Source organism: Lithobates pipiens, unplaced genomic scaffold (genome assembly GCF_037356315.1).
Source record: "Lithobates pipiens isolate NorthernLeopardFrog02 unplaced genomic scaffold, aLitPip1_a1.2 Scaffold_41, whole genome shotgun sequence".
Taxonomy (NCBI): Eukaryota; Metazoa; Chordata; class Amphibia; order Anura; family Ranidae; genus Lithobates; species Lithobates pipiens.
Genome location: NW_027507861.1, coordinates 7,153,550 through 7,225,638, shown reverse-complemented (window position 1 = coordinate 7,225,638; position 72,089 = coordinate 7,153,550). Strand labels below are relative to the sequence as shown.

Sequence of the window (72,089 nt, the reverse complement as noted above, 5' to 3'; positions counted from 1 at the left end):
TATGGCATCGTTTTTCTCCACTGGTGTTAACTTCCTGCTGAGGAAGACTATCGGGTGTTCCTCGCCATGAATAACCTGTGACAACACCGCTCCCAATCCTACATCGGAAGCATCAGTCTGGACAACAAACTCTTCTGAAAAATTAGGTGCTACCAGGACAGGGTGTTGGCACAGCGCCGACTTGAGCTCCAAAAAAGCCTTCTCAGCGTCTGCATTCCACTCCACCATGACCGATTTCCGACCCTTAGTCAGATCGGTCAACGGAGCCGCCAACGTGGCAAAGTTGGGTACAAACCTCCTGTAGTATCCCACCATGCCCAGGAATGCACGTACCTGCTTTTTTGTGAGGGGGCGGGGCCAATTCTGTATAGCCTTTATCTTGTTGACCTGAGGTTTCACTACCCCTCTACCCACGATATAACCCAGGTATTTCACCTCCTCCATTCCCAAAGCACATTTTTCAGGGTTTATTGTAAACCCCTCCTTCCAAAGAGAGTCCAGCACTGCCTGCACTTTGGGCAAATGTGATTCCCAGTCTTTGCTAAAAATGACTATATCGTCCAAGTATACTGAGGCATACTTCCGGTGAGGTCGTAAAATCCTATCCATTGCTCTCTGGAACGTGGCTGGAGCAGTTTTCAGTACAAAAGGCATCCTTTTGTACTGAAAACTCCCCTCTGGGGTAGAAAAAGCTGTTTTCTCTCTAGCGGCCTTAGTCAACGGTATTTGCCAATACCCCTTGGTAAGGTCTAACGTAGTGATATACCTGGCTGGACCTAGTCTCTCGATAAGCTCATGTACCCGGGGCATAGGGTAGGCATCAAACCGGGAAACTTCATTAAGTTTCCGGAAATCATTGCAGAATCGGAGAGTCCCGTTGGGCTTCGGTACCAACACAATCGGGCTCGACCACTCACTCTGCAATTCCTCAATAATCCCTAGGTCTAACATCTTTTTAACTTCCTCTGAAACGGCCTTCCTTTGAGCCTCTGGGATGCGGTAGGGCCGGACAAAAACTTTGACTCCTGGTTCTGTGACAATATCATGCTCTATGACACTAGTGAGCCCGGGCAAGTCTGAAAATTTCTCTTTATTTCTCTGCAAGAACTCCTTTGCCTGCTGACTTTGGGTTTTAGACAGGGTATTTGCTACTTGGACACTCTCCACCCCAACCCGAGGCTCAAGTTTTGTACTAGCCAGGGAGGTCACCGGTTCCCTGTCTGTCCAGGGCTTTAACAAGTTTACATGATATATCTGGAAGGGTTTCCTCTTGCCTGGCTGGTGGACTCTATCATTTACCTCTCCCACTTTTTCTACAACCTCGAAAGGGCCTTGCCATCTGGCCAAGAATTTACTTTCCACAGTGGGAATCAACACTGCTACTCGATCCCCCACTTGGAAGTTCCTAATTTTGGCTGCCCTATTATAGACCCGTCGTTGAGCCTCCTGGGCTTTTTGTAAATGTTCCTTAACTAGAGGCATCACAGTTCGGATCCTCTCCTGCATTTGGGAGACATATTCAAGAACACTTTTATGCTGAATTGGTTCACTTTCCCATTCTTCTTTAACAAAGTCCAGTAATCCACGAGGTCTCCGCCCATATACCAATTCAAAGGGCGAAAACCCAGTGAAGGCCTGGGGCACTTCTCGGATAGCAAACAGGAGAGCTGGTAACAGGCAGTCCCAGTCTTTCCCATCCCTTTGTACCACTCTCTTGAGCATAGACTTAAGGGTCTTATTAAAACGTTCTACCAATCCATCTGTTTGGGGGTGGTAGACCGATGTGCGCAGCTGTTTAATCGGGAACAGTTTGCATACATCAGCCATAACCTTCGACATAAACGGGGTGCCCTGGTCTGTGAGTATTTCCTTGGGAAAACCTGTCCGTGTAAACAACTGGAATAACTCTCGTGCAATAGCCTTAGAGGAGGTATTCCGCAGGGGTAGCGCCTCAGGATATCGAGTGGCATAGTCGAGGATCACTAGTATGTAGGAATGACCTCGAGCCGACTTTACCAAGGGACCCACTATATCCATGGCTATCCTCTCGAATGGGACCTCAATTATGGGCAGAGGGACCAACGGGCTCCGGAAATGGGTCGCCGGAGCGGTCAACTGACAGGTGGGACAAGAGGTACAGTATCTCCTTACCTCTGCTTTCAAGCCTGGCCAGTAAAACCGGTCGGCGATCCGTGCCTCCGTCTTTTCAACTCCCAGGTGTCCCCCTAAACATCATCATGGGCCAGGTCCAGGACCTTGCGTCTATATTGTTGGGGTACCAATAATTGTTCTACCACATTTTCTCTCACTTTAGTAACCCGATAAAGCAATTCATTACATATTGAAAAATGTGGCCACCGCTCATTAGCACCTGGCTCTTGGGGCTCCCCATTTATTACTACAACCTGTTCCCGTGCCCTGGCCAAAGTGGGGTCCTGCATCTGGGCAGTACCAAATGCCCCCTGGGGAACACCCAAATCTGGCAAGTCAGGGGTAGAGGCCATTTCCTCATCTTCTTCCCCCAGCATTACCTGAAGCGGGGAAGGTTCCCCCCCCTCAGTGTTCAGGTAGGTCTGAGAACCCCACATATTGACATCTTTAACAGTATCAGCACTATTTTCATCATTATTAACCAAAGTCTTGGCGTTTTTATCAACTGGGTCCATATTATGAACATGTGGCATCTCAGGGTTATTACCCTCTACAACAGGAACAGAGGGACTAGTTTCTTCCCAGTCTCTGGACCTTTCAGATAGTTCTCCTTGTCTCCAAAGTTTTGCAAATAATGGACAGTCTCGTCCTATGATAACGTCATGTACCAAGTTCTTTACCACACCCACCTCTTGAGTACTAGTGCCACATGCTGTGGAGATGGACACCGAGATGAGAGGGTACTCTCTAGTGTCCCCATGAATGCACACAACCCGCAAAATTTTGCTTACCGGACCGATCTTCCCAATTACTCTAGGGTGAACCAGGGTTACCATGCTTCCAGAGTCCAGCAAGGCCCATGCAGGGTGGTTGTTCACTTGGACTTCACACTCAAAATTCCTCTCTCCAAGGTCAAGATGTGTTGTACACGATTTATGGGCATAAAAAGACCCCCTCCGAAGAACCCCGCATTCCATGGGTTCTTCCTGCAATGGGCAGTGGGCCCGGGTATGGCCCCAGGCATGACATCGCCAACATTGTACATCTCCTCCTCTCCAATCAGGAACAGGTCGCTGAGGGGGTAACGGGTGTGACTCTTGGCCTTCCGGGGGGTTGGTTCCAGGGCTCCTGGGGACATCCTTTCGAAGGGCGGCAGTTGGTCGGAAGGGCCGTGGCAGACTGGGCCCTTGACGCTTGGTGGGGCCAAGCAGATCCTCCACCACCGTATATCGTTCCACCATCTCAACAAGGCAGTTCGCGGTTTTGGGGTCTCCATGGCTGACCCACCGTTGAAGGTCATCTGGCAGTGACCTTAAGTATCGGTCCAGCACGACCCGCTCCACAATTTGGGGGCCAGACAACACTTCGGGCTGCAGCCATTTTTTTACTAGTTGCACCAGGTCATGCATTTGAGATCGCGGTGGCCGGTTTGAACGATACTTCCATTGGTGCACTCGTTGGGCCCGAACGGCCGTAGTCACCCCCAACCGAGCCAGTATTTCTGCCTTTAGTTTTTGATAATTTTTAGCATCTTCTGGTGGTAGGTCAAAATAGGCTTTTTGAGAATCTCCGGTGAGGAAAGGAGCAATTAAGCCGGCCCACTGGTCCTGGGGCCACCCTTCTCGCTCTGCCGTCCTCTCAAATGTTGCCAGAAACGCCTCTACGTCATCACTCAGGGACAACTTCTGCAAGAAATGGCTTGCCCTTATGGTCACCTGGTTGCCAGGGGCAACGGCCACTTGTTCACGGCCCTGAGAAAGCTGCTGCACTGCTTCTTTTAAGGCCGCCATCTGAGCCTGCATAACCCCTTGTTGGGTCGCTTGCTGGGCTGCTAACTGGGCCACCAACAGGCGAGTATTTTCTTGCTGCAAAGCCAGTGCCTCGTTGTGCTGCGTTGCTAAGCGCTGATTAGCTTCCTCATGGCAAGTCTGCGCTTGTATATTCGCCAAGGACAGCTGTTTAATTAGCTCCTCCATGGTTTCAGCTTTCAACATTTGTGCAGCTTTAACCCAGGACATAAATTCACTGTACTGTCCCTTTAAATGTCAGTTCAAATCCAATGCAGAGAAAAAAAAAAAAAAAAAAAAAAAAAAATAGCAAGAAAAACGCCTGTTACTTTGTCCTGCCCGCATTCGAGCACCACTTGTAATGTTCGGGGGACCAGGTAGATCGCAGGACACAGGCTTTTCACACAGCAAAGGGTTTATTAAACTTAAATCGCTTTTACAGCAGCCAAAAACACAAAGGAAAAAGTTTTTAGTCTCACCGACTTGCACAGTTCAGAACAGCTGTCTCTATCCAAACAGAGCTTGGTCTTGATGGCAGGGAGCTTCCCCTGCCAGGAGCCTTCCAAACAGGACACTGCTGTCCACTTCAGTTGCTGTAACCCAAACAAACACCAAACACCATCCACCATGTGTTCTCCACTCCTCCACACCACTCTACAACTTCCTGTCTTGCTTTTAAAGACACTTCCTTAACAGGTGGGTTACTCAATTTTATTCCCTTAAAGAGACCACAACCCAAACAGAGGGGAAATATAGCGTCCTTCCAGGACCCAGCCACGGCGTCCATTACACCAGGTAGACGGGGCCAGCGAAGGAGGCGCCGCTGGCCTCGTCACCTGGTATGGACTTAAAGGGGAACCCCAACACCAAAAAAAAAACGGCATGAGGGTACCCCCCAGGTCCACATCAGACCCTTGTCCGAGCACGCTACCCGGCCAGCTCCTGAGCCGTACCAGGCCGCGTGCCCTCAACATGGGGGGGGCCTTGGGGAAGGGGGGGGGGGCGCACGGCCTCCCCACCCCAAAGCACCTTGTCCCCATGTTGATGAGGACAAGGGCCTCTTCCCGACAACCCTGGCCGTTGGTTGTCGGGGTCTGCGGGCGGGGGCTTATCGGAATCCGGGAGCCTCCTTTAATAAGGGGGCCCCTGGATACCGGCCCCCCCACCCTATGTGAATGAGTATGGGGTACAATGTACCCCTACCCATTCACCTGTAAATAAAAGTTAAAAAAAACACAACACACAAGGGTTAAAATAATTTATTGCACGGCTCCGGGGGTCTTCTGTCCGTCTTCGGGGGTCTTCTCGCCGGACTCCTCCGCTATCTTCTTCTAGCTCTTTTGCTAGCGGAGGAGCCCGGCTTTCTTCCTCCCCGCCGCCGCCCTCTTCTTCTGACTTCGGGGGTCTTGTCCCCCTCTTCGGTTCTTCTTGCTGGGCCACCGCGCCTTCTTCTAGCTCTTTTACAACCGGTGGCCCGGTCTTCTGTCGCCGCCGTCTTCTGTTCTTCTCTTCTTCTCTTCAGATGTTGCCAGAGGATGTTGGGACTGTGACATCATACTGGGCGGGGACATCATCCGGTGATGTCCCTATATAAGTCGCTGCACGCCACGTCCCCGTCATTGTGAGCAGAGAGAGCGACGAGGCAACATCTGAAGAGAAGAACAGAAGACAGCGACAGCAACAGCGGCGACAGAAGACCGGGCCACCGCCTGTAAAAGAGCTAGAAGAAGGCGCGGTGGCCCGGCAAGAAGAACCGAAGAGGGGGACAAGACCCCCGAAGTCAGAAGAAGAGGGCGGCGGCGAAGAAGAAAGCCGGGCTCCTCCGCTAGCAAAAGAGCTAGCAGAAGATAGCGGAGGAGTCCGGCAAGAAGACCCCCGAAGACGGACAGAAGACCCCCGGAGCTGTGCAATAAACTATTTTAACCCTTGTGTGTTGTGTTTTTTTTTACTTTTATTTTACAGGTGAATGGGTAGGGGTACATTGTACCCCACACTTATTCACATAGGGTGGGGGGCTGGTATTCGGGGGCCCCCCTTATTAAAGGGGGCTCCCAGATTCCAATAAGCACCCCGCCCGCAGACCCCGACAACCAACGGCCAGGGTTGTCGGGAAGAGGCCCTTGTCCTCATCAACATGGGGACAAGGTGCTTTGGGGTGGGGGGCCGCGCGCCCCCCCCCCTCCCCCAAGGCACCCCCCATGTTGAGGGCACGTGGCCTGGTACGGCTCAGGAGGGGGGGGTGCTCGCTCGTCCCCCCCTTTTCCTGGCTGGCCGGGTAGCGTGCTCGGACAAGGGTCTGATGTGGACCAGGGGGGTACCCCATGCCGATTTTTTTCGGCGTTGGGATTCCCCTTTAAGTCCATACCAGGTGACGGGGCCAGCGACGCCTCCTTCGCTGGCCTGTCTACCTGGATACCCGCTCAAAATGAGCGGACTTTTCTCCGGGCGGGAAAAGTCCGTTCGTTTCAAAAGTACGGCGGACTGGCACACACACGGCCGGATTGTCCGCCGAAATGCGAGTCCGGCGGGAAGATTGGAGTGCAAAAACTACTTTCTAAGTCCGCCGTACTTTTGGGTAAAAAAAGTCCCGCCGGAGGCTACACACGGGGGGATTGTCCGGCGGACTTGAGTTTGCCGGACTTTTCCACCGGATTGTTTGATCGTGTGTACGCGGCATAAAGGTCTATAATGTAAAGGTCCTTCATACCAGACTTTTAGAGGTCTTCTATGTATTTTGGGGGAACCTCTGGGGTTCAATGTCCCAATTTGTCTTTAAAAAAAAAATCTCCACACATCTCTGGACCACACGGAATTTTTGATTAACTGTTTTTTTTTTTTTTTTTAACACCTTCCTCCCACCCGGTCCTATAAGAGATTGATGGCCGGACGGGCCTTTCGTCCTCCTCAGTGGACGTCATATGACTTCCTCTCAGAAGGCGCCACTTGATTGACCGCAGGGGGCCGCGTAGCACTTCAGTCTGTCACCGGCCAATGACGGATCACTTTGCTGGCCCGCTGCCAGTATCATGTGATCACTGTGACCAATCACAGCAGGTCACATGACAGTTGTGCAAAATAGACGGCTTCCTTTCATGTCATTCATTGTATACAGTCGTGTTGCTAGCTGTGATTGGTTACAGTGATCACACGGTATAGACCATATTTACCTTGTGATTAGCTTTGGCCAATCACAGCTAATCACAACAATATTCACAGAATGTAAATTCATTCAGAAAAAAAATTATTACTTATACCAATGAAATTCACTGCTATAAGCAATCATAATGTGTAAAAAAAAAACGCCCCCCCCCCCCTCCCCCAACTGTCCATCGGCGCCTCTCGGGGCTCTCCCGTGCGATCAGGAAGCTGGAGATTCGATCCGCCGGCGGCGCTGGTTTTCCGCAGTGGTGGCCGAGGACAAGGGATGTTTATATTCCTTGTGACAGCAAATAAAAGTGATGAAAAAAAATGTAAAGTAACAACGTAAAACTAAAAAAACAAAAATTAAGTAAATTAATAATTTAAAAAAATAAAAATAAAGTGCCCCCCCCCCCCATGCTAGCACACAAAAGCGAACACACGCACGCGTCGGTCATACACGCAGACAGCCATCGTCCCACATATGTGAGGTATAGAGGTGGGCCGAACACCCCCCCCCCCCCCCCACCATGTTCAGTTCACAGCAGAACTCCCAAACAGAGAAAAAGTTCTGGGCCAAACCCCATTAAAGTCTATGGGACCCGAATGTGAAAAATTTAAAAAAGTTCCTATTTTGAAGGCTTATATGCAAGTTATTGGCCATAAAAGGGGTATGGGGGTCCAGGTACTGCCCCGGGGGGGATATCTATCAATGTAAAACATATTTTTTTTTAAATATTGTTTTTACAGGAGCAGTGATTGGAATTATGCTTAAAGTGCAACAATAAAAATGAAAAACCCTTAACTATAGTGCTGGGGGTCCCTTAGTTTGAGTGTAAAGCAGCGCATCTGTAGCATGTATAGAACCTGCATGTATAGAACCTGCTGCAGCAAAACTGACATTTCTAATGAGAAAAAATGTATGAAATTACATTTAAACTGCTGGCAATAGAAAAATGTTAACAAAATGGCATAGGAGGCCCCCCCTGCCCATAGGATCCCCCCAGCCCATAGGGTCCCCCCACACATACGGCCCCCCATGCCCATAGGGTCTCCCCCACCCCCAGTCCATACCAGGCCCTTTGAGTCTGGTATTGATTTTAAGGGGAATCCCACGCCAAAAAAAACAGTGTGGGCTTCCCCCCAAAATCCATACCAGGCCCTTATCTGAGCATCTAGCCTGGCAGGCCAGAAATGGGACGGGGGGGGGGGGGGTTTGAGCAAGCGCCTCCCCCCATCCTGAACCATACCAGTCCACATGCCCTCAACATGGGGACAAGGGCCTCATCCCCACAAACCTGGGCTGTGGTTGTGGGGGGGCTTATCGCAATCTGGAAGCCCTCATCAAGAAAGGGGCCCCAAGATCCTGCCCTATCCCCCCATGTGAATGGGTATCGGGTACATTTTACCCCTATTTATTCACCAAAAAAGTGTCAAAAAATAATGAAAAAAACACAGAGAAAGTTTTTGACAATTCCTTTATTAAAAAATAAAAAAACAACGTCCCCCCGATGTAGATCTATCTTCGATCGCGATGCCGTCAGACCCAAAATAGAGGGGCAAAAAATCTCTCCATAGTCAACAAAGGCAAACCGCTGAATGCCTGGCTTGCCGTTTGACAGTTCTTATATAGGTAAGGGCGGGGTCATCTGGTGAAACCGCCCCACTTGTGACGTCATCGACCCAGCATGCACCGGTCTGTGATGTCACATGGGGGGCAGTGCTACCAGAATAAAGGAATTGCCAAAAACTGTCTCTGTGTTTTTATTACTTTTTGACATTTTTTGGGGGGAATTAGTAGGGGTACAATGTACCCCATACTCATTAACATGGGGGGTGGGCGGGATCTGGGGGCCCTCCTTGTTAAAGGGGGCTTCCAGATTTCCAATAAGTCCCCCCGCCCACAGACCCCCACAACCACAGCCCAGGGTTGTGGGGATGAGGGACAAAGCACCCCACCCCCCCCATGTTGAGGACATGTCGCCTGCTATGGTTCAAGAGGGGGGGTTGCTACAGAATGTGCATGCTCAGATAAGGGTTTTGTATGGATTTTGGGGACCCCACATCATGTTTTTTTGTTCACGTTTTAATTGCTGCAAATGTTTTTTTTTTTCTCTATTCAGCTGTCAGTAGGGAAGCCCGCTGACAGCTGATGACTCATCGGTTGTTAAAGAAGCCACATGGGGATCATGGGGCTCCTCTGAGCACATAGGGATCACGGGGCTCCTCTGAGTACATGGGGAGCTTCTGAGTACATGGGGACCTTCTGAGCACATGGGGCTCCTCTGAGTACATGGGGACCTTCTGAGCACATGGGGCTCCTCTGAGCACATGGGGATCACAGGGCTCCTCTGAGCACATGGGGCTCCTCTGAGTACATGGGGACCTTCTGAGCACATGGGGACCTTCTGAGCACATGGGGCTCCTCTGAGTACATGGGGATCCTCTGAGAACATGGGGACCTTATGAGCACATGGGGACCTTCTGAGTACACGGAGACCTTCTGAGCACATGGGGCTCCTCTGAGTACATGGGGATCCTCTGAGTACATGGGGCTCCTCTGAGCACATGGGGATCTTCTGAGTACATGGGGCTCCTCTGAGTACACGGGGATCCTCTGAGTACACAGGGATCCTCTGAGTACATGGGATCCTCTGAGTACACGGGGATCCTCTGAGTACACGGGGATCCTCTGAGTACATGGGATCCTCTGAGTACACGGGGATCCTCTGAGTACATGGGGATCCTCTGAGTACACGGGGCTCCTCTGAGTACATGGGGATCCTCTGAGTACACGGGGATCCTCTGAGTACATGGGGCTCCTCTGAGTACACGGGGATCCTCTGAGTACACGGGGATCCTCTGAGTACACGGGGCTCCTCTGAGTACACGGGGATCCTCTGAGTACACGGGGATCCTCTGAGTACACGGGGATCCTCTGAGTACACAGGGATCCTCTGAGTACATGGGGATCCTCTGAGTACATGGGGCTGCTCTGAGTACACGGGGCCCCTCTGAGTACACGGGGATCCTCTGAGTACATGGGGCTCCTCTGAGTACATGGGGATCCTCTGAGTACATGGGGCTCCTCTGAGTACATGGGGCTCCTCTGAGAACATGGGGCTCCTCTGAGTACATGGGGCCCCTCTGAGTACATGGGGCCCCTCAGAGTACACGGGGATCCTCTGAGTACATGGGGCTCCTCTGAGTACACGAGGCTCCTCTGAGCACATGGGGATCCTCTGAGCACATGGGGCTCCTCTGAGTACACGGGGCCCCTCTGAGTACATGGGGCTCCTCTGAGTACATGGGGCTCCTCTGAGTACATGGGGATCCTCTGAGTACATGGGGATCCTCTGAGTACATGGGGATCCTCTGAGTACATGGGGCTCCTCTGAGTACATGGGGATCCTCTGAGTACATGGGGATCCTCTGAGTACATGGGGATCCTCTGAGTACATGGGGCCCCTCTGAGTACATGGGGCTCCTCTGAGTACACGGGGATCCTCTGAGTACACAGGGATCCTCTGAGTACATGGGATCCTCTGAGTACACGGGGATCCTCTGAGTACACGGGGATCCTCTGAGTACACGGGGATCCTCTGAGTACATGGGGATCCTCTGAGTACACGGGGCTCCTCTGAGTACATGGGGATCCTCTGAGTACACGGGGATCCTCTGAGTACATGGGGCTCCTCTGAGTACACGGGGATCCTCTGAGTACACGGGGATCCTCTGAGTACACGGGGCTCCTCTGAGTACACGGGGATCCTCTGAGTACACGGGGATCCTCTGAGTACACGGGGATCCTCTGAGTACACAGGGATCCTCTGAGTACATGGGGATCCTCTGAGTACATGGGGCTGCTCTGAGTACACGGGGCCCCTCTGAGTACACGGGGATCCTCTGAGTACATGGGGATCCTCTGAGTACATGGGGCTGCTCTGAGTACACGGGGCTCCTCTGAGTACATGGGGCTCCTCTGAGTACATGGGGATCCTCTGAGTACATGGGGCTCCTCTGAGTACATGGGGCTCCTCTGAGAACATGGGGCTCCTCTGAGTACATGGGGCCCCTCTGAGTACATGGGGCCCCTCAGAGTACACGGGGATCCTCTGAGTACATGGGGCTCCTCTGAGTACACGAGGCTCCTCTGAGCACATGGGGATCCTCTGAGCACATGGGGCTCCTCTGAGTACACGGGGCCCCTCTGAGTACATGGGGCTCCTCTGAGTACATGGGGCTCCTCTGAGTACATGGGGATCCTCTGAGTACATGGGGATCCTCTGAGTACATGGGGATCCTCTGAGTACATGGGGCTCCTCTGAGTACATGGGGATCCTCTGAGTACATGGGGATCCTCTGAGTACATGGGGATCCTCTGAGTACATGGGGCCCCTCTGAGTACATGGGGCTCCTCTGAGTACATGGGGATCCTCTGAGTACATGGGGATCCTCTGAGTACATGGGGCTCCTCTGAGTACATGGGGATCCTCTGAGTACATGGGGCCCCTCTGAGTACATGGGGATCCTCTGAGCACATGGGGCTCCTCTGAGTACATGGGGATCCTCTGAGTACATGGGGCCCCTCTGAGTACATGGGGATCCTCTGAGTACATGGGGATCCTCTGAGTACATGGGGATCCTCTGAGTACATGGGGCCCCTCTGAGTACATGGGGCTCCTCTGAGTACATGGGGATCCTCTGAGTACATGGGGATCCTCTGAGTACATGGGGCTCCTCTGAGTACATGGGGATCCTCTGAGTACATGGGGCCCCTCTGAGTACATGGGGATCCTCTGAGCACATGGGGCTCCTCTGAGTACATGGGGATCCTCTGAGTACATGGGGCCCCTCTGAGTACAGGGGGCTCCTCTGAGTACATGGGGCTCCTCTGAGTACATGGGGCTCCTCTGAGTACATGGGGATCCTCTGAGTACATGGGGCCCCTCTGAGTACATGGGGATCCTCTGAGTACATGGGGCTCCTCTGAGTACATGGGGCTCCTCTGAGTACATGGGGATCCTCTGAGTACATGGGGCCCCTCTGAGTACATGGGGATCCTCTGAGTACACGGGGCTCCTCTGAGCACATGGGGCTCCTCTGAGTACACGAGGCTCCTCTGAGCACACGGGGCCCCTGCAGTATTGGTGAATTCTCCTCTCGGAGTTTGCACTGGGCTCGTTGAGCTGATTATAAAGCTGGTTGGTCTCCTGTAGAGGAGTCAGTCAGATCTACACATCCAGGATGGAGGATTAGGAGAGACGGGTAAGACGATACACCGGGGGGGGGGGGGGAGGGGGGGTGAGATGTGGGATAATTACCCCGAGAACAACACGGCAGCTTTTATAACACATTTACTGAGCAAAAACCTCACAGATAATCCGGGAATGTCTGTAATCAGTGTGAAATGTCGGCTTCTACGTTGTCTCACATAAGTAAGTACACCCCTCACAGTCTTGTAAATATTTTATTCTATCTTTTCATGTGGCAACACTGAAGAAGTCCTTCCCCATAAGGGCCGGTTCACACAGGGGGCGATGCGAGGCGACACAACTTGCCTCGCCGCGACCTGACAAGTCACCCCCGTTCTGTACAATGGAACCGTTCTGAGAGGAGCGACTCGAGTCGCTCCGACTCAGAAAAAAGGTTCCTGTACTACTTCTGGGCGACCAGTCATTTGCAAGTCGCCGCTGAGGTCGCGGCAGGTCGCGGCGCGGCAAGTCGGTGTCGCCTCGCATCGCCCCCAGTGTGAACCGGGCCTTACTCCTCTCTGGGATCTAAAGGCCCGTACACACGGTCGGACTTTTTGACAACAAACATGCAAATTATCTGTTTTGGAGCAACATCCGACCGTGTGTACGCTCCATCGGACAAACTTTTTTGGTTTTCATCGGACTTTTGTTGGCTGTGCGAACGGACAAACTTTCTGGCAACAAAAGTCCGATGGAGCAAAGTCCGATTGTGTGTACAGAAAACTATCGGACTTTTGTACAAAGTACAAACGGGCCATGCTCAGAACCAATGCAAAAGATCAGACAACAATACAGAAGTTGACCAAAGGTGGCGGTAAAGAGCAGAAAAACCACATGATTTGGTGAAAGTTGGCTGAAAAAGCCCTGCTGTGTGTATGCAATACAAGTTCACGGCCGACGCCCTTTGTACAAAAATCCAACGGGAAAGTTTGTACAAAGTCCTATCGTGTGTATGAGGCTTAAGAAACCGGAAACATGGAGGATATTGTCACTTCCAGTTTTGGTTTATTTGTTGCTTAAATCAGAATCTGATCACACCGATCCCAGACTGACCACACCGATCTCACACTGACCACACCAATCTCACACTGATCACACTGATCTCACACTGACCACACCCATCTCACACTGATCACACCGATCTCACACTGACCACACCGATCTCACACTGACCACACCGATCTCACACTGATCACACCAATCTCACACTGACCACACCGATCTCACACTGACCACACCGATCTCACACTGACCACACCGATCTCACACTGACCACATCGATCTCACACTGATCACACCGATCTCAGACTGACCACACTGATCTCACACTGATCACACCGATCTCACACTGACCACACCTATCTCAGACTGATCACACCGATCTCACACTGATCACACCGATCTCACACTGATCACACTCATCTCAGACTGACCACGCCGATCTCACACTGATCACACCGATCTCAGACTGACCACGCCGATCTCACAATGATCACACCGATCTCAGACTGACCACGCCAATCTCACACTGACCACGCCAATTTCAGACTGACCACACCAGTCTCAGACTAACCACACCGATCTCACACTGATCACACCAATCTCACACTGACCACACCAGTCTCAGACTGACCACATCGATCTCACACTGATCATACCGATCTCACACTGACCACACCAAACTCAACTGATCACACCGATCTCACACTGAACACACCGATCTCAGACTGACCACGCCGATCTCACACTGAACACACCAATCTCACACTGATCACACCGATCTCACACTGACCACACAGATCTCACACTGACCACACCGATCTCATACTAATCACACCGATCTCACACTGACCACACCAGTCTCAGACTGACCACATCGATCTCACACTGATCACACCGATCTCACACTGACCACACCGATCTCACACTGATCACACCGATCTCACACTGACCACACCGATCTCACACTGACCACACCAATCTCACACTGATCACACCGATCTCACACTGACCACACCAATCTCACACTGATCACACCGATCTCACACTGACCACACCAGTCTCAGACTGACCACATCGATCTCACACTGATCACACCGATCTCACACTGACCACACCAATCTCACACTGATCACACCGATCTCACACTGACCACACCGATCTCACACTGACCACACCAATCTCACACTGATCACACCGATCTCACACTGACCACACCAATCTCACACTGACCACACCAGTCTCAGACTGACCACATCGATCTCACACTGATCACACCGATCTCACACTGACCACACCAATCTCACACTGATCACACCAATCTCACACTGATCACACCAATCTCACACTGATCACACTGACCACACCGATCTCACACTGACCACACCGATCTCACACTGATCACACCGATCTCACACTGACCACACCGATCTCACACTGATCACACCGATCTCACACTGACCACACCGATCTTACACTGATCTCATCGATCTCTCCGTAAGAGAGGGAAATGACACATTATGGCCACTAGATGGAGCTGACGATCCCTTTCATACAGAAATCCCCTCATTCAGTGTAGAATGGATATTTTACCAAATCTTTATTTCCACCTTTTTGTCCCGACAAAGAAATGTTAGAATTCTTATGTTCTGAGTGTTTCTGATTTGACTGACTTTATACTCCTGAGGGGGTGTCATGTGACTAGTCCGCTGTCCTTCCTCTCTCCGGTCATGTGACTAGTCCGCTGTCCTTCCTCTCTCCGGTCATGTGACTAGTCCGCTGTCCTTCCTCTCTCCGGTCATGTGACTAGTCCGCTGTCCTTCCTCTCTCCGGTCATGTGACTAATCCGCTGTCCTTCCTCTCTCCGGTCATGTGACTAGTCCGCTGTCCTTCCTCTCTCCAGTCATGTGACTAGTCCGCTGTCCTTCCTCTCTCTCCGGTCATGTGACTAGTCCGCTGTCCTTCCTCTCTCCGGTCATGTGACTAGTCCGCTGTCCTTCCTCTCTCCGGTCATGTGACTAGTCCGCTGTCCTTCCTCTCTCCGGTCATGTGACTAGTCCGCTGTCCTTCCTCTCTCCGGTCATGTGACTAGTCCGCTGTCCTTCCTCTCTCCGGTCATGTGACAAGTCAGTTGGCCTTCCTCTCTCCAGTCATGTGACTAGTCCGCTGTCCTTCCTCTCTCCAGTCATGTGACTAGTCCGCTGTCCTTCCTCTCTCCAGTCATGTGACTAGTCCGCTGTCCTTCCTCTCTCCAGTCATGTGACTAGTCCGCTGTCCTTCCTCTCTCCGGTCATGTGACTAGTCCGCTGTCCTTCCTCTCTCCGGTCATGTGCCTAGACCGCTGTCCTTCCTCTCTCCGGTCATGTGACTAGACCGCTGTCCTTCCTCTCTCCGGTCATGTGACTAGTGCACTGTCCTTCCTCTCTCCGGTCATGTGACTAGTCCGCTGTCCTTCCTCTCTCCGGTCATGTGACTAGTGCACTGTCCTTCCTCTCTCCGGTCATGTGACTAGTCCGCTGTCCTTCCTCTCTCCGGTCATGTGACTAGTGCACTGTCCTTCCTCTCTCTGGTCATGTGACTAGTCCGCTGTCCTTCCTCTCTCCGGTCATGTGACTAGTCCGCTGTCCTTCCTCTCTCCGGTCATGTGACTAGTGCACTGTCCTTCCTCTCTCTGGTCATGTGACTAGTCCGCTGTCCTTCCTCTCTCCAGTCATGTGACTAGTCCGCTGTCCTTCCTCTCTCCGGTCATGTGACAAGTCAGTTGGCCTTCCTCAGAAGTGTGGAGATGAGACTGAGGACAGTTCTCAGTCTCATCGCTGGCTCTTTTTTGCCCCATGCAGGCTGGAGAGAGGGGAAATCTGAATCCTCCCTCCAGCAGCAGCTATTGGCCGCTGCGCCTTCTGACAGGAGTGACACTGCAGTCATTCCTGTCAGTGATGAGTGAAATGAGTGGTGAACTCGCCAGCGCTGCCCAGCCCCCTCTTCTCAACACACCACCCCTCCCCCATCAGTCCCAGCACTGAGTGCAGCTTCCAGAAGATCTGCATTCTAGACTGTCATCCGGGAACATAAAGGGCCCTAAACAATGGTGCCCCTCTGTACGGCCCCCTCCAGCCACGCCCACAACTTCAATTGGATGCCTGCAGTGGGGCTGGATCCTGAACCTGCCCCCCCCCCCCCCAACTCAGATTCACTAATACCCCAGATGAGATGCACTGCTGCTGGATGGCCCCAGGTGCAAGGAGGCTTTAAAGTCTAACTCAGTCTAGTTTTGGCCAGAGTGGAAGGAGACACAACATTTCCAAAAGGTTTTCATTGTCTGTGATTGGACAGACGTCACTTATTTCCCACAACCTCTGTAAAAGAAATGGGGGGAGAGGTCATTGTTATGGAACACTTATTGAGTATCCATGGGGTGAGTGGTCATGGGGTGAGTGGTCATGGGGTGAGTGGTCATTGTTCTGGAACACTTATTGAGTATCCATGGGGTGAGTGGTCATGGGGTGAGTGGTCATGGGGGGAGTGGTCATGGGGGGAGTGGTCATGGGGGGAGTGGTCATGGGGGGAGTGGTCATTGTTCTGTAACACTTATTATGTATCCATGGGGTGAGTGGTCATGGGGTGAGTGGTCATGGGGTGAGTGGTCATTGTTCTGGAACACTTATTGAGTATCCATGGGGTGAGTGGTCATAGGGTGAGTGGTCATTGTTCTGGAACACTTCTTATGTATCCATGGGGTGAGTGGTCATGGGGTGAGTGGTCATGGGGTGAGTGGTCATTGTTCAGGAACACTTATTATGTGTCCATGGGGTGAGTGGTCATGGGGTGAGTGGTCATGGGGTGAGTGGTCATGGGGTGAGTATCCATAGGGGGAGTGGTCATTGTTCTGTAACACTTATTATGTATCCATAGGGTGAGTGGTCATGGGGTGAGTGGTCATGGGGTGAGTGGTCATGGGGTGAGTGGTCATGGGGTGAGTGGCCATGGGGTGAGTGGTCATGGGGTGAGTGGTCATTGTTCTGGAACACTTCTTATGTATCCATGGGGTGAGTGGTCATGGGGTGAGTGGTGATGGGGTGAGTGGTCATTGTTCAGGAACACTTATTATGTGTCCATGGGGTGAGTGGTCATGGGGTGAGTGGTCATGGGGTGAGTGGTCATTGTTCTGGAACACTTATTATGTATCCATGGGGTGAGTGGTCATGGGGTGAGTGGTCATGGGGTGAGTATCCATAGGGGGAGTAGTCATTGTTCTGTAACACTTATTATGTATCCATAGGGTGAGTATCCATGGGGTGAGTGGTCATGGGGTGAGTGGTCATTGTTCTGTAACACTTATTATGTATCCATAGGGTGAGTGGTCATGGGGTGAGTGGTCATGGGGTGAGTGGTCATGGGGTTAGTGGTCATTGTTCTTAACACTTATTATGTATCCATGGGGTGAGTGGTCATAGGGTGAGTGGTCATGGGGTGAGTGGTCATAGGGTAAGTGGTCATTGTTCTGGAACACTTCTTGAGTATCCATGGGGTGAGTGGTCATGGGGTGAGTGGTCATTGTTCTTAACACTTATTATGTATCCATGGGGTGAGTGGTCATGGGGTGAGTGGTCATTGTTCTGGAACACTTATTGAGTATCCATGGGGTGAGTGGTCATGGGGTGAGTGGTCATTGTTCTGGAACACTTATTGAGTATCCATGGGGTGAGTGGTCATGGGGTGAGTGGTCATTGTTCTGGAACACTTAATATGTATCCATGGGGTGAGTGGTCATGGGGTGAGTGGTCATTGTTCTGGAACACTTATTGAGTATCCATGGGATGAGTGGTCATGGGGTGAGTGGTCATGGGGTGAGTGGTCATGGGGTGAGTGGTGATGGGGTGAGTATCCATAGGGGGAGTGGTCATTGTTCTGTAACACTTATTATGTATCCATAGGGTGAGTATCCATGGGGTGAGTGGTCATGGGGTGAGTGGTCATTGTTCTGTAACACTTATTATGTATCCATAGGGTGAGTGGTCATGGGGTGAGTGGTCATGGGGTGAGTGGTCATGGGGTTAGTGGTCATTGTTCTTAACACTTATTATGTATCCATGGGGTGAGTGGTCATGGGGTGAGTGGTCATGGGGTGAGTGGTCATGGGGTGAGTGGTCATTGTTCTGGAACACTTAATATGTATCCATGGGGTGAGTGGTCATTGTTCTGGAACACTTAATATGTATCCATGGGGTGAGTGGTCATGGGGTGAGTGGTCATGGGGTGAGTGGTCATGGGGTGAGTGGTCATGGGGTGAGTGGTCATTGTTCAGGAACACTTATTATGTGTCCATGGGGTGAGTGGTCATGGGGTGAGTGGTCATGGGGTGAGTGGTCATTGTTCTGGAACACTTATTATGTATCCATGGGGTGAGTGGTCATGGGGTGAGTGGTGATGGGGTGAGTGGTCATGGGGTGAGCATCCATAGGGGGAGTGGTCATTGTTCTGTAGCACTTATTATGTATCCATGGGGTGAGTGGTCATGGGGTGAGTGGTCATGGGGTGAGTGGTCATGGGGTGAGTGGTTACGGGGTGAGTGGTCATGGGGTGAGTGGTCATGGGGTGAGTGGTCATTGTTCTGGAACACTTATTATGTATCCATGGGGTGAGTGGTCATGGGGTGAGTGGTGATGGGGTGAGTATCCATAGGGGGAGTGGTCATTGTTCTGTAACACTTATTATGTATCCATGGGGTGAGTGGTCATAGGGTGAGTGGTCATGGGGTGAGTGGTCATGGGGTGAGTGGTCATAGGGTTAGTGGTCATTGTTCTGGAACACTTCTTGAGTATCCATGGGGTGAGTGGTCATGGGGTGAGTGGTCATGGGGTGAGTGGTCATGGGGTGAGTGGTCATTGTTCTTAACACTTATTATGTATCCATGGGGTGAGTGGTCATGGGGTGAGTGGTCATAGGGTGAGTGGTCATTGTTCTGGAACACTTAATATGTATCCATGGGGTGAGTGGTCATGGGGTGAGTGGTCATTGTTCTGGAACACTTAATATGTATCCATGGGGTGAGTGGTCATGGGGTGAGTGGTCATTGTTCAGGAACACTTATTATGTGTCCATGGGGTGAGTGGTCATGCGGTGAGTATCCATAGGGGGAGTGGTCATTGTTCTGTAACACTTATTATGTATCCATAGGGTGAGTATCCATGGGGTGAGTGGTCATGGGGTGAGTGGTCATGGGGTTAGTGGTCATTGTTCTGGAACACTTCTTGAGTATCCATGGGGTGAGTGGTCATGGGGTGAGTGGTCATTGTTCTTAACACTTATTATGTGTCCATGGGGTGAGTGGTCATGGGGTGAGTATCCATAGGGGGAGTGGTCATTGTTCTGTAACACTTATTATGTATCCATAGGGTGAGTGGTCATGGGGTGAGTGGTCATGGGGTGAGTGGTCATGGGGTGAGTGGTCATTGTTCTGGAACACTTATTATGTATCCATGGGGTGAGTGGTCATGGGGTGAGTATCCATAGGGGGAGTGGTCATTGTTCTGGAACACTTATTATGTATCCATGGGGTGAGTGGTCATGGGGTGAGTGGTCATGGGGTGAGTGGTCATGGGGTGAGTGGTTATGGGGTGAGTGGTCATGGGGTGAGTGGTTATGGGGTGAGTGGTCATGGGGTGAGTGGTCATGGGGTGCGTGGTCATTGTTCTGGAACACTTATTATGTATCCATGGGGTGAGTGGTCATGGGGTGAGTGGTCATGGGGTGAGTATCCATAGGGGGAGTGGTCATTGTTCTGTAGCACTTATTATGTATCCATGGGGTGAGTGGTCATGGGGTGAGTGGTCATTGTTCTGGAACACTTATTGAGTATCCATGGGGTGAGTGGTCATGGGGTGAGTGGTGATGGGGTGAGTATCCATAGGGGGAGTGGTCATTGTTCTGTAACACTTACTATGTATCCATAGGGTGAGTATCCATGGGGTGAGTGGTCATGGGGTGAGTGGTCATGGGGTGAGTGGTCATGGGGTGAGTGGTCATGGAGTGAGTGGTCATGGGGTGAGTGGTCATGGGGTGACTGGTCATGGGGTTAGTGGTCATTGTTCTGGAACACTTCTTGAGTATCCATGGGGTGAGTGGTCATGGGGTGAGTGGTCATTGTTCTTAACACTTATAATGTATCCATGGGGTGAGTGGTCATGGGGTGAGTGTTCATGGGGTGAGTGGTCATAGGGTGAGTGGTCATTGTTCTTAACACTTATAATGTATCCATGGGGTGAGTGGTCATGGGGTGAGTGGTCATGGGGTGAGTGGTCATTGTTCTGGAACACTTAATATGTATCCATGGGGTGAGTGGTCATGGGGTGAGTGGTCATGGGGTGAGTGGTCATGGGGTGAGTATCCATAGGGGGAGTGGTCATTGTTCTGTAGCACTTATTATGTATCCATGGGGTGAGTGGTCATGGGGTGAGTGGTTATGGGGTGAGTGGTTATGGGGTGAGTGGTTATGGGGTGAGTGGTCATGGGGTGAGTGGTCATGGGGTGAGTGGTCATTGTTCTGGAACACTTATTATGTATCCATGGGGTGAGTGGTCATGGGGTGAGTGGTCATGGGGTGAGTATCCATAGGGGGAGTGGTCATTGTTCTGTAGCACTTATTATGTATCCATGGGGTGAGTGGTCATGGGGTGAGTGGTTATGGGGTGAGTGGTTATGGGGTGAGTGGTCATGGGGTGAGTGGTCATGGGGTGAGTGGTCATTGTTCTGGAACACTTATTATGTATCCATGGGGTGAGTGGTCATGGGGTGAGTGGTCATGGGGTGAGTATCCATAGGGGGAGTGGTCATTGTTCTGTAGCACTTATTATGTATCCATGGGGTGAGTGGTCATGGGGTGAGTGGTCATGGGGTGAGTGGTCATGGGGTGAGTGGTCATGGGGTGAGTGGTCATGGGGTGAGTGGTCATTGTTCTGGAACACTTATTATGTATCCATGGGGTGAGTGGTCATGGGTAGTGATGGCCGAACGGTTCGCCCGGCGGTCGTTTCGCGGCGAATTTCCGACTTTCGCCGTCCGCGGGTTCGAACGCCTTTTTCCGTCGTTCGCCCCGGCGGACTTACGTGTTTAATGTATACAAGAACTTTAACCTTTCGTGACACGTTTATCATGTGTTACAGGACAACCAATTGAGACATGACAGCTCATGGACACTTGGACATTCCCCCTAACCTATAAATACACCCGATCCGGTGGCCATTTTACATTCTTTCTTCTGTCACTGTAGGGAAAGGATCCTGTGTGGAGTAGGGACAGAGAAAACGCTAGCTATTTGGTACACAAAAGTTCTTTTCAGGACTGGTATAGGTGTTAGGTCAGCAGCCTGAGTTTCTTTTGTCAGTTTAGATAAAGGGACAGAGCGCTGTATGCTGCTATTTTAGGGACAGCTCAGCCAGATTAGTCTTTCTTCATCATCATCATCATCATCATCATTAGCTGTTACTATCAGGTCCACAAAAGAGCTGTTCCAGCTAATCGTTCCAGCCTACTCTTTTTTGCCAATTTGTATAGGGACAGGCAGGAAGCAGTGTGTCAGGCAGTGAGGATAATTTTAAAGACTTGCTGTTACTATTAGTTCCACAAAGGTTCTTTTCAGGACTGGTATCAGTGGTACGGTAATAGGCTTGTACACGTATAATATTCTTTCTTCCAAATATAGAAAGAATATTATACTTGACTGCTGCCCTTCTGCTGCAGTCTGCTAATCATTCACAACTCACTTGTTCCACAAAGCTCTTTATCAGGACTGGTAACTTGGTCTGTCTAGGGTGCTACGGTACATAGGCTTGAGTGCGGTACAGTCTGCTGTTCTGTAAGGACCGCTATCGGTCCACAATACATAGGGTTGCCGTGCACTACTGCTGACCGCTGCCCTATACTGCAGCAGTCCTTCAGCGGTATAGGGACTGACGCACAGTCTGCTAAACACTAATACACAACCTGCTTGGTCCACAAAAGTTCTTATAAGGACTGGTAACTTGGTATAGGGTGCTACGGTACATAGGCCTGAGTGCAGTACAGTCTGCTGTTCTGTAAGGACCGCTATCGGTCCACAATACATAGGGTTGCCGTGCACTACTGCTGACCGCTGCCCTATACTGCAGCAGTCCTTCATTGGTATAGGGACTGACGTACAGTCTGCTAATCACTAACACACAACCTGCTTGGTCCACAAAAGTTCTTATAAGGACTGGTAACTTGGTATAGGGTGCTACGGTACATAGGCCTGAGTGCGTTACAGTCTGCTGTTCTGTAAGGACCGCTATCGGTCCACAATACATAGGGTTGCCGTGCACTACTGCTGACCGCTGCCCTATACTGCAGCAGTCCTTCATTGGTATAGGGACTGACGTACAGTCTGCTAATCACTAACACACAACCTGCTTGGTCCACAAAAGTTCTTATAAGGACTGGTAACTTGGTATAGGGTGCTACGGTACATAGGCCTGAGTGCGTTACAGTCTGCTGTTCTGTAAGGACCGCTATCGGTCCACAATACATAGGGTTGCCGTGCACTACTGCTGACCGCTGCCCTATACTGCAGCAGTCCTTCAGCGGTATAGGGACTGACGTACAGTCTGCTAAACACTAATACACAACCTGCTTGGTCCACAAAAGTTCTTATAAGGACTGGTAACTTGGTATAGGGTGCTACGGTACATAGGCTTGAGTGCGGTACAGTCTGCTGTTCTGTAAGGACCACTATCGGTCCACAATAGATAGGGTTGACGTGCACCACTGCTGACCGCTCACCTATACTGCAGCAGTCCTTCAGCGGTATAGGGACTGACGTACAGTCTGCTAATCACTAACACACAACCTGCTTGTTCCACAAAAGTTCTTATAAGGACTGGTAACTTGGTATAGGGTGCTACGGTACATAGGCCTGAGTGCGTTACAGTCTGCTGTTCTGTAAGGACCGCTATCGGTCCACAATACATAGGGTTGCCGTGCACTACTGCTGACCGCTGCCCTATACTGCAGCAGTCCTTCATTGGTATAGGGACTGACGTACAGTCTGCTAATCACTAACACACAACCTGCTTGGTCCACAAAAGTTCTTATAAGGACTGGTAACTTGGTATAGGGTGCTACGGTACATAGGCCTGAGTGCAGTACAGTCTGCTGTTCTGTAAGGACCGCTATCGGTCCACAATACATAGGGTTGCCGTGCACTACTGCTGACCGCTGCCCTATACTGCAGCAGTCCTTCATTGGTATAGGGACTGACGTACAGTCTGCTAATCACTAACACACAACCTGCTTGGTCCACAAAAGTTCTTATAAGGACTGGTAACTTGGTATAGGGTGCTACGGTACATAGGCCTGAGTGCGTTACAGTCTGCTGTTCTGTAAGGACCGCTATCGGTCCACAATACATAGGGTTGCCGTGCACTACTGCTGACCGCTGCCCTATACTGCAGCAGTCCTTCATTGGTATAGGGACTGACGTACAGTCTGCTAATCACTAACACACAACCTGCTTGGTCCACAAAAGTTCTTATAAGGACTGGTAACTTGGTATAGGGTGCTACGGTACATAGGCCTGAGTGCGTTACAGTCTGCTGTTCTGTAAGGACCGCTATCGGTCCACAATACATAGGGTTGCCGTGCACTACTGCTGACCGCTGCCCTATACTGCAGCAGTCCTTCATTGGTATAGGGACTGACGTACAGTCTGCTAATCACTAACACACAACCTGCTTGGTCCACAAAAGTTCTTATAAGGACTGGTAACTTGGTATAGGGTGCTACGGTACATAGGCTTGAGTGCGGTACAGTCTGCTGTTCTGTAAGGACCGCTATCGGTCCACAATACATAGGGTTGCCGTGCACTACTGCTGACCGCTGCCCTATACTGCAGCAGTCCTTCATTGGTATAGGGACTGACGTACAGTCTGCTAATCACTAACACACAACCTGCTTGGTCCACAAAAGTTCTTATAAGGACTGGTAACTTGGTATAGGGTGCTACGGTACATAGGCCTGAGTGCGTTACAGTCTGCTGTTCTGTAAGGACCGCTATCGGTCCACAATACATAGGGTTGCCGTGCACTACTGCTGACCGCTGCCCTATACTGCAGCAGTCCTTCAGCGGTATAGGGACTGACGCACAGTCTGCTAAACACTAACACACAACCTGCTTGGTCCACAAAAGTTTTTATAAGGACTGGTAACTTGGTATAGGGTGCTACGGTACATAGGCCTGAGTGCAGTACAGTCTGCTGTTCTGTAAGGACCGCTATCGGTCCACAATACATAGGGTTGCCGTGCACTACTGCTGACCGCTGCCCTATACTGCAGCAGTCCTTCATTGGTATAGGGACTGACGTACAGTCTGCTAATCACTAACACACAACCTGCTTGGTCCACAAAAGTTCTTATAAGGACTGGTAACTTGGTATAGGGTGCTACGGTACATAGGCCTGAGTGCGTTACAGTCTGCTGTTCTGTAAGGACCGCTATCGGTCCACAATACATAGGGTTGCCGTGCACTACTGCTGACCGCTGCCCTATACTGCAGCAGTCCTTCATTGGTATAGGGACTGACGTACAGTCTGCTAATCACTAACACACAACCTGCTTGGTCCACAAAAGTTCTTATAAGGACTGGTAACTTGGTATAGGGTGCTACGGTACATAGGCCTGAGTGCGTTACAGTCTGCTGTTCTGTAAGGACCGCTATCGGTCCACAATACATAGGGTTGCCGTGCACTACTGCTGACCGCTGCCCTATACTGCAGCAGTCCTTCATTGGTATAGGGACTGACGTACAGTCTGCTAATCACTAACACACAACCTGCTTGGTCCACAAAAGTTCTTATAAGGACTGGTAACTTGGTATAGGGTGCTACGGTACATAGGCCTGAGTGCGTTACAGTCTGCTGTTCTGTAAGGACCGCTATCGGTCCACAATACATAGGGTTGCCGTGCACTACTGCTGACCGCTGCCCTATACTGCAGCAGTCCTTCATTGGTATAGGGACTGACGTACAGTCTGCTAATCACTAACACACAACCTGCTTGGTCCACAAAAGTTCTTATAAGGACTGGTAACTTGGTATAGGGTGCTACGGTACATAGGCCTGAGTGCGTTACAGTCTGCTGTTCTGTAAGGACCGCTATCGGTCCACAATACATAGGGTTGCCGTGCACTACTGCTGACCGCTGCCCTATACTGCAGCAGTCCTTCATTGGTATAGGGACTGACGTACAGTCTGCTAATCACTAACACACAACCTGCTTGGTCCACAAAAGTTCTTATAAGGACTGGTAACTTGGTATAGGGTGCTACGGTACATAGGCCTGAGTGCGTTACAGTCTGCTGTTCTGTAAGGACCGCTATCGGTCCACAATACATAGGGTTGCCGTGCACTACTGCTGACCGCTGCCCTATACTGCAGCAGTCCTTCAGCGGTATAGGGACTGACGCACAGTCTGCTAAACACTAACACACAACCTGCTTGGTCCACAAAAGTTTTTATAAGGACTGGTAACTTGGTATAGGGTGCTACGGTACATAGGCCTGAGTGCAGTACAGTCTGCTGTTCTGTAAGGACCGCTATCGGTCCACAATACATAGGGTTGCCGTGCACTACTGCTGACCGCTGCCCTATACTGCAGCAGTCCTTCATTGGTATAGGGACTGACGTACAGTCTGCTAATCACTAACACACAACCTGCTTGGTCCACAAAAGTTCTTATAAGGACTGGTAACTTGGTATAGGGTGCTACGGTACATAGGCCTGAGTGCGTTACAGTCTGCTGTTCTGTAAGGACCGCTATCGGTCCACAATACATAGGGTTGCCGTGCACTACTGCTGACCGCTGCCCTATACTGCAGCAGTCCTTCATTGGTATAGGGACTGACGTACAGTCTGCTAATCACTAACACACAACCTGCTTGGTCCACAAAAGTTCTTATAAGGACTGGTAACTTGGTATAGGGTGCTACGGTACATAGGCCTGAGTGCGTTACAGTCTGCTGTTCTGTAAGGACCGCTATCGGTCCACAATAGATAGGGTTGACGTGCACCACTGCTGACCGCTGCCCTATACTGCAGCAGTCCTTCATTGGTATAGGGACTGACGTACAGTCTGCTAATCACTAACACACAACCTGCTTGGTCCACAAAAGTTCTTATAAGGACTGGTAACTTGGTATAGGGTGCTACGGTACATAGGCCTGAGTGCGTTACAGTCTGCTGTTCTGTAAGGACCGCTATCGGTCCACAATACATAGGGTTGCCGTGCACTACTGCTGACCGCTGCCCTATACTGCAGCAGTCCTTCAGCGGTATAGGGACTGACGCACAGTCTGCTAAACACTAACACACAACCTGCTTGGTCCACAAAAGTTTTTATAAGGACTGGTAACTTGGTATAGGGTGCTACGGTACATAGGCCTGAGTGCAGTACAGTCTGCTGTTCTGTAAGGACCGCTATCGGTCCACAATACATAGGGTTGCCGTGCACTACTGCTGACCGCTGCCCTATACTGCAGCAGTCCTTCATTGGTATAGGGACTGACGTACAGTCTGCTAATCACTAACACACAACCTGCTTGGTCCACAAAAGTTCTTATAAGGACTGGTAACTTGGTATAGGGTGCTACGGTACATAGGCCTGAGTGCGTTACAGTCTGCTGTTCTGTAAGGACCGCTATCGGTCCACAATACATAGGGTTGCCGTGCACTACTGCTGACCGCTGCCCTATACTGCAGCAGTCCTTCATTGGTATAGGGACTGACGTACAGTCTGCTAATCACTAACACACAACCTGCTTGGTCCACAAAAGTTCTTATAAGGACTGGTAACTTGGTATAGGGTGCTACGGTACATAGGCCTGAGTGCGTTACAGTCTGCTGTTCTGTAAGGACCGCTATCGGTCCACAATACATAGGGTTGCCGTGCACTACTGCTGACCGCTGCCCTATACTGCAGCAGTCCTTCATTGGTATAGGGACTGACGTACAGTCTGCTAATCACTAACACACAACCTGCTTGTTCCACAAAAGTTCTTATAAGGACTGGTAACTTGGTATAGGGTGCTACGGTACATAGGCCTGAGTGCGTTACAGTCTGCTGTTCTGTAAGGACCGCTATCGGTCCACAATACATAGGGTTGCCGTGCACTACTGCTGACCGCTGCCCTATACTGCAGCAGTCCTTCATTGGTATAGGGACTGACGTACAGTCTGCTAATCACTAACACACAACCTGCTTGTTCCACAAAAGTTCTTATAAGGACTGGTAACTTGGTATAGGGTGCTACGGTACATAGGCTTGAGTGCGGTACAGTCTGCTGTTCTGTAAGGACCGCTATAGGTCCACAATAGATAGGGTTGACGTGCACCACTGCTGACCGCTCACCTATACTGCAGCAGTCCTTCAGCGGTATAGGGACTAAGAGTTTTGTCACAGGGTCATTTAAAAAATGACATGCAGAGGAAGAGGCAGGCCCTTCCGCAGGGGTGGTAGGGGTAGGGCAGGAGCAACAGGCTTGAGCCAAAGTGGGAAGTTGCAGAAGGTGCGTTCAATTACTTTAAAGGATGCACCAGACTTGGTTGAGTGGCTCGCTCAGCCTTACTCTTCTGCACCCTCCTCATCCTCTCGATCTGCACCCTCTTCTTCACTCTCTGCTATGTGCACCCCCAAAGACACTACCACCAACAACACGACCACCACCACCACCACCACATACCTTCCGCTTGAGTCACTGGAATTATTTTCCGATCCATATCAAGAGGACATTTCTGATGCGCAGCCACTCTTGGTATTGGATCAGGAAGAGGAGGTAGCAACAAGCGCTACTCAGCAGTCTGACGCCAGTACCCAGATCAGCCCAAGGAGGAGGTTGGTCCCCGGTGTTGCTGCCTACTCTACTTATAGCGGTGGGGAAGGTGACGTTGATGATGACGTGTCTAGTGATGTCACGTGGGTGCCCACAAGAGAGGAAGAGGAGGGGAGTTCAGAGGGAGATATGGACCAGCAGATAGGGAGGAGAAGCAGCAATGACTTACATTGCACAGCAGGGACAAAGCAGACTGCAAATGTATCAGGAGCGAGTCATCGACCATGTACGGTCACATCTGGCGCTCCCAGGACACCGGCACATGGCTCCGCAGTGTGGGCTTTTTTTAACGTGTCCGCTGCTGACAATAGCGTTGCCATCTGCAATCTTTGCAGTCAACGCGTTAGTCGCGGTAAGCCCAATACTCACCTAGGGACGACCGCCTTAAGAAGGCACATGAGCAGCCATCACCGAGCCCAGTGGGAGCAACGGAACACACAAAGCCACACTGCAGGCTCTCACCGTCCAGCCTCGTCTTCTACTTCTCCTTCTCCTCTCTCCTCACAATTGTCCTCCACTCCACCTTCCATCACGCCAAGCTCACATTTTTCTGCAAAAAGGCAGGCTTCCGTGGGCCTAATGTTTGAGCGTAAAAAAATGATGACGCCGGATAACCCTCTTGCCCAACGGTTGGCGGCTGGCTTGTCAGAACTCATAGCCCGCCAACTACTGCCATATAAACTGGTGGACTCGGAGGCCTTTCGCAAATTTGTGGCCATTGGAACACCACAATGGAAGGTCCCAGGAAGGAAGTATTTCTCAGAGAAGGGCATCCCAGAGCTATATGGCCATGTTCAGCGGCAAGTGAATGTATCTCTGGCACACAGTGTCGGTGCCAAGATACATCTGACCACAGACACGTGGTCTAGCAAACACGGGCAGGGAAGGTATATCAGTTTTACTGCCCACTGGGTGAACCTTCTGACGGCCGTCAAGCATGTAACCCGTGGCACCCGTGTAGATTTGGTTTTACCGCCACGGATTGCATGCAGGCCTGACTCTTCTTCTCCTCCTCCTACTCCATCCTCCTCCCTCTCCTCCTCAGCTGCCTCCTCCTTTTCCGCTGCTAGCGTCTCTTCCACTGCACCGCCCAAGCTCCCCAGAACCTATTCCACATGCCAGGTGAGACGTTGCCATGCCGTGCTGCGTCTGTTGTGCCTGGAAGCAAAGAGCCACACTGGCCCGGCACTCCTTTCAGCTTTGCGTTCACAGGCAGATGAGTGGCTAACACCGCTCAATTTGACAGTTGGTAAAGTGGTGTGTGACAACGGTGCCAATCTGCTTAGCGCATTGAAACAGGGCAAAATCACGCACGTGCCGTGCATGGCACACGTCTTAAACTTGGTCGTGCAGCGATTCCTTGTCAAATACCCTGGGGTCCAGGACATCTTGCGGCAGGCAAGGAAAATCTCGGCCCATTTCAGAAGATCTTACACGGCCATGGCTCGCCTTGCTGACATTCAGCGGCGACACCATCTGCCGGTCAGACGTCTTATTTGCGATTGCCCGACGCGATGGAACTCAACCTTCTATATGCTTGATAGGCTGCTCCAGCAGAAACGTGCAGTTAACGTCTACCTGTATGAACTCTGCGAAAGAAACGGTTCTGGGGAGCTGGGTTTTTTTTCACCGCGCCAGTGGCTGCTCATGCGCGACACATGCAGACTTCTGCGGCCATTTGAGGAGATCACCAAACTGGTCAGTCGCAGCCATGGCGCCATCAGTGACATGGTACCTTATGCCTTCTTTCTGGAGCGTGCATTGCGTCGTGTCATTGATCAGGCTGTGGAGGAGCAGGAGCGGGAAGATGAGGAAGTCGCAATGCTGGATGAATTCCCAGGGGGGGCTACTCTATCTGAGACAAGTCAACAACAGGAGTCTGATGAGGAGTCAGAGGAGGATGGTGCCGGGGCGGATGAGCAGGAGCAAGAAGAGCATGCTTTAAACCTTTCTGGGATCCCTGTTGTGCGAGGATGGGGAGAGGAGAATGAAGAGGACGACATTATCCTGGATGATGAGCAGGAGCCAGGCCACCACACCGCTTCCACTTTAGTGCAAATGGGGGCCTTCATGCTCCAGTGTTTTAATAGGGACCCCCGTATAAAAAGCATGAGGGTCAAGGACCAGTACTGGGTGGCAACGTACTTAGACCCCCGGTACAAACACAAAATGGCGGAAATGTTACCGCCGTCGCAGAGGGCTGTCAGAATGCAGCACTTCCAGGCCTTGCTTCGAGAAATGCTGCATTCTGCTTTTGCGTGCGCTGGCAGAGGAGCAATTCCCACTCCCAGAGAAGGATTTGCGGGTACCAATCCAACAGCGCCTGCAAGAAGAGGCCGGTTTGAAGATGTGTTGGTGACTTCGGATATGAGGTCATTCTTTCAGCCGACCCATCGACAGGTGTCATCCGGATCCAGCATCAGGGAACGCCTAGACCGTCAGGTGTCCGACTACATTGGGTTAACGGCCGATGTGGACGCTCTGAGGAGTGATGAACCCCTAGACTACTGGGTGGGCAGGCTTGACCTCTGGCCAGAGCTTGCCCAATTTGCAATCGAACTGTTGGCTTGCCCCTCATCCAGTGTCCTGTCCGAAAGGACGTTCAGCGCAGCAGGGGGGATTGTGACCGATAAGCGTACTCGCCTAGCTCACCACAGTGTTAACTACCTCACATTTCTAAAAATGAATGAGGCATGGATCTCGGAGGAATTCAACACATGTGATCAGTAGACCATGTATATGTCTATAAACAATTTTTGGAATCAAGCACACAGACCTTCTTAATTCATTTGGCTCACTTCCCTGACCCAAAAAAGCACACCGTACTATATGCCCCTACCCTCCTCTTTGAAGAGGTTGAGCGGTGTCATATTTCTACTGGGGCTGCTTATTATGAGGGGTTCCCACCATCCCTGTGCTGTGCTGACTTCCTCCTGGGTGTTCTTATTATGAGGGGCTCCCACCATCCCTGTGCTGTGCTGACTTCCTCCTGGGGGTTCTTATTATGAGGGGATCACACCATCCCTGTGCTGTGCTGACTTCCTCCTGGGGCTGCTTACGGTGCTGCTGTCAGCGCTGTATGTCACGGAGCTGCTGTCAGCGCTGTATGTCACGGAGCTGCTGTCAGCGCTGTATGTCACGGAGCTGCTGTCAGCGCTGTATGTCACGGAGCTGCTGTCAGCGCTGTATGTCACGGAGCTGCTGTCAGCGCTGTATGTCACGGAGCTGCTGTCAGCGCTGTATGTCACGGAGCTGCTGTCAGCGCTGTATGTCACGGAGCTGCTGTCAGCGCTGTATGTCACGGAGCTGCTGTCAGCGCTGTATGTCACGGAGCTGCTGTCAGCGCTGTATGTCACGGAGCTGCTGTCAGCGCTGTATGTCACGGAGCTGCTGTCAGCGCTGTATGTCACGGTGCTGCTGTCAGCGCTGTATGTCACGGAGCTGCTGTCAGCGCTGTATGTCACGGAGCTGCTGTCAGCGCTGTATGTCACGGAGCTGCTGTCAGCGCTGTATGTCACGGAGCTGCTGTCAGCGCTGTATGTCACGGAGCTGCTGTCAGCGCTGTATGTCACGGTGCTGCTGTCAGCGCTGTATGTCACGGAGCTGCTGTCAGCGCTGTATGTCACGGAGCTGCTGTCAGCGCTGTATGTCACGGAGCTGCTGTCAGCGCTGTATGTCACGGAGCTGCTGTCAGCGCTGTATGTCACGGAGCTGCTGTCAGCGCTGTATGTCACGGTGCTGATGTCAGTGCTCTGTATTACGGTGCTGCTGTCAGTGCTCTGTATCTCCTGCACCCTCTTGTTTGCCTACCCTGGTCCCTGACCTTCCCTCTCCTCCATTGCCTTCATTAGCTCCATAGTCCTGAATTGTCAGAACAATTTCCCAAATAAAAAAAAAATGCTTGTAGTTATCGATCCCAAATTCACCTCATACATGTATTATGCTATTGTCCAGGTGGTGGGACTACGTGCTACCCCCTAATAATTACCCCGTGGCCGCAAATTCGACCTAAAGGTTTGCGAAATTCGCCTCCCATTGAAGTCAATGGAGCCCGCGGCGAACGGTCGTTTTCGCGAACGTTTGTGCCCGTTCGCGTTTCGCGTTCGCGAAACGTCCCGTCGGAAGTTCGTCCATCACTAGTCATGGGGTGAGTGGTCATGGGGTGAGTATCCATAGGGGGAGTGGTCATTGTTCTGTAACACTTATTATGTATCCATGGGGTGAGTGGTCATGGGGTGACTGGTCATGGGGTGAGTGGTCATTGTTCTGGAACACTTATTGAGTATCCATGGGGTGAGTGGTCATGGGGTGAGTGGTGATGGGGTGAGTATCCATAGGGGGAGTGGTCATTGTTCTGTAACACTTATTATGTATCCATAGGGTGAGTATCCATGGGGTGAGTGGTCATGGGGTGAGTGGTCATGGGGTTAGTGGTCATTGTTCTGGAACACTTCTTGAGTATCCATGGGGTGAGTGGTCATGGGGTGAGTGGTCATGGGGTGAGTGGTCATTGTTCTTAACACTTATTATGTATCCATGGGGTGAGTGGTCATGGGGTGAGTGGTCATGGGGTGAGTGGTCATAGGGTGAGTGGTCATTGTTCTGGAACACTTATTGAGTATCCATGGGGTGAGTGGTCATGGGGTGAGTGGTCATGGGGTGAGTGGTCATTGTTCTGGAACACTTAATATGTATCCATGGGGTGAGTGGTCATGGGGTGAGTGGTCATGGGGTGAGTGGTCATTGTTCAGGAACACTTATTATGTGTCCATGGGGTGAGTGGTCATGGGGTGAGTGGTCATGGGGTGAGTATCCATAGGGGGAGTGGTCATTGTTCTGTAGCACTTATTATGTATCCATGGGGTGAGTGGTCATGGGGTGAGTGGTCATGGGGTGAGTGGTCATGGGGTGAGTGGTTACGGGGTGAGTGGTCATGGGGTGAGTGGTCATGGGGTGAGTGGTCATTGTTCTGGAACACTTATTATGTATCCATGGGGTGAGTGGTCATGGGGTGAGTGGTCATGGGGTGAGTATCCATAGGGGGAGTGGTCATTGTTCTGTAGCACTTATTATGTATCCATGGGGTGAGTGGTCATGGGGTGAGTGGTCATGGGGTGAGTGGTCATGGGGTGAGTGGTCATGGGGTGAGTGGTCATGGGGTGAGTGGTTATGGGGTGAGTGGTCATGGGGTGAGTGGTCATGGGGTGAGTGGTCATTGTTCTGGAACACTTATTATGTATCCATGGGGTAAGTGGTCATGGGGTGAGTATCCATAGGGGGAGTGGTCATTGTTCTGTAACACTTATTATGTATCTATGGGGTGAGTGGTCATGGGGTGACTGGTCATGGGGTGAGTGGTCATTGTTCTGGAACACTTATTGAGTATCCATGGGGTGAGTGGTCATGGGGTGAGTGGTCATGGGGTGAGTGGTCATTGTTCTGGAACACTTCTTGAGTATCCATGGGGTGAGTGGTCATGGGGTGAGTGGTCATGGGGTGAGTGGTGATGGGGTGAGTATCCATAGGGGGAGTGGTCATTGTTCTGTAACACTTATTATGTATCCATAGGGTGAGTATCCATGGGGTGAGTGGTCATGGGGTGAGTGGTCATGGGGTTAGTGGTCATTGTTCTGGAACACTTCTTGAGTATCCATGGGGTGAGTGGTCATGGGGTGAGTGGTCATGGGGTGAGTGGTCATTGTTCTTAACACTTATTATGTATCCATGGGGTGAGTGGTCATGGGGTGAGTGGTCATGGGGTGAGTGGTCATGGGGTGAGTGGTCATGGGGTGAGTGGTCATAGGGTGAGTGGTCATTGTTCTGGAACACTTATTGAGTATCCATGGGGTGAGTGGTCATGGGGTGAGTGGTCATGGGGTGAGTGGTCATTGTTCTGGAACACTTAATATGTATCCATGGGGTGAGTGGTCATGGGGTGAGTGGTCATGGGGTGAGTGGTCATTGTTCAGGAACACTTATTATGTGTCCATGGGGTGAGTGGTCATGGGGTGAGTGGTCATGGGGTGAGTATCCATAGGGGGAGTGGTCATTGTTCTGTAGCACTTATTATGTATCCATGGGGTGAGTGGTCATGGGGTGAGTGGTCATGGGGTGAGTGGTCATGGGGTGAGTGGTCATGGGGTGAGTGGTTACGGGGTGAGTGGTCATGGGGTGAGTGGTCATGGGGTGAGTGGTCATTGTTCTGGAACACTTATTATGTATCCATGGGGTGAGTGATCATGGGGTGAGTATCCATAGGGGGAGTGGTCATTGTTCTGTAACACTTATTATGTATCCATGGGGTGAGTGGTCATGGGGTGAGTATCCATAGGGGGAGTGGTCATTGTTCTGTAACACTTATTATGTATCCATAGGGTGAGTGGTCATGGGGTGAGTGGTCATGGGGTTAGTGGTCATTGTTCTTAACACTTATTATGTATCCATGGGTTGAGTGGTCATAGGGTGAGTGGTCATGGGGTGAGTGGTCATGGGGTGAGTAGTCATGGGGTGAGTGGTCATGGGGTGAGTGGTCATGGGGTGAGTGGTCATGGGGTGAGTGGTCATGGGGTGAGTGGTCATGGGGTGAGTGGTCATTGTTCTTAACACTTATTATGTATCCATGGGGTGAGTGGTCATGGGGTGAGTGGTCATAGGGTGAGTGGTCATTGTTCTGGAACACTTAATATGTATCCATGGGGTGAGTGGTCATGGGGTGAGTGGTCATGGGGTGAGTGGTCATTGTTCTGGAACACTTAATATGTGTCCATGGGGTGAGTGGTCATGGGGTGAGTATCCATAGGGGGAGTGGTCATTGTTCTGTAACACTTATTATGTATCCATGGGGTGAGTGGTCATAGGGTGAGTGGTCATGGGGTGAGTGGTCATGGGGTGAGTGGTCATGGGGTGAGTGGTCATGGGGTGAGTGGTTATGGGGTGAGTGGTCATGGGGTGAGTGGTCATTGTTCTGGAACACTTATTGAGTATCCATGGGATGAGTGGTGATGGGGTGAGTGGTGATGGGGTGAGTGGTGATGGGGTGAGTATCCATAGGGGGAGTGGTCATTGTTCTGTAACACTTATTATGTATCCATAGGGTGAGTATCCATGGGGTGAGTGGTCATGGGGTGAGTGGTCATGGGGTGAGTGGTCATGGGGTTAGTGGTCATTGTTCTGGAACACTTCTTGAGTATCCATGGGGTGAGTGGTCATGGGTGAGTGGTCATTGTTCTTAACACTTATTATGTATCCATGGGGTGAGTGGTCATGGGGTGAGTGGTCATGGGGTGAGTATCCATAGGGGGAGTGGTCATTGTTCTGGAACACTTAATATGTATCCATGGGGTGAGTGGTCATGGGGTGAGTGGTCATGGGGTGAGTGGTTATGGGGTGAGTGGTCATGGGGTGAGTGGTCATTGTTCTGGAACACTTATTGAGTATCCATGGGATGAGTGGTGATGGGGTGAGTGGTGATGGGGTGAGTGGTGATGGGGTGAGTATCCATAGGGGGAGTGGTCATTGTTCTGTAACACTTATTATGTATCCATAGGGTGAGTATCCATGGGGTGAGTGGTCATGGGGTGAGTGGTCATGGGGTGAGTGGTCATGGGGTTAGTGGTCATTGTTCTGGAACACTTCTTGAGTATCCATGGGGTGAGTGGTCATGGGGTGAGTGGTCATTGTTCTTAACACTTATTATGTATCCATGGGGTGAGTGGTCATGGGGTGAGTGGTCATGGGGTGAGTATCCATAGGGGGAGTGGTCATTGTTCTGTAGCACTTATTATGTATCCATAGGGTGAGTGGTCATGGGGTGAGTGGTCATGGGGTGAGTATCCATAGGGGGAGTGGTCATTGTTCTGTAGCACTTATTATGTATCCATGGGGTGAGTGGTCATGGGGTGAGTGGTCATGGGGTGAGTGGTCATGGGGTGAGTGGTCATTGGGTGAGTGGTTATGGGGTGAGTGGTTATGGGGTGAGTGGTTATGGGGTGAGTAGTCATGGGGTGAGTGGTCATGGGGTGAGTGGTAATTGTTCTGGAACACTTATTATGTATCCATGGGGTGAGTGGTTATGGGGTGAGTGGTTATGGGGTGAGTGGTTATGGGGTGAGTGGTCATGGGGTGAGTGGTTATGGGGTGAGTAGTCATGGGGTGAGTGGTCATGGGGTGAGTGGTCATTGTTCTGTAGCACTTATTATGTATCCATGGGGTGAGTGGTCATGGGGTGAGTGGTCATGGGGTGAGTGGTTATGGGGTGAGTGGTCATGGGGTGAGTGGTCATGGGGTGAGTGGTTATGGGGTGAGTGGTCATGGGGTGAGTGGTCATGGGGTGCGTGGTCATTGTTCTGGAACACTTATTATGTATCCATGGGGTGAGTGGTCATTGTTCTGGAACACTTATTGAGTATCCATGGGGTGAGTGGTCATGGGGTGAGTGGTGATGGGGTGAGTATCCATAGGGGGAGTGGTCATTGTTCTGTAACACTTACTATGTATCCATAGGGTGAGTATCCATGGGGTGAGTGGTCATGGGGTGAGTGGTCATGGGGTGAGTGGTCATTGTTCTGGAACACTTATTGAGTATCCATGGGGTGAGTGGTCATGGGGTGAGTGGTCATGGGGTGAGTGGTCATTGTTCTGGAACACTTATTATGTATCCATGGGGTGAGTGGTCATGGGGTGAGTGGTCATGGGGTGAGTATCCATAGGGGGAGTGGTCATTGTTCTGTAGCACTTATTATGTATCCATGGGGTGAGTGGTCATGGGGTGAGTGGTCATGGGGTGAGTGGTCATGGGGTGAGTGGTTATGGGGTGAGTGGTCATGGGGTGAGTGGTCATTGTTCTGGAACACTTATTGAGTATCCATGGGGTGAGTGGTCATGGGGTGAGTGGTCATTGTTCTGGAACACTTATTATGTATCCATGGGGTGAGTGGTCATGGGGTGAGTGGTCATTGTTCTGGAACACTTATTATGTATCCATAGGGTGAGTGGTCATGGGGTGAGTGGTCATAGGGTGAGTGGTCATTGTTCTGGAACACTTATTGAGTATCCATGGGGTGAGTGGTCATGGGGTGAGTGGTCATGGGGTGAGTGGTCATGGGGTGAGTGGTCATAGGGTGAGTGGTCATTGTTCTGGAACACTTATTATGTATCCATGGGGTGAGTGGTCATGGGGTGAGTATCCATAGGGGGAGTGGTCATTGTTCTGTAACACTTATTATGTATCCATGGGGTGAGTGGTCATGGGGTGAGTGGTCATGGGGTGAGTGGTCATGGGGTGAGTGGTCATAGGGTTAGTGGTCATTGTTCTGGAACACTTCTTGAGTATCCATGGGGTGAGTGGTCATGGGGTGAGTGGTCATGGGGTGAGTGGTCATTGTTCTGGAACACTTATTATGTATCCATGGGGTGAGTGGTCATGGGGTGAGTATCCATAGGGGGAGTGGTCATTGTTCTGTAGCACTTATTATGTATCCATGGGGTGAGTGGTCATGGGGTGAGTGGTCATGGGGTGAGTGGTCATGAGGTGAGTGGTCATGGGGTGAGTGGTCATGGGGTGAGTGGTTATGGGGTGAGTGGTCATAGGGTGAGTGGTCATGGGGTGAGTGGTCATGGGGTGAGTGGTTATGGGGTGAGTGGTCATGGGGTGAGTGGTTATGGGGTGAGTGGTCATGGGGTGAGTGGTTATGGGGTTAGTGGTCATAGGGTGAGTGGTCATGGGGTGAGTGGTTATGGGGTGAGTGGTCATGGGGTGAGTGGTCATGGGGTGAGTGGTCATGGGGTGAGTGGTTATGGGGTGAGTGGTCATAGGGTGAGTGGTCATGGGGTGAGTGGTCATGGGGTGAGTGGTTATGGGGTGAGTGGTCATGGGGTGAGTGGTTATGGGGTGAGTGGTCATGGGGTGAGTGGTCATGGGGTGAGTGGTCATGGGGTGAGTGGTTATGGGGTTAGTGGTCATAGGGTGAGTGGTCATGGGGTGAGTGGTCATGGGGTGAGTGGTCATGGGGTGAGTGGTTATGGGGTTAGTGGTCATAGGGTGAGTGGTCATGGGGTGAGTGGTTATGGGGTGAGTGGTCATGGGGTGAGTGGTTATGGGGTGAGTGGTCATGGGGTGAGTGGTTATGGGGTGAGTGGTCATGGGGTGAGTGGTTATGGGGTTAGTGGTCATAGGGTGAGTGGTCATGGGGTGAGTGGTTATGGGGTGAGTGGTTATGGGGTTAGTGGTCATAGGGTGAGTGGTCATGGGGTGAGTGGTTATGGGGTGAGTGGTCATGGGGTGAGTGGTTATGGGGTGAGTGGTCATGGGGTGAGTGGTTATGGGGTGAGTGGTCATGGGGTGAGTGGTCATAGGGTGAGTGGTCATGGGGTGAGTGGTTATGGGGTGAGTGGTCATGGGGTGAGTGGTTATGGGGTGAGTGGTCATGGGGTGAGTGGTCATAGGGTGAGTGGTCATGGGGTGAGTGGTCATAGGGTGAGTGGTCATGGGGTGAGTGGTCATTGTTCAGGAACACTTATTATGTGTCCATTACTTTGCTTTGGACTCATTATGTAATGTATGATATCTCTGACATCTAGTGGTAACCAATGTAACTACAACTTGTAATTTAGTGTCTGTAAAATGGTACAATCCAGATCCCTTGCATGTTGGGGATGGTTGGTTTAGTCCTTAGCTAGACCCTTCCATTTTCCCTCATGTTCCCTCAGTAAGGTACCAACCTTCATAGCGGGCACAAGGCATAGAAGATCATTGTCCCTTTACACTTTGATTTGACTGGTGAAGATCCCTTGTGTTGCGTCCTTATGCCCTGTACACACGATAAGATTTTCCGACAACAAAATCCATGTTTTTTTTTTTCCCAACGGATGTCGGCTCAAACTTGTCCTGCATACACACAGGTCACACAAAGTTGGTCGGAAATTCCGAGCGCCAAGAACGCCGTGACGTACAACACGTATGAAGAGCCGAGAAAGATGGAAGTTCAATAGCCGGTGCGGCTTTTCTGCTTGATTCCGAGCAATGCATGGAACGTTGTGCGTTGGAATTGCTTCTGCTTGATTCCGAGCAATGCGTGGAACGTTGTGCGTCGGAATTGTGTACGCACGATCGGAATTTACGACAACGGATTTTGTTGTCGGAAAATTTGAGAACCAGCTCTCATATTTTGTGTGACGGAAATTCCGATGGAAAATGTCCGATGGAGCCCTACACACACACGGTTGGAATTTCCGACAACAAGCTTCTATCAAACGTTTTGCGTCAGAAAACCCTATCGCGTGTACAGGGCATGACAAGTAACACTACGTAGAATTAAAGTGCCGGGTTCTCCCGGGGAGTTAAGCTGTCTGTGGAGGGCGCTTATTCAGCAGGTGATCACACCGGTTGGATGGACTGAGGTCTAAAGGAGGTATGTCAATTTATAAAGATGTCAATTTATAAAGCGGTGCTTAAAACAGAACCGTTATTAACAGGACAGGAAGGTATGAAAAAAAAAGGGCCAAGACATCTAATTCTGATTACGTTTCTGTCTTTCAGATGTCTGTAGAGTGAATGGCGGCTCCCTCTAATGTCTCCGGGATCTTTATCCTGAGTGGGATTCCGGAGTTGGAAGATCATCAGAACTTTCTTGCCTTTCCTCTCTGTCTCCTCTATGTTGTGGCCTTATTGGGTAATTGCACCATCCTGGTCATTATTAGGACAGAAGGGAGCTTCCACCAGCCCATGTACATATTATTGGCCATGCTGGCTATGACCGACATTGGCGTGTCCCTCACAACCCTGCCCACCGTCCTTGGTATCTTCTGGTTTGGCTATTACCGGATCAGTCTGGACTCTTGCCTCACTCAGATGTACTTCCTCCATACGTTTGCCGCCATGGAGTCTGGAGTCCTGGTGGTCATGGCGGTAGACAGACTCATCGCCATATGGGACCCACTGAGGTATTCCTCCATCGTAACCAATCCACTCATAGGCAAGATTGGACTTGGGATTGTTCTGCGGGGTCTCTGTGTGGTCTTCCCCATTCCGTTCCTCACCAGGCGCTTTCCATTCAATAGGAGTCACCTCTTGTCCCATTCGTATTGTCTCCACCAAGACGTTATCAGGGTGGCAGGAGCAGATACCACAGTCAACAGCATCTACGGTCTGGTGGCCGTGCTCATGACCAAGGGGGTGGACTCCATGTTTATCGTCATCTCCTACATACTGATTCTTAAAGCCGTTCTGGACATTAAAGCCAACTCCGCTCGCCTCAAGGCCTTCAGCACTTGTGTTTGCCATGTTTGTGCCGTCCTCTTATTCTATATCCCGCTCATCGGACTCTCGCTGGTCCACAGGTTTGGGAAGAACACGTCCCACCTCTTACCCATCCTGATGGCCGATGTGTACCTTCTAGTTCCTCCAGTGATCAACCCGGTCATCTACAGCATAAAGACCAAACAGATCCGGCAGAAGATTGTCAAGGTCTTCAATCGCCGGAAAATCAGGACTCTGGATAACAAAATTGCTGTAATGAAAGTCTAGCCGGTCCCTGCCGGTGTCCCATCATATAAGGTCCCCCATCAGATAGTGTCCGCTGTGTACTGCGCATACGTGGTACACAGCAACACAGATTCCGAAAATAGCCGAGGATGAACGCCGCCTGCGCCGTGAGTCCAGGTTCTATCCCCACCATCCAAGTGGACATAGAGTAGGAATAAAAAAGAGCCGAGCGCAGCGAGGGGCGAGCCCGAAGCGTGGCGAGTGAAGCTCGCCCGCGAGGGGCCCTCTCATTTTCACAACCCTATGTCCGCTTGGATGGTGGGGCTACCACCTCCACTCACGGCGCAGGCGCTGTTCAGCTTCAGGGATTTTCCGAAGCTTCTTCTGCCCCGTACTGCGCATGCACAGTACGGGGCGGACACTATATGATGGCAGGACACTATCTGCCAGAACACCGGCTTTCAGTTCTGGAACACTTATGCCGCGTACACACGAGCGGACTTTTCAACATCCAAAGTCCGAAGGACTGAGTCCGTCAGACTATTCGATCGTGTGTGGGCTGCAACGGACTTTTGACTCGCCAAAGTCCGAAGGACTTTAGAATATGGAACATGCTTCAAATTTTCCCGAAGGAACTCCGCCGGACCCGGTCCCCTTCGAAAACTCCGCTCGTGTGTATGCTACTCCGACGGACTAAAACCGACGCTAGGGCAGCTATTGGCTACTGGCTATGAACTTCCTTATTCGAGTCGGGTCGTACGTCATCACGTTCGAATCCGTCGGAGTTTAGTGTGATTGTGTGTGGCCAAGTCCGTTCGGCCGAAAAGTCTGTCAGAACTCCGTCGGAATTCCAGCAGAACTCCGACGGAACTCCTTTGGAAGTCTGTCGGACATAAGTCCGCTCGTGTGTACGGGGCTTTATTATGTATCCATGGGGTGAGTGGTCATGAGGTGAGTGGTCATGAGGTGAGTGGTCATGGGGTAAGTGGTCATGGGGTGAGTGGTCATGGGGTGAGTGGTCATGGGGTGAGTGGTCATGGGGTGAGTGGTCATGGGGTGAGTGGTCATGGAGTGAGTGGTCATGGGGTGAGTGGTCATGGGGTGAGTGGTCATGGGGTGAGTGGTCATAGGGGGAGTGGTCATGGGGTGAGTGGTCATGGGGTGAGTGGTCATGGGGTGAGTGGTCATGGGGTGAGTGGTCATGGGGTGAGTGGTCATGGGGTGAGTGGTCATAGGGGGAGTGGTCATGGGGGGAGTGGTCATGGGGTGAGTGGTCATGGGGTGAGTGGTCATGGGGTGAGTGGTCATAGGGGGAGTGGTCATGGGGTGAGTGGTCATGGGGTGAGTGGTCATGGGGTGAGTGGTCATAGGGGGAGTGGTCATGGGGTGAGTGGTCATAGGGGGAGTGGTCATGGGGTGAGTGGTCATGGGGTGAGTGGTCATGGGGTGAGTGGTCATGGGGTGAGTGGTCATGGGGTGAGTGGTCATGGGGTGAGTGGTCATGGGGTGAGTGGTCATAGGGTGAGTGGTCATGGGGTGAGTGGTCATTGTTCAGGAACACTTATTATGTGTCCATTACTTTGCTTTGGACTCATTATGTAATGTATGATATCTCTGAGGCCGCGTACACACGCGGGGACTGTCTGCCGAAACTAAGTTCGTCAAACAGTCCGCTCAAACTTTTGAATGAACGAACACGCCCACACACGGCACTTTTTGAGCGGACAAATACGGCAAACTAAGTTCGTCGTACTAAGTCCGCGCAACTTTTGAAATGAGCGGACTCGCCCACACACGAGGCAACAGTCCGCTCATTTCGAGCGCGTGTCAAGGTAGGCGGGGCCCGCGACGGAGACGTCGCGGGCTCCGCCGCCTGGAATGGACTTAAAGGGGAACCCCAACGCCGAAAAAAATCTGCGTGGGGGTTCCACCAAAGTCTACAACAGACCCTTGTCCGAGCACGCTACCCGGCAGGCCAGGAAAGGGGGGCGAGCGAGCGCACCCCCCCTCCTGAGCCGTACCAGGCCGTGTGCCCTCAACATGGGGGGTGCCTTGGGGAAGGGGGGGCCGCGCAGCCCCCCCACCCCAAAGCACCTTGTCCCCATGTTGATGAGAACAAGGCCCTCTTCCCGACAACCCTGGCCGTTGGTTTGTCGGGGTCTGCGGGCGGGGGGCTTATAGGAATCCAGGAGCCCCCTTTAATAAGGGGGCCCCCGGATACCGGCCCCCCACCCTATGTGAATGAGTATGGGGTACAATGTACCCCTACCCATTCACCTGTCAAATAAAAGTACCCAAAAAAAAACACAACACACTAGATAAAATATTTTATTGCACAGCTCCGGTGGACTTCCGTCTTCGGGGGTCTTCTCGCCGGACTCCTCCGCTATCTTCTTGTAGCTCTTTTGCTAGCAGAGGAGTCCGGCTTTCTTCCTCCCCGCCGCCGGCCTCTTCTCCCGACTTCGGGGGTCTTGTCCCCCTCTTCGGTTCTTCTGCCGGGCCACCGCGCCTTCTTATAGCTCTTTTGCAGGCAGTGGCCCGGTCTTCTGTCGCCGCTGTCGCCGTTGCCTTCCGTTCTTCTTCTTCTTCTTCTTCTTCTTCTTCTTCTTCTTCTTCTTCTTCTTCTTCTTCTTCTTCTTCTTCTTCTTCTTCTTCTTCTTCTTCTTCTTCTTCTTCTTCTTCTCCAGGAGATGTTGACACGACGCTCTCTCTCCGGCCGGAATGCCAGAGCCGCGCTGCGCGGCCACTTATACAGTGACAATGGGGCGGTGTCACATGGTATATGTCACATGGGTTGGTCACATGGGTTGATGTCACATGGGGACTATGACATCGTAAGGGGGCGGGGTCACCATGTGACCAACCCATGTGACATATACCATGTGACACCGCCCCTTGCCCCTATATAAGTGGCCGCACAGCGCGGCTCTGGCATTCCGGCCGGAGAGAGCGACGTGTCAACATTTCCTGGAGAAGAAGAAGAAGAAGAAGAAGAAGAACGGAAGGCGGCGGCGACAGCGGCGACAGAAGACCGGGCCACCGCCTGCAAAAGAGCTATAAGAAGGCGCGGTGGCCCGGCAGAAGAACCGAAGAGGGGGACAAGACCCCCGAAGTCGGGAGAAGAGGCCGGCGGCGGGGAGGAAGAAAGCCCGACTCCTCCGCTAGCAAAAGAGCTACAAGAAGATAGCGGAGGAGTCCGGCGAGAAGACCCCCGAAGACGGAAGACCCCCGGAGCTGTGCAATAAAATATTTTATCTAGTGTGTTGTGTTTTTTTTTGGGTACTTTTATTTGACAGGTGAATGGGTAGGGGTACATTGTACCCCATACTCATTCACATAGGGTGGGGGGCCGGTATCCGGGGGCCCCCTTATTAAAGGGGGCTCCTGGATTCCTATAAGCCCCCCGCCCGCAGACCCCGACAACCAACGGCCAGGGTTGTCGGGAAGAGGCCCTTGTCCTCATCAACATGGGGACAAGGTGCTTTGGGGTGGGGGGGCCGCGCGGCCCCCCCTTCCCCAAGGCACCCCCCATGTTGAGGGCACGCGGCCTGGTACGGCTCAGGAGGGGGGGCGCGCTCGCTCGCCCCCCTTTCCTGGCCTGCCGGGTAGCGTGCTCGGACAAGGGTCTGTTGTGGACTTTGGGGGACCCCCCACGCCGATTTTTTTCGGCGTTGGGTTGCCCTTTAAGTTCATTCCAGGCGGCGGAGCCCGCGACGTCTCCTTCGTGGGCCCCGCCTACCTGGAGACGCGCTCGAAATGAGCGGACTTTTCTCCGGGCGGGAACAGTCCGCTCATTTCGAAAGTACAGCGGACTGGCCCACACACGGGCGGACTGTCCGCTCAAACCAAGTTTCAGCGGACAGTTTTTCGGGATTTCCGAAAAACTTTGTTCGTCAAACTGTCCGCTGAAACTGTCCGCTGAAAGCCCACACACGAGCGGACTGTCCGCTGAAACACTGTTCAGCGGACAAAGTTGAGCGAACAGTCCCCGCATGTGTACGCGGCCTGACATCTAGTGGTAACCAATGTAACTACAACTTGTAATTTAGTGTCTGTAAAATGGTACAATCCAGATCCCTTGCATGTTGGGGATGGTTGGTTTAGTCCTTAGCTAGACCCTTCCATTTTTCCTCATGTTCCCTCAGTAAGGTTCCAACCTTCACAGCGGGCACAAGGCATAGAAGATCATTGTCCCTTTACACTTTGATTTGACTGTGTAATCTCTCAAACTCAATTTCCATAATAAAATTATTATTTATTTCACCTTTTCTTTGCAACCCCTCCCCCCCCCCCCCACAAGGCGGGTTTCCTAATTGGTGACAAAAGTGGGCCACTCCCCTGTAAGAGTCACCCTAAAATATGGTTATTCGAATGTAAACAACCTGTCATGACTGGCTTTCCATTCATGAGCAGCTTGCTTATTGTTGTGATCAGCGATTGGCCCACAGCAATCACATGGTACCTGGCCACCTCTACCATGTGATTAAGCTGTAGCCAATCACAGATCACAACCATAAGCAAGCTGTTCATGACTGGTTAACCCATATTTCTTATACAATGATTATCAGAAACAAAATCCCTGAACTGTAGGGACACTGAGCTACTCTGAGGACAGGATGTAGAAAAAAAATAGAGAAAAAAAAATGGTAAAGAAAAAAATAAATAAAAATTGGATTCAACCTATTTTTCCTTTTTTATAAAAAAAAAAATGAATATACTGTCACCAATTAGTGTTCCTGGTCACCGCAAAACCAGTCATATGATGACTCTGGTGACAGTATGTAAAAAAAAAAAAAATTGCAAATAAAATAATTAAAAAATTATAATTTTTTTTAATTTTCCCAAAAATTGTAAAAAAAAAATAATAAAAAATTTCAATTTTTTTTCATTTTCCGGAAAATTGTAAAAAAAAATCGCAACTTCAAAAAACTTGTCATACCTCTTCATTGGACTGTCTTATTTACAAAAAAGGGACATTTGGGGAGTATTTGTACTGTCCTGGGGGGTTTTAGGGTCTCAAGAAATGAGATTGGCCGTCAGGATCGATTGATTTTCAGATATATATCCCATAGATTGTAGACTCTATAACTATCACATACACCAATCAATATACATTTATTGGGATTTTTTTTTTTTTTTTACCAAAGACATATAGCAGAATACATTCGTCCAAAATTTATAAAGACATTTTATTGTGTTAGATGTTTTATAACAGAAAGTAGAAAATATTTTTTTGAAAATTTGTAGTCTTTTTTTTTTCTTTTGTATATAAAAAAATTAAATAAAAAAATGCAGCGGTGATCAAATACCACTAAAATAAATCTAAATAAAATAAAATAAAAATGATATAAATGTCCTTTGGGTAGAATGTCACATGACCGCACAATTTCCAGGTAAAGTAGAGCAGTGATAGTGATAATTGGTTGGGTTGGACTCCAGGAAAAAAATCACACCTTTTAATGAAGCAAGAGAAGAAGTTGGGACTTTGCATGAAGCCTGCGGATTTGGAAGCATAAAATGAGCTGTATGGGTCTGATAATGTTGAATTTATTAAATATTACACAGTAAAATACATCAAAAGCAGTGGTACGCATTGCATCTTCCATCGTGTTTAATTGATTCATACTTTGACATAATGCACATTGACGATGATATTCAAGTAAATTAGATAAAACTGTATATACAAAATTGCATGATTATAGAATTTATGCCATCTGAAGCTCGACGCGTTTCGTGGCTAACTTGCCACTCATCAGGAGCTGATGTAAATTGGATGTCTAAAAAAACGAAAGTATTATATCAGACAATGAGTAAGTCTTGTGTATATATAAAGTAAAAATAGAGATAGACGGAAATTGGCTTGAATCAACCACCCATACTCACATTCACATTCACACTTTTTCCATTCTATTCCCCACCTTGTATGAAAAAAAAATCTCAATTTCTCCAAACTCCAGTGAAAGTGTCCTCTACGTCCTCCTCTGTGCAGTGCTGGAGATCCTCTTCAAGGCAGAATTTCCTCCTATCCCAGCCAATCACTGACATGTTCCCCCCTGGGGGGCGCCTCATGAGTGATCAAGAATAGACCATGCAACCAGTGGCTTAGTGTGGGTTGTCAACACCTGGGGCAAGGAAAGTGATTTGTGCCCCCTAACCTGTGGGCTTTTAGCCCCCTCCTAGATCCCTCCAATTTGATCACACCCCCAGATTCCTTCCACTATGATCACACCCCTAGATCCTCTACCAGATCCTCCACTCTGATCACACCCCTAGATCCTCCACCAGATCCTCAACTCTGATCACACCCCCAGATTCCTTCCATTCTCATCACACCCCCAGATCCCCCACCAGATGCTCCACTCAGATCACACCCCAGATCCCTCCACTCTGATCACACCCCCAGATCTCTTACCAGATTCTTTCCACTCTGATCACACCCCCAGATCCCCCACCAGATCCCTTCATGTGATCACACCACCAGATCCCTCCACTCTGATCACACCCCCAGATCTCTTACCAGATCCCTCCACTCTGATCACACCCCAGATCCCTCCACTCTGATCACACCCCAGATCCCTTCACTCTGATCACACCCCCAGATCTCTTACCAGATCCCTCCACTCTGATCACACCCCAGATCCCCCACCAGATCCTCCACTCAGATCACACCCCCGGATGCCCCCTCATCCCTCCACTCTGATCACACCCCAGATCCCTTCACTCTGATCACGCCCCCAGATTCCTTCCACTATGATCACACCCCAGATCCCCCACCAGATCCTCCACTCAGATCACACCCCTGGATCTCTTACCAGATCCCTCCACTCTGATCACACCCCAGATCCCTCCACTCTGATCACACCCCCAGATCTCTTACCAGATTCTTTCCACTCTGATCACACCCCAGATCCCCCACCAGATCCTCCACTCAGATCACACCCCCAGATCCCCCACCAGATCCCTTCATGTGATCACACCACCAGATCCCTCCACTCTGATCACACCCCCAGATCTCTTACCAGATCCCTCCACTCTGATCACACCCCAGATCCCCCACCAGATCCTCCACTCAGATCACACCCCTGGATGCCCCCTCATCCCTCCACTCTGATCACATCCCAGATCCCTCCACTCTGATCCCACGCCAGATCCCTCCACTCTGATCACACCCCAGATCCCTTCACTCTGATCACACCCCCAGATCTCTTACCAGATCCCTCCACTCTGATCACACCCCAGATCCCTTCACTCTGATCACACCCCCAGATCTCTTACCAGATCCCTCCACTCTGATCACACCCCAGATCCCCCACCAGATCCTCCACTCAGATCACACCCCGGATGCCCCCTCATCCCTCCACTCTGATCACACCCCAGATCCCTTCACTCTGATCACGCCCCCAGATTCCTTCCACTATGATCACACCCCAGATCCCCCACCAGATCCTCCACTCAGATCACACCCCTGGATCTCTTACCAGATCCTCCACTCTGATCACACCCCAGATCCCTCCACTCTGATCACACCCCCAGATCTCTTACCAGATTCTTTCCACTCTGATCACACCCCAGATCCCCCACCAGATCCTCCACTCAGATCACACCCCTGGATCTCTTACCAGATCCCTCCACTCTGATCACACCCCAGATCCCTCCACTCTGATCACACCCCCAGATCTCTTACCAGATTCTTTCCACTCTGATCACACCCCAGATCCCCCACCAGATCCTCCACTCAGATCACACCCCCAGATCCCCCACCAGATCCCTTCATGTGATCACACCACCAGATCCCTCCACTCTGATCACACCCCCAGATCTCTTACCAGATCCCTCCACTCTGATCACACCCCAGATCCCCCACCAGATCCTCCACTCAGATCACACCCCTGGATGCCCCCTCATCCCTCCACTCTGATCACATCCCAGATCCCTCCACTCTGATCCCACGCCAGATCCCTCCACTCTGATCACACCCCAGATCCCTTCACTCTGATCACACCCCCAGATCTCTTACCAGATCCCTCCACTCTGATCACACCCCAGATCCCTTCACTCTGATCACACCCCCAGATCTCTTACCAGATCCCTCCACTCTGATCACACCCCAGATCCCCCACCAGATCCTCCACTCAGATCACACCCCGGATGCCCCCTCATCCCTCCACTCTGATCACACCCCAGATCCCTTCACTCTGATCACGCCCCCAGATTCCTTCCACTATGATCACACCCCAGATCCCCCACCAGATCCTCCACTCAGATCACACCCCTGGATCTCTTACCAGATCCTCCACTCTGATCACACCCCAGATCCCTCCACTCTGATCACACCCCCAGATCTCTTACCAGATTCTTTCCACTCTGATCACACCCCAGATCCCCCACCAGATCCTCCACTCAGATCACACCCCCAGATCCACCACCAGATCCCTACATGTGATCACACCACCAGATCCCTCCACTCTGATCACACCCCCAGATCTCTTACCAGATCCCTCCACTCTGATCACACCCCAGATCCCCCACCAGATCCTCCACTCAGATCACACCCCCAGATGCCCCCTCATCCCTCCACTCTGATCACATCCCAAATCCCTCCACTCTGATCACACCCCAGATCCCTCCACTCTGATCACACCCCAGATCCCTCCACTCTGATCACACCCCAGATCCCTTCACTCTGATCACACCCCCAGATCTATTACCAGATCCCTCCACTCTGATCCCACCCCAGATCCCTCCACTCTGATCACACCCTAGATCCCTTCACTCTGATCACACCCCCAGATCTCTTACCAGATCCCTCCACTCTGATCACACCCCAGATCCCTTCACTCTGATCACACCCCCAGATCTCTTACCAGATCCCTCCACTCTGATCACACCCCAGATCCCCCACCAGATCCCTCCACTCTGATCACACCCCAGATCCCCCACCAGATCCTCCACTCAGATCACACCCCGGATGCCCCCTCATCCCTCCACTCTGATCACACCCCAGATCCCTTCACTCTGATCACGCCCCCAGATTCCTTCCACTATGATCACACCCCAGATCCCCCACCAGATCCTCCACTCAGATCACACCCCTGGATCTCTTACCAGATCGCTTCACTCTGATCACACCTCAGATCCCTCCACTCTGATCACACCCCCAGATCTCTTACCAGATTCTTTCCACTCTGATCACACCCCAGATCCCCCACCAGATCCTCCACTCAGATCACACCCCCAGATCCCCCACCAGATCCCTTCATGTGATCACACCACCAGATCCCTCCACTCTGATCACACCCCCAGATCTCTTACCAGATCCCTCCACTCTGATCACACCCCAGATCCCCCACCAGATCCTCCACTCAGATCACACCCCGGATGCCCCCTCATCCCTCCACTCTGATCACATCCCAGATCCCTCCACTCTGATCACACCCCAGATCCCTCCACTCTGATCACACCCCAGATCCCTCCACTCTGATCACACCCCAGATCCCTCCACTCTGATCACACCCCAGATCCCTCCACTCTGAATGAATGAATGAAATACTTATATAGTGCACAATGCGAACTGAATCGCCTCTGATCACACCCCAGATCCCTTCACTCTGATCACACCCCCAGATCTCTTACCAGATCCCTCCACTCTGATCCCACCCCAGATCCCTCCACTCTGATCACACCCCAGATCCCTTCACTCTGATCACACCCCCAGATCTTTTACCAGATCCCTCCACTCTGATCACACCCCAGATCCCTTCACTCTGATCACACCCCCAGATCTCTTACCAGATCCCTCCACTCTGATCACACCCCCAGATCCCTTCACTCTGATCACACCCCAGATCCCTTCACTCTGATCACACCCCCAGATTTCTTCCACTATGATCACACCCCCAGATTCCTTCCACTATGATCACACCTCCAGATCCCCCACCAGATCCTCCACTCAGATCACACAACCAGATGCACCCCCATCCCTCCACTCTAATCACATCTCCAGATCCCTCCACTCCAATCACCCCCCCCCCCCAGATATTCCCCTCCCCATCACATGCACAATCCTATCACATATCATTGGTCCTGCAGTACCAGGGTCATGAGGATTTGATGTGTCCTGCGCAGGTAGTAGAATATCTCCAGCAGGATTTCCACTGGCAACCAGCAGAGAGCCTCCTCCATCCTGACCTCCTCCTATACCGGTGTCTTGTCATATAACGTCCTCCATCGGATAGTGTCCGCTGTGTAGTGCGCATGCGCAGTACACAGCAACACAGATTCCGAAAATTGCAGAGGATGAACGGCGCCTGCGCCGTGAGTCCAGGTTCTATCCCCACCATCCAAGTGGACATAGAGTAGGAATAAAAAAGAGTCGGGCGCAGCGAGGCCGAGCCCGAAGCGTGGCGAGCGAAGCTCGCCCGCGAGGGGCCCTCTAATATTCACAACCCTATGTCCGCTTGGATGGTGGGGCTACCACCTCCACTCACGGCGCAGGCGCCGTTCAACTTCGGAGAAGCTTTGTCTGTTCCGTACTGTGCATGCGCAGTACGGCCCGGACACTATTTGATGGCTGGACATTATACGGCAGAACACCGGCACCACAACACCCCCTGCCGGAGATCCCCCCTCCCGCACAGCATGGTGCTTGCTGACTGCGCACACTCAGGATCCGCCCATTGCTCCGCCCTCCTCTGCATGCTTGGATTTATTCTCCCTGCTTTCTCCATGATGACAGCTGAGAGAAAGGTTGTGGATGGGGATTTGGATTTTACCGCTGCCACCCTAAGGTGGCTGCCTGGGCTGCCTTATGGTGGCACCAGTCCTGTCTGCGCCCTTCTAAATGTTGCGCCTAGGGCAACAGCACCGGCTGCCCCTGCCCCACCCCCCCACAATACACCACCACAGGCAACCAAGGTTTCCATACCTGTGTCTCCTTAGGTGACTCTTCTTCTCGTGCGTATGTTATATCTTTGTTAATAATTGAGAGGTGTGTAAAGAGAAGTGCAGCGCTAAATATAAATGAAAAAAGTTGCTACGGGAACTTTAAAAAAATTTATGTGCAAAAACAAGTGACCAGAAAAATGCAGTGCTGAATGAAGAAAGTTGCTTCGGGCAACTTGCTAAGAAATGTACAAAAACTTATGACCAAAAAGCCGTGAACAACACTCCAATACATAGCAAAAAAGCGAAATTCTATAACAACAATCGCATACATGAAAACAAATAAAGGAATATAGTGACCACAAATGTATTATCAAAAGAAAGTCTATAAAGTGACTGAGTGATCTTCATATAAAAGACGTGACTTGATGTGAGTACCAGACCTCGTGAGACCCGTCACCGCTGATAGGATTCAAGGCTTTCCGAATCGCCTGTGACCCCCCTTACTCCGGGAGCTCAAGAAAAGCGGATTGGATCACAGATCCCCACCATGGAACTCCGGGGTCTCCTGGGCTTACTGGACTTCCTGGATCTCCCGGCTCCATTTTTTTATCTCTTTCCAATTATACTTTAGCGGATGACATTTTGAACAAAATATCATACGCATGTAAATTTAGTTTTTGCCTCAGAACAGTAGTGGGGTTCTGAGGGTTAATTACGTAGGTTGGCCTTAACATCAGTCTGGCCGGGCCGTGTTGGAAGTTCTGCCTGGTCATGTGAGCGGTGAGGTGCACATGACAGGCCAGAACCAGACCTGGTTGGACGTTTTGAATACCAGCCTTCTCAGAACCAATCAGTGGGAGTGCCGGGCCCCGCTGAGGAGTCCAGGAAGGGGCACTTAAGATGTGTGGGTCACGTGTTTAGGAAGAGGAGTTTGTGAGGCCCGTGTGGTCTGTTCTGGTTCCAGGACTGGGGTAGCCCCGTGAGGGGTCCCGGTCACGGGGTTTTCGACACCCCGCAACATGTTCCATTGGATGCCCCCAGCAGACCCATCTGGTCTGGGGTAGGGATCCGTATGTTCCCGAGTCTCGGAACCGGCTGGTCTGGGGTAGGGATCCGTCTGTTCCCGAGTCTCAGAACTGGCTGGTCTGGGGTAGGGATCTGTCTGTTTCCGAGTCTCGGAACCGGCTGGTCTGGTGTAGGGATCCATCTGCTCCCGAGTCTCGGAACCGGCTGGTCTGGGGTAGGGATCCGTCTGTTCCCGAGTCTCGGAACCGGCTGGTCTGGGGTAGGGATCCGTCTGTTCCCGAGTCTCGGAAACCGGCTGGTCTGGGGTAGGGATCCGTCTGTTCCCGAGTCTCGGAACCGGCTGGTCTGGGGTAGGGATCCGTCTGTTCCCGAGTCTCGGAACCGGCTGGTCTGGGGTAGGGATCCGTCTGTTCCCGAGTCTTGAATCTGGCTGGTCCGAGGCGTAGTAACTGAGGGAGGATTCAAGGTGTCCGGGTGTCCGGGTGTGCTCTCGGCTTAGAGAGGCACCACAGCTCGTGGAAGTGACCGGGGGAGGACTCTTCGGAGGAGGGCCGGCAAGTGGCATCCTGGGAAGTGCCTGGTTACTGAGTTGGGAAGGACACTGATGAATCCACACTTTTCCAGTATCATAGAGGAGATGGGAAACGTTCCAGGTACTGAGGAAAAAGGTTCCCGTTCACCCTTAGTTACAACTTGTACACGTTCAGGGGATTGTTTCAAGTTTGAGTCAACGTGCTGACTGCCATGATCTCTGGCTAGAGATCTGTTCAGCCTTGAAGTACCCAGCTGCGAGTGGCTACTCTCTGGGTGGAATTAGAGACTTTGCTAGACCTGCAGTTCAAGGCGCCTGAGTTCTTTACCCCGTCCCCTCTGTTCCCATGAGAGACTGTGTTGTTGGATGTTACTACCGCAAAATAAAACCTTTTGAAAAGGACTTTACCTGTGTCGGTGGTCAAGTCGTTGGGTATCAACCTTGGGAACCCCTAGATGTGGAAGAGCAGGCCAAGAGAGGGTAACTGGTAAGCCCAATAAGTCAAGGCCGTCCTGCAATGGGGGTTATGGCCGCTACAATACTAAACTGGAAAATATTTTCATCCTACTCCTCGTCTAACCAATCTGGAGAACCTTTGGAAAGACCATTTGGACATCTGACTTCCAGCCAGAGATCGTTTATATGGATACCCCGTAATTCTTGGTGGGTTACACCATAAAGCTCGCTTGGCTCATTAGGCATACGCCTATCTGAGTCCAAGCCTTCCGGTGAGCCTTCACATAGTTGGTGGTGGATTTCACAACTTCTCGATATCTTCCTTTTAACAAGTCACAACGATGTCATCATGACCATTTCATCTATGGATTCTGATTCATTTATATGTTTGATTTTTGGTGACCTATTAAAGCTTAAAAACATTTCCCCCCAAAGACAACGGACGTGGCTCTACAAAGCATTGCCGAGGCCCTCTGGCGAATCTCTCTGGTTTTTACGCCATAGATGATCGGGTTCATCATCGGTGGGACAAGGACGTAGAGGTTGGCGAAGATGATGTGGAACTGCTGAGAGATGTGTTTGTGGCCAACTCTGTGAGCTATGAAGCTAAAAAATGCCGGTATGTAGAAGAGAACGATGACACACGTGTGGCACACGCATGTATTGAAGGCTTTGAAACGAGCCTCGGAGGATGAGAGCCTCAGAACCGCCAAAATAATAGCAGCATAGGAAATTATAATAAGGACCATGTCCACACCAATGGAGCAGGTGGCTACAACCATTCCATACACCACATTCACCATTATGCTAGAAGTCGCCAACCTAGCCACAGACATGTGCTCACAGTAGGTGTGCCCTATGACGTTGCTTCGCTGGAACGATAATCTTTTGAGAAGAAAAACGAATGGCGTAACTGTGCAGAAACTTCTCAGAAGAGCCACCATGGCCGTCTTCTGTATGAAGGAGCTGGTGAGAGTGGTAGTGTACATTAAAGGGTGACAGATGGCGCAGTAACGGTCATAGGCCATGGAGAGCAAAATGGCGGATTCTGTACAATAAATGAAATGGATGAAGAACACTTCGGTGAGACATCCAATAAAAGAGATCTGATGGTTACCAAACCAGAAGATGCTGAGGGTCTTGGGTACGGTGGTGGAGCTCAAGAGGACGTCGCTGATTGCCAACATCATCAGGAAGATATACATGGGCTGGTGGAGATTCTCATTGGCTGAGATGACCAAGACCAAGGCGGAGTTTCCCAGGAGTGACAGAACGTACATGATGGAGAACGGGATGGAGATCAGGAGATGTGAGTCCTCCAGGCCAGGAATTCCCATCAGGAGGAAATAATCAGGGTGGAAACTGGTGGAATTTGGCATTTTTCAATTTTGTTTTTCCAAGTTTCCAAACTTCTTGAGTTGCCTTTGATTCAGAAAAACATCAAAAGTTGAAATAATTGTACAAAATTTTGTTATTGAAGAGATATAATTCTAAATATTTATTTATTTATGTATTTATTTGGAATATAGCAGGGTTTGATCCGTCCTCTAGTTCAGTGGCTCCCAACCTCCATGGAATCAATGACTGGCTGAGCAAAAGACAGCCCCTTCCCAGACTATAGTGGTGGGAGGGGGGGGGAGGGCAGTCAACTTTGATTAGGGCATCAATTGACTGGCCTAGACCAGGTGTCTCCAAACTACGGCCCTCTAGTTGTTCAGGAACTACATTTCCCATCATGCCCAGTCCTGTCTGTGAATGTCAGAGTTTTACAATGCTTCATGGGACGTTTAGTTCCGCAACAGCTGGAGGGCCGTAGTTTGGAGACCCCTGTGACCTTGACGAACGAGTCTGACCAGAGTCTGTAGATGTGTCGGCTCATGCCGTGGAAGAGCCAAAACAGTCAGGTGAGAGGAATTACATTTCCAGGAAATAAATGGGAAGGCTGACCGCAGGTAGGAGGAGCCTGACTGTTTTTAAGCCCGCCCTTTCTGACATCACTTCCACATTTTTGTTTCTACTGGGTGGATGTGCGGCTGCAGCAGGCTACATAGTTATATAGTTACAGTGCCTTGCGAAAGTATTCGGCCCCCTTGAACTTTTCAACCTTTTGCCACATTTCAGGCTTCAAACATAAAGATATAAAATTTTTATTTTTTGTGAAGAATCACCAACAAGTGGGACACAATTGTGAAGTGGAACGAAATCTATTGGATATTTTAAACTTTTTTAGCAAATAAAAAACTGAAAAGTGGTGCGTGCAAAATGATTGGGCCCCTTTACTTTCAGTGCAGCAAACTCCCTCCAGAAGTTCAGCGAGGATCTCTGAATGATCCAATGTTGTCCTAAATGACTGATGGTGATAAATAGAATCCACCTGTGTGTAATCAAGTCTCTGTATAAATGCACCTGCTCTGTGATAGTCTCAGGGTTCTGTTGAAAGCGCAGAGAGTATCATGAAGACCAAGGAACACACCAGGCAGGTCCGTAATACTGTTGTGGAGAAGTTTAAAGCCGGATTTGGATACAAAAAGATTTCCGAAGCTTTAAACATCCCAAGGAGCACTGTGCAAGCCATCATTTTGAAATGGAAGGAGTATCAGACCACTGCAAATCTACCAAGACCTGGCCGTCCCTCGAAACTTTCAGCTCAGACAAGGAGAAGACTGATCAGAGATGCAGCCAAGAGGCCCATGATCACTCTGGATGAACTGCAGAGGACTACAGCTGAGGTGGGAGAGTCTGTCCATAGGACAACAATCAGTCGTACACTGCACAAATCTGCCCTTTATGGAAGAGTGACAAGAAGAAAGACATTTCTCAAAGATATCCATAAAAAGTCTGGTCTAAAGTTTGCCACAAGCCACCTGGGAGACACACCAAACATGTGGAAGAAGGTGCTCTGCTCAGATGAAACCAAAATCCAACTTTTTGCCCACAATGCAAAACGATATGTTTGGCGTAAAAGCAACACAGCTCATCACCATCAACACACCATCCCCACTGTCACACATGGTGGTGGCAGCATCATGGTTTGGGCCTGCTTTTCTTCAGCAGGGACAGGGAAGATGGTTAAAATTGAGGGGAAGATGGATGCAGCCAAATACAGGACCATTCTGGATGAAAACCTGTTGGAGTCTGCAAAAGACCTGAAACTGGGACGGAGATTTATCTTCCAACAAGACAATGATCCCAAACATACAGCAAAATCTACAAAGGAATGGTTCACAAATAAACCTATCCAGGTGTTAGAATGGCCAAGTCAAAGTCCAGACCTGAATCCAATCGAGAATCTGTGGAAAGAGCTGAAAACTGCTGTTCACAAACGCTCTCCATCCAACCTCACTGAGCTCCAGCTGTTTTGCAAGGAAGAATGGGCAAGAATTTCAGTCTCTCGATGTGCAAAACTGATAGAGACACCCCAAGCGACTTGCAGCTGTAATCGCAGCAAAAGGTGGCTCTACAAAGTATTAACGCAAGGGGGCCCAATCATTTTACACGCCCCACTTTTCATTTTATTATTTGCTAAAAAAGATTCAAAAATCCAATAGATTTCGTTCCACTTCACAATTGTGTCCCACTTGTTGGTGATTCTTCACAAAAAATAAACATTTTATATCTTTATGTTTGAAGCCTGAAATGTGGCAAAAGGTTGAAAAGTTCAAGGGGGCCGAATACTTTCGCAAGGAACTGTATATAGAAGGTGAGGTTGAAAAAGACACAAGTCCATCAAGTCCAACCTATCTGTGTGATTATATGTCATTGTATATCATGTATGTTGCGGTCGTTCGGGTGCTTATCTAATAGTTTCTTGAAACTATTGATGCTCCCCGCTGAGACCACTGCCTGTGGAAGGGAATTCCACATCCTTGCTGCTCTTACAGTAAAGAACCCTCTATGTAGTTTAAGGTTAAACCTCTTTTCTTCTAATTTTAATGAGTGGCCACGAGTCTTGTAAAGCCCCGTACACACGAGAGGACTTATGTCCGACAGACTTCCGAAGGAGTTCTGCCGGAGTTCCGACAGAGTTCTGACGGACTTTTCGACTGAGCGGACTTGGCCACACACAATCACACCAAACTCCGACGGATTGGAACGTGATGACGTACGGCTGGACTCGAATAAGGAAGTTCATAGCCAGTAGCCAATAGCTGCCCTAGCGTCGGTTTTAGTCCGTCGGAATAGCACACACACGAGCGAATGTCTCGGTAGGAACTGGGTCCGGCGGAGTTCTGGTGGAAAAATTTGAAGCATGTTCCATTTCAAAAGTCTGTCAGACTTTTGAGAATCAAAAGTCCGTTGCAGCCCACACACGATCGAATAGTCTGCCGGAATCATTCCGTCAGACTTTGGATGTTGAAAAGTCCGCTCGTGTGTACGGGGCTTTAGTGACAAAGTCAAATTTGCTAAAGAACTTGCTTACATTGATTGCATCCAGAGAATTGCCATTTGCAGCTGGATGATCACTCAGGTTGGACAGTCCCCCTCACAAGGCTGAGCAGCCAACAAGGTGCTTCCTGTAGGACAAGTCTCCACCACAGACGTTGTAGAACCCGTAAGAAAACTTAACTTGAAACACTTGTAGGATTCCTGGATCTCTCAGCCAGCTTGGTGATATCCACAAGTCTGGATTCTCTTGGTTGCTTCAGCCCTTCCAGGCTCTTGCTAAGAAACCAACCCGTACGTGGTCTTCTTCTGAAGACTCCTCCCCTGGAATGCTTGAAGTCACTGGATCTCTCCCGAACCGGAGACGGCACCCAACCACCTCAGAATCCTCCTTTAGTTACTTGCCTCAGGCTAGCCAGCCCGAGACAACAAGTCCGGTGGATCCGCACCCCAGGCCATAGCCTTCCTGGGGGCTGGTCAGGAGGACCAGGACCATGAAGTCCGTACATCATTCTGGACCGGAACCCCGAACCATGTGACCTCCCAGAAAGCACAGTGAGAACGCCACTCCCACTGGGCGGGCTCCGAGAGAGAGTAACTTAAGCACCTAACCAGACCATAGTTCCACGCCTGCATCTCCCGTCTGATCAATGTTTATAAACAATAGGGATGAGTCAAACACCTCCCTGTTCGGTTCGCAGCAGAACATTCGAACAGGCAAAAAATTTGTTTGAATAATCTAAAGTGCTAATTTTAAAGGGTAATATGCAAGTTACTGTCCTAAAAAGTGTTTGGGGACCCGGGTCCTGCCCCAGGGGAGTGTTTGGGGACCCGGGTCCTGCCCCAGGGGACATGGATCAATGCAAAAACAAAGTTTTAAAAAACTGCAGTTTTTTCAGGAGCAGTGATTTTAATAATGATTAAAGTGAAACAATAAAAGTGTAATATTCCTTTAAATTTCATACCTGGGGGGTGTCTATAGTATGCCTGTGAAGGGGCGCATGTTTCCCGTGCTTAGAACTGTCCGAGAGCAAAATGACACTTCTAAAGGAAAAAAAGTCATTTAAAACTACTCGCGGCTACAATGAATTGTCGGTCCGCCAATACACATAAAAGTTCATTGATAACAATGGCATGGAATTCCCCCACAGGGGAACCCCCGAACCAAAATGAAGAAAAAAAAATGCGTGGGGGTACCCCAAAAATACATACCAGGTCCTTCGGGTCTGGTATGAATATTAAGGGGAACCCCGCACCAAAATGTAAAAAAAAAAATGGCGTGGGGGTCTCCCTCATTTCCATACCAGACTTGAAAGGTCTGGTATTGATTTTAAGGGGAACCCCGTGCCAAATTTAAAAAAAATGGCATGGGGGCTCCCAAAAATCCATAGCAGACCCTTTATCTGAGCATGCAACCTGGCAGGCTGCAGGAAAAGAGGGGGGGACGAGAGAGCGCCTCCCCCGGACTGTACCAGGCCACATACCCTCAACATTGGGAGGGTGCTTTGGGCTAGCCCCCCCAAAGCACCTTGTCGTCATGTTGATGGGGACAAGGGCCTCATCCCCACAACCCTTGCCCGGTGGTTGTGGGGGTCTGCAGGCAGAGGGCTTATCGGAATCTAGAAGCCCCCTTTAACAAGGGAACCCCCAGATCTCGCCCCCCCCCCTGTGTGAAATGGAGCAAGAAGTGGAGGATCAGAGGAAGAAGCAGAGAAAGAAGAAGATGAAGGAAAAAACCGATGGAAGGAAGAAGACCTGAAGAAGATGGAAGAAGAAGACTTTAAATAAAGGAATTGTCAGAAACTGTCACTTGTCATTTTTGACACTTTTTTTGTGAAATGGTAGGGGTACTTTTGCACCCCATTACCATTTCACACAGGGGGGGATCTGGGGGTCCCCTTGTTAAAGGGGGCTTCCAGATTCCAATAAGCCCCCTGCCTGCAGACCCCCACAACCACCGGGCAAGGGTTGTGGGGATGAGGCTCTTGTCCCCATCAACATGGGGACAAGGTGCTTTGGGGGGGCTACCCCAAAGCACCCTCCCAATGTTGAGGGCATGTAGCCTGGTACGGTTCGGGGGGGGGGGGGGCGCTCTCTCGTCCCCCCCTCTTTTCCTGCGGCCTGACAGGTTGCGTGCTCAGATAAGGGTCTGGTATGGATTTTTAGGGGGACCCCACGTCATTTTTTTTTTTTTTACATTTTGGTGCAGGGTTTATCAATGAACTGTTATGTGTTATGTGTATTGCCGGGACTGACATTTCATTATAGACATGAGTAGTTTTAAATTACTTTTTTTCCTTTTAGAAATTTCATTTTGCTCTTGGACAGATCTAAGAACGGGAAACATGCGCCCCTTCACAGGCATACTATAGACACCCCTCAGGTATGAAATTTAAAGGAATATTACACTTTTATTGTTTCACTTTAATCATTATAAAAATCACTGCTCCTGGAAAAACTTCAGTTTTTAAAACTTATTTTTGCATTGATCCATGTCCCCTGGGGCAGGAGCCAGGTCCCCAAACACTCCCCTGGGGCAGGAGCCAGGTCCCCAAACACTCCCCTGGGGCAGGAGCCAGGTCCCCAAACACTCCACTGGGGCAGGAGCCAGGTCCCCAAACACTTTTTATGACAATATCTTGCATATTAGCCTTTAAAACTAGCACTTTAGATTTCTCCCATAGACTTTTAAAGGGTGTTCAGCGGCTTTCGAATTTGCCGCGAACACCACAAAATTGTTCACTGTTCGGCAAACGACCGAACAGCCAATGTTCGAGTCGAACATAAGTTTGGAACAGACGGCCCATCCCTAATAAACAATGTTACTTTGTATCTCTCTATCTCCTGTCTGATCAATGTTTATAAACAATGTTACTTTGTATCTCTCTATCTCCCGTCTGATCAATGTTTATAAACAATGTTACTTTGTAATTCTCTATTTATTGGCAGCAGCTGATTTTACATCTTCTGTAAACATACAACAACTTCCAGCTATCATGTTGAGAATTGCCATAAAGTCTGAGAGTGGGAGCAGCAGAGCTGCAGAAGGGATATACAGTGCCTTGAAAAAGTATTCATACCCCTTGAAATTTCCCACATTTCTCATGTTACAACCAAAAAACATAAATGTATTTTATTGGGATTTTATGTGATGGACCAACACAAAGTGTCACATAATTGCTAAGTGGAAGGAAAATGATAAATGATACAAATAAATATGTGAAAAGTGTGGGGGGAGGGGCATTTGTATGGAGCCCCCTTTACTCTGATACCCCTAACTAAAATCTAGAGGAACCAATTGCCTTCAGAAGTCGCCTAATTAGTAAATAGAGTCCACCTGTGTGTAATGTAATCTCAGTATAAATACAGCTGTTCTGTGAAGCCCTCAGAGGTTTGTTAGAGAACCTTAGTGAACAAACAGCATCATGAAGGCCAAGGAACACCCCAGACAGGTCAGGGATAAAGTTGTGGAGAAGTATAAAGCAGGGTTCGGTTATAAATAAATCTCCCAAGCTTTGACCATCTCACGGAGCTCTGTTCAATCCACCAAGACATGGCCGTCCACCTAAACTGACCGGGCCGGGCAAGGAGAGCATTCATCAGAGAAGAGCCAAGAGGTCCATGGTAACTCTGGAGGAGCTGCAGAGATCCACAGCTCAGGGGGGAGAATCTGTCCACAGGACAACTATTAGTCGTCTCTCCACAAATCTGCCCTTTATGAAGAGTGACAAGAAGAAAGACATTGGAGAAAGAAAGTCATAAGAAGTCCTGTTTGTAGTTTGTGAGAAGCCATGTGGGGGAGGGGCAGCAAACATGTGGAAGAAGGTGATCTGGTCAGAGGAGACCAAAATTCTACTTTATGGCCTAAAAGTAAAACGCTATGTGTGGGGGAAACTAACACCGCCCATCCCCCTGAACACACCATCCCCACCGTGAGACATGGTGGTGGCAGCATCATGTGGTGGGGATGGTTTTCTTCAGCAGGGACAGGGAAGCTGGTCAGAGTTGATGGGAAGATGGATGGAGACAAATACAGGACAATCTTAGAAGAAAACCTGTTAGAGTCTGCAAAAGACATGAGACCGGGGCGGAGGTTCCCCTTCCAGCAGGACAACGACCCGAAACATCCAGCCAGAGCTACAATGGAATGGTTTACATCAAAGCATATTCATGTGTTAGAATGGCCCAGTCACAGTCCAGACCTAAATCCCATTGAGAATCTGTGGCCAGACTTGAAAATTGCTGATCACAGACGCTCTCCATCCAATCTGACAGAGCTTGAGATATTTTACAAAGAAGAAGAATGGGCAGAAATGTCCTCTCTAGACGAACTTCCGACGGGACGTTTCGCGAACGCGGACCGTGAACGTGGCCGATAGTTCGCGAAACCGAACGTTCGCGGCGGGCCCCATTGACTTCAATGGGAGGCGAACTTCGCAAACCTTTAGGTCAAATTTGCAGCCACAAAATAATTATTAGCTGGGCAAACATAGTCCCACCACATGGCCAATGACATAATACATGTATGAGGTGAATTTGGGATCGACAACTACAAGCATTGTTTTTTTATATGGGAAATTGTTGTGACAATTCAGGACTGTGGAGCGCATGAAGGCAATGGAGGAGAGGGAAGGTCAGGGACCAGGGTAGGCAAAGAAGAGGGTGCAGGAGATGATCACCAGCAGAGTGACATACAGCAATGACACCTGCACCGTGATATACAGCACTGACACCTGCACCGTGATAGAGTCATCTGACCCCAGCACCGTGATAGAGAGTACTGACATCAGAAGCGTGACATTAAGCACTCACACCAGCACCGTGATACACAGCACTGACAGCAGCACCGTAAGCAGCCCCAGGAGTAAGTCAGCACAGCACAGGGATGGTGTGATCCCCTCATAATAAGCAGGCCCAGGAGAAACTCAGCACAGCACAGGGATGGTGTGATCCCCTCATAATAAGAACCCCCAGGAGGAAGTCAGCACAGCACAGGGATATCATAAGCAGCCCCAGTAGAAATATGACACCGCTCAACCTCTTCAAAGAGGAGGGTAGGGGCATATAGTACGGTGTGCTTTTTTGGGACAAGGAAGTGAGCCAAATGAAGAAAGAAGGTAGTGCACCTCAACCCTATGTATTGTGGACCGATAACAGTCCTTATAGAATAGCAGACTGTACCTCACTCAACCCTATGTACTGTAGCACCCTACACAGACCAAGTTACCAGTCCTTATAGGAACTTTTGTGGACCAAGCAGGTTGTGTGTTAGTGATTAGCAGACTTTACGTCAGTCCCTATACTGATGAAGGACTGCTGCAGTATAGGGCAGCGGTCAGCAGTAGTGCACCTCAACCCTATGTATTGTGGACCGATAGCGGTCCTTACAGAACAGCAGACTGTACCGCACTCAACCCTATGTACTGTAGCACCCTACACAGACCAAGTTACCAGTCCTGATAAAGAGCTTTGTGGAACAAGTGAGTTGTGAATGATTAGCAGACTGCAGCAGAAGGTCAGCAGTCAAGTATAATATTCTTTCTATATTTGGAAGAAAGAATATTATACGTGTACAAGCCTATTACCATACCACTGATACCAGTCCTGAAAAGAACCTTTGTGGAACTAATAGTAACAGCTACTGATTAAACTGACCCTCACTGCCTGACACACTGCTTCCTTCCTGTCCCTATACAAAGTGGCAAAAAAGAGGAGACTGGAACAATAACTGGTTACTGGAATAGCACTTTTGTGGACCTGATAGTAACAGATGATGATGATGATGATGATGATGATGATGATGATGATGATGACTAATCTGGCTGTCCCTAAAATAGTAGCAGACACACCGTCCTGTCCCTTTCTCTAAACTGACAAAAGACACTCAGGCTGCTGCAACAATTAGTAGCACAGCAAACCTATATACACCTAACACCTATACCAGTCCTGAAAAGAACTTTTGTGTACCAAACAGCTAGCGATATATCTCTCCCTACTCCACACAGCAACCTTTCCCTATAGTGACAGAAGAAAGAATGTAAAATGGCCGCCGGATCGGGTGTATTTATAGGTTAGGGGGAATGTCCAAGTGTCCATGTGCTGTCATGTCTCAATTGGCTGTCCTGTACCCCATGATGGATGTGTCATCAGGTCAAAGTTCCTTTACACAGTAAAAACACGGAAGTCCGCCGGGCGAACGACGCCAATAGTCGAGCGAACGAGCGGACCGCAAACGGCCGAAATTCGCCGCGAAACGACCGCCGGGCGAACCGTTCGGCCATCACTAGTAGAGACACCCCCAAAAAGACTTGTAGAGAATGGGGGTTCTACAAAGTATTGACTCCGGGGGGCGCCATACAAATGCCCCTCCCCCACACTTTTCACATATTTATTTGTATCATTTTTCTTCCACTTCACAATTATGTGACACTTTGTGTTGGTCCATCACATAAAATCCCAATAAATTTCATTTATGGTTTTGGTTGTAACAAAATGTGGGGAATGTCAGGGGGTATGAATACTTTTTCCAGGCACTGGATGTACTACACCCCCCCCCTCCCCCCAGTGTAGATTGTGTGGAGTTGTTGGGGTGTGTGTGGTGTATCCAGTGCCTGGAACGTTCTATTCAGTTTATTTGGGATCTGGGAATCATAGTCTAGTATAGAGTGTTCTCCTCCTTGTGGTTGGTTATAAATTGGTCGGAGGACATTTGTTTTGTATGATGGGGAAGAGTTATAAATAAAGTTTAAAGATTTCACCAAAACTGTCCAACCTATAAAGGTCGCTCTACACCCGGGGGCGGTCCATCACGTTGGCGCGTTTTGCGGTATTCCATTCGTTTTAATGAGTTACCCAAAGAGACCGAGAACATCGACTTTGCCGCTCGCCACGTTGGGCGGTCATACGTTGCGTTGCGTTGCGGGGCGCTGCAATGCTTGTGCGTTGGGGATCCCTCTCCCATACTACCCCCATCATTACACTAGACCCCATTCCACATAATACCCCCATCATTACACAAGACCCCATCCCCCATACTACCCCCACCCTTACACAGAATCCCTCTCCCATACTACCCCCATCATTACACAAGACCCCATTCCCCATACTACCCCCATCATTACAAAAGACCCCCTCCCCCATAATACCCCCATCATTATAAAAGACCCCCTCCCCCATAATACCCCCATCATTACAAAAGACCCCATCCTCCATGCTACCCCCATTCTTACACAGGACCCCTCCCCCACAATACCCCCATCATTACAGAAGACCCCATCCCCCATACTACCCCCATCATTACTAAGGATCCCTCTCCCCCATAATACCCCCATCATTACAGAAGACCCCATCCCCCATACTACCCCCATCCTTACACAGGATCCCTCTCCCATACTACCCCCATCATTACACAAGACCCCATCCCCCATACTACCCCCATCCTTACACAGGATCCCTCTCCCATACTACCCCCATCATTACACAAGTCCCCATCCCCCATACTACCCCCACCCTTACACAGGATTCCTCTCCCATACTACCTCCTATTATTACACAGGATCCTCCCACATCCTTACACAAACCCCTCCCCCTAACTACCCCATCATTACACAGGACCCCTAACTACCCTAGAATCCCCTCCCCCCCCAGTGGTCTCACCTTGATAGTGTCCACAGGATGTCAGGTGATCACCGGGCACACTCAGCCGAACCCCTGCCGGCGAAAAAGTGCTTCAGCAGCGGGCTGGCGGTCTACAGCTTGACGGACATGGTGATGGAGAGGGGTCGGCGTGACTGTGACAAGGTGCTCTCCATGGACAAGGTTTCCTTTACTGAGCTGGCCAATCACCACACAGGCTGCAGACATAACACCCGACCAATCACCAGTGCCCCCCGACATTCTATTCAGCCCTCATCTCCTGCGTGATAGCCAAATCCATTTATCAAATATTTGCGGGCAGCGCAGGCTCAAGGGGAAGCTGCTTTGGGCCCCACAACAATGACTGGGCCCGAGGCAGTTGCCCCTTTTGCCCCACGTTAAAGACGACCCTGGTGGTGTGGCCCGGGAGCTGACAATCACAGTAAGTGAATATCAGGATTGGACAGGTGGATTGGGTCGGAGGGCTTTTTTTAATTCATTTTGCTGAGTTGGTGGACGTTGTTCATCGTGATTACTGATGATCTGCATTGTGTTGCGTTGTGTTGCGCTGCGTTGCGTTGCACTGCAATGCTTGTGCGTTGGGGGGGGGGGGGTGGGCTACCTGGAGAAGCCATGAAATCTGGCCGCAATGTCATCAGGGCAGAGGCGAGTTCTGATTGGTTGATGGAGCGGTCCAGGTTGTCTCTTACCAGGAGCCGGTGTGAGGGACGAGGCAGAGAAGAGGATGGGTGTTGGGATGGATTCAGAATGAAGACCATCATTTATATAAAGCAGATTTTGCTCATCTCATGATGGAGCGCCCCCCAGGGGGGAGAGAGAGCGTCCTCCAGAGGAGATGAACGTCCTCCTCACACTTCTCTTCTAATAATAATAATTGTGTCCCCTCTCGATAAATCTCCGGTGTGACATCACAGTAACACTTTGTTGTCGGGTTTAGAACGAGTTCCATCTCATTGAAGTCCATTCTGTTGAGTGATGAGCCGAACGTATCGGGACGGGGTCACCAAACCTTGCTGAAGTTCTGGTGCCAAATACGATCCCCGTGAACGTTGGAAGCCAAATATTGGCCAAAACAAATGATTTAGGGGAAGGGGGCGAGGGATTGCACTGGGGGGGAGGGGAGGGGGGGCGAGGGATTGCACTGGGGGGGGGGGCGAGGGATTGCACTGGGGGGGGGGGGAGGGGGGGGGCACAACTACCATTGGATAAAATACATTAAATAAAAATTCCGGTAAGAAGGAGCAAATTTATTTAATGCTCAAAGGGCAGCATGTCCCGAGGATGGCTTCGATCAGCCTGAGATCGTACTACAGCAACACTGACTGTCATATGTAGGGCTGATGTTAGAAATCAAGGGCCCCCGTACAACCTACCTGAAAGACCCCCACCATCTGTCAAGAGTTCTCTGATGAGTAATTCAAATGCTGACAGCTCTTCAGAGTGAACAAGCCCTTCATTTTTTATTTTTTTTTACTTATTTTTTAGAATTGTATCTTTTAACTGCCCTGAGCTTTGGTGATCAGGGCCATGACAAGTGGTGGGCAAGAGGGGCGGTGGGCAAGAGGGGCAGCTGCCCTGGGAACTGTGGTTTTGTGTAAGGTTGGGGGAGGGGTGCCGCAATAAGGTTGGGTGGGGGGGGGCTTTGGTGATCAGGACCAGGTCAAGTGGTGGGCAAGAGGGGAAGCTGCCCTGGACACTGTAGTGCCATGTGAGGTTGGAGGGGGGTTCCGAATTGAGGTTAGGGAGGAGGAGGAAGGGGGGGGCTTTGGTGATCAGGACCAGGTCAAGTGGTGGGCAAGAGGGGCAGCTGCCCTGGGAACTGTGGTTTTGTGTAAGGTTGGGGGAGGGGTGCCGCAATGAGGTTGAGTGGGGGGGGGGCTTTGGTGATCAGGACCAGGTCAAGTGGTGGGCAAGAGGGGCAACTGCCCTGGGAACTGTGGTTTCGTGTGAGGTTGTGGGGGTGCCTCAAGGGGGTTGGGGAGGAGGGGGGTTGGAAAGGTTGGATTTGGGGGTCTGGCAGGGGATAAGAATTGTTTTAAGAGGGGAAATTTGTGGGGGGGGGGTTGCTAGGAGTGGTGATTTAGAGGGATTTGCATTGGGAAGGGGGGATAGGAAAGAGGATTTGTGCTAGGAGGGGGGAATTGGAGGGGGAGATGGGGGGTTCTGCAAGTAGGGGAATTGTTTTTTTTTGGGGGGGGGTAAATTTGTGCTAGTAGAAATGATTGGGAAGGATTTGTACTGGGGGAGATGGGGGGGCTATTTGTACTGGGAGGGGGGATTTCAGAAGGGGGGCAGATTTGTACTGGGAGGAGGGAGGGGTTGCTGACAAATAATACAAATACATCTTGGGGGGGGGGATTTGTAATGTTTGTCCCGGCTCTAGATGACCTTGTCCTGGCACTGGTGGTGATGTTTGACTTTTGGAATGATCCTCAGATGTAGAGATGAATGAACACAAAGCGTTTAGAGGCTTCCTGTTTATTCACAATGCTGAAGCATAGTTTACTTGTTACCAATCACTCACTGTGTCCTTTCAGGAAAGGAAAGGGTTGATAAATATGACATAGTTACCGCCCCCCCCCCTCCATCCTGAAACGATCCCCCTGTGTGCCCTCAGCAGCTGCCAGCGGGAGGGAGAGGAAGGAAAGTGTACAGGGGGGGGGGGAGGAGACAGCAGGGGGGGTGGGGATTGTTAGAGCAGTGGACGGGGGATGAGGGTGCAGATACTTGAAACTGATCCGCTTTGGTGCAGCTGGAGGGAGGAAGAGGGGGAGAAGCCAGAAGCGCTAAAGGGGGAGCCACAAGAGGATCCGTGTCAGCAAATTAGGCAGTACAGCCAGCTCTGGTGCCCGGGCCCCCCTTTTGAATTGATGGAGCCTGGACCCGGTACAGGAGGGCCAGTTGTATTGCCTTATCATCAGCCCTGGTCATATGGCAGCTCTGCTGCTCAGCAGGTGCCCGGGCCCCCCCTTTAGAATTGATGGGGCCTGGACCCGGTACGGGAGGGCCAGCTGTACTGCCTTATTACCGACCCTGTTCATATGTATGGAGTTCAGATCAGGTATAATGCTTCCCAATGAATTCTCTCCAGCCAGGTAGTCCTGTTTTGTGGCTTGTTGCCTCCCCCTTTATTTACAAGAAAAGTCAAAGTTCCATAAAACAAATGGTTTACCCCCTCCCTCCCCCCCCCAGGGGGTTCACACCATCACCCCACATAGAAATGAAAATGGCACCAGCCTCCTGGCTTGCTTCTGCAGTGCCAGGCCTTGAACTCCGACCTCTTGCTGGTCCCTCCGACCCTTACACTTTGTGCCCACCTACACCTCTGTCCCTCTCCCAGCTCCCTGCTGTACTCATTGGGCTCATTCTACAATCTGACCCCGGGGCCCGGGGGTCTCCTGTCTCCTGGGTGGAGCTCTGAACTATGGCCAGACCCTGGATTATAAAGGCTGTGCACAGATGTCCAGTCTCCAGTAAGACATGGACACCGGCTTGGAGGCTTCTTCCTTTCCAAAGCTCTTGGAAGCCTCCGGACTCAAAACTCCATCCCAGGAGTTAAAAAATCCAAATTAAACCGAAAAGGAAATTTTCTCTGTTCAGACACTCTGGGGCCCTTCAGTTATCATCCCTGAGAACCCCGTGTTATATTTCCCTATTTCAGCCCACCGGTTGGGTAAAACACGGTCACATGACATTTGGAAAGAAAGCTGTTTAAATTGTCAGCAGCTCCCAAGTACTTTGTTTTACTTGTACGCTGTATTCCATTCATCTATAGCAGACCCTTATTTTAATTTATGAACTGGTATAGATGTCACAAAGAATAGCACAAGGTCCCCCCCCCCCAAAAAAAAAAATACATACCAGACCCTTATCTGAGCATGCTGGCTGGCAAGCAAGGAAAGGGGGGACATGCATGCACCCTGCCCCCCTGAACTATATCAGGCCACATACCCTCAACATTGAGCGGGAACCTTCCCAGGGGGGGGGCACCCCCGGAAAACCAACTGGTCCACACGTTGGTGAGGACAAGAGGGCTTCTTCCCCTCAACCCCGAACCAGTGGCTGTGGAGGTCTGAAGGAGGGGGAGCTCCAAATTCTGCCCCCCTGTGTGAATAAGTAAGTTGTTCCTATTCACAAAAAAGGAAATGGTAAGTAAATTACTGACAGTTTTTAACAAATCCTCTAATAAAAAAAACAAAAATCCATCATCAATCCCGTCATCCAGCAATGAAGATCCTTGTCACTCATGAGGAACGAGGCCCACTCACCAGCCAAGAGAACATTCCCATGTGGTCATGTCCATATTTGGGCGATGACATCATCCTGGAGACCCCACACCTTTCTTTACATTCAGTGGTGGTTGGAAGGACTGTCTTCAATGTTGATTGGACCCTGGGCAACCATTTTCTTGCCTCCCCATCCATACACAGGACCCCTTCCCAATACCACCCCCATCATTACACTAGACCCCTCTCCCCATACTACCCCCATCATTATACAAGACCCCTCTCCCCATACTACCCCCATCTTTACACAAGACCCCCTTCCCCATACTACCCCCATCATTACACAAGACCCCTCTCCCCATACTACCCCCATCATTACACAAGACCCCCTTCCCCATACTACCCCCATCATTACACAAGACCCCTCTCCCCATACTACCCCCATCATTACACAAGACCCCTCTCCCCATACTACCCCCATCATTACACAAGACCCCTTCCCCATACTACCCACATAATTACACAAGACCCCTCTCCCCATACCACCCCCATCATTACACTAGACCCCTCTCCCCATACTACCCCCATCATTATACAAGACCCCTCTCCCCATACTACCCCCATCTTTACACAAGACCCCCTTCCCCATACTACCCCCATCATTACACAAGACCCCTCTCCCCATACTACCCCCATCATTACACAAGACCCCCTTCCCCATACTACCCCCATCATTACACAAGACCCCTCTCCCCATACTACCCCCATCATTACACAAGACCCCTCTCCCCATACTACCCCCATCATTACACTAGACCCCTCTCCCCATACTACCCCCATCATTACACAAGACCCCTCTCCCCATACTACCCCCATCATTACACAAGACCCCTTCCCCATACTACCCACATAATTACACAAGACCCCTCTCCCCATACTACCCCCATCATTACACTAGACCCCTCTCCCCATACTACCCCCATCATTACACTAGACCCCTCTCCCCATACTACCCCCATCATTACACAAGACCCCTTCCCCATACTACCCCCATCATTACACAAGACCCCTCTCCCCATACTACCCCCATCATTACATAAGACCCCTCTCCCCATACTACCCCCATCATTACAAAAGACCCCATACTACCCCCATCCTTACACAGGATCCCTCTCCCCCATAATACACCCATCATTACACAAGACCCCATCCCCCATACTACCCCCATCATTACACTAGACCCCTCTCCCCATACTACCCCCATCATTACACTAGACCCCTCTCCCCATACTACCCCCATCATTACACTAGACCCCTCTCCCCATACTACCCCCATCATTACATAAGACCCCTCTCCCCATACTACCCCCATCATTACAAAAGACCCCATCCCCCATACTACCCCCATCCTTACACAGGATCCCTCTCCCCCATAATACACCCATCATTACACAAGACCCCATCCCCCATACTACCCCCATCATTACACAAGACCCCCTCCCCCATACTACCCCCATCATTACACAAGACCCCTCTCCCCATACTAACCCCATCATTAAACAAGACCCCTCTCCCCATACTACTCCCATCATTACACTAGACCCCTCTCCCCATACTACCCCCATCATTACACAAGACCCCTCTCCCCATACTACCCCCATCATTACACAAGACCCCTCTCCCCATACTACCCCCATCATTACATAAGACCCCTCTCCCCATACTACCCCCATCATAACAAAAGACCCCATCCCCCATACTACCCCCATCCTTACACAGGATCCCTCTCCCCCATAATACACCCATCATTACACAAGACCCCATCCCCCATACTACCCCCATCATTACTCAGGATCCCTCTCCCATAATACCCCCATCATTACACAAGACCCCATCCCCCATACTACCCCCATCCTTACACAGGATCCCTCTCTCATAGTACCTCCATCATTACACAAGACCCCATCCCCCATACTACCCCCATCATTACACAAGACCCCTCTCCCCATACTACCCCCATCATTACACAAGACCCCTCTCCCCATACTACCCTCATCATTAAACAAGACCCCTCTCCCCATACTACCCCCATCATTACACAAGACCCCTCTCCCCATACTACCCCCATCATTACACTAGACCCCTCTCCCCATACTACCCCCATCATTACATAAGACCCCTCTCCCCATACTACCCCCATCATTACATAAGACCCCATC

At 50.5% G+C, this 72,089-nt stretch overlaps 2 protein-coding genes across 2 annotated transcripts; one reads left to right on the top strand and one right to left on the bottom strand.

The window, feature by feature from the left end:
* Positions 1-12,307: 12,307 nt before the first annotated feature.
* On the top strand, positions 12,308-41,181 carry LOC143956726 (olfactory receptor 51G2-like). Its single transcript, XM_077466917.1, has 2 exons — positions 12,308-12,344; positions 39,763-41,181. Exon 2 carries the CDS (start codon positions 39,778-39,780, stop codon positions 40,747-40,749), a length of 972 nt encoding a protein of 323 aa, XP_077323043.1. The 5' UTR covers positions 12,308-12,344; positions 39,763-39,777; the 3' UTR covers positions 40,750-41,181.
* A 12,837-nt stretch (positions 41,182-54,018) lies between these two features.
* Positions 54,019-54,987, bottom strand: LOC143956725 (olfactory receptor 52Z1P-like). Its single transcript, XM_077466916.1, has one exon. It carries the CDS (start codon positions 54,982-54,984, stop codon positions 54,019-54,021), a length of 966 nt encoding a protein of 321 aa, XP_077323042.1. The 5' UTR covers positions 54,985-54,987.
* Between the last annotated feature and the right edge of the window lie 17,102 nt (positions 54,988-72,089).

Excerpts from the sequence above, each read along its gene's own strand:
- LOC143956726 (XM_077466917.1), top strand. The coding sequence starts at position 39,778 with ATGGCGGCTCCCTCTAATGTCTCCGGGATCTTTATCCTGAGTGGGATT.
- LOC143956725 (XM_077466916.1), bottom strand. The coding sequence starts at position 54,984 with ATGCCAAATTCCACCAGTTTCCACCCTGATTATTTCCTCCTGATGGGA.